We start from the raw sequence: 60500 nt of genomic DNA on the forward strand, positions 1-60500 counted from the left end.
TTGGTAGCTGATTCGGTTACATTGTTGAAATGAAACTACCAATGCGCATCGGTATGTTAAATAACATTTATAGTCACGTTTAATTTGAGTCCCCTTCATACTATACTTGAAACTTACATTTACTCAGACGTTTAATGAACTCATGGTGGACATTTAGTTGTGGTACATGTTAACGTTTCCGGTAAATAGAGTTTAAACGAAAAATTGAAATTACGATGTGTTTGTTACGCCTAGTTTCATTTTCAATCCTTCATGTCATAGCAAATGAAACGTAACAAAACAGTTACTTTTTGTATGTTGTTCTAGATTATAGTTTCTTCTTCTTTCCTAGAAGGAGACTGTCACACACTAAGCATAGATTGATGTTGTTGGATGGTAGAAACTCGAGGTGAGTTGGATCGGGTTGTAAATTATTTTCTTCGGTCATTCTGAACCCTATCATTTTATTTGATGTTTTACTATATAACACGGGCGATATGATTCTGAGGAACAAAGTAAATTAACGAACAAACATGAATCTCTTCTCCATATCGCAACCTTCGCTGAAGAAAAAAAAGTGGGAAAGAATCGTTGTTTTTCATCTCGAAAGGTTATCAGCATGGTATATTTTTCTATATTAGATGACCGTTGGATATGTATGTCCAAGATGTTTTGTCTAATTTATTTGGTTTGTTCATGGTAAAGCGATTGTGTTAAATATAATTCAGATAAAAGCAAAAAGTTCATGTAGAATTTTATGGATTTTTGACTTTATAAGCCACCAGCTGCAAAACCTAGGGATTTTCTTGCTTGGTGAAACTAGATAATGTTAGCGGATTAATGTATAATTGATTGGGTGAATGATTTGATGGAAGGTTGCACTAATACCTTCCGTATATGTTCTAACGCTAAATAAAAGTACCTATCATTTTTTAAAGTAAATTAATAAATAAATTATTAACTATTAATTTAATTATAAATTAAAATTATTATTATTATAGAGAGGCATTGTACTAAATTCGTTACGCAAATTGCGCTCTGTATATGTTTTTATTCAAATGAAAATTATCATTTTCCCATTGAATTATTAGTTTGGATGTGTGCTTCAGATGGTCACTATTTATTTGGACTTGGTATGGTAGCGTTATAGGGCGGATTTTGTTTAGATAATGATTAGGACGAAAAAGCTAAGGTTCATCAAATGAACCTAATCTACAATACACCAAAAACACTTTTACTTTTACACTGGACGCGCATTTTGCTAACCATGTTAGCACATCAGCAGATAATTATAAACTGAGCTGTAAAAGTTCCTGTAAGTACATAGTTTTTTAGACTTATTTTACATCTAAAACGTGCTAAGGGATTTTTACTTTTAATGGAACTGAATAATGTTTAATAACAGATTAATGTATAATTGAGTGGGTGAATGATTTGATGAAAGGCTGTGTGAACGTCTTCGACGTGGTAGCAATACCTTGACATGATGTTGAAGCTTAAAGAATGTTGTTATAATGTTATTATTATTATTATTATTATTATGAAGGCATTGTAGTAAACTGGCTGCACTAACTCTATACGTCTCATATATATGTTTTTTTATTAAATAAGGTACCATTTTTTTCTATATTAGGCGACCGTTGGATATATATGCCCAAGATGATTACTTGTTTATTTAGTTTGTTCATGACAGCGTTATGGACCGGGTGTGTTAAATATAATTGAATATAAAAAGCAAAAAAGTTCATATAAGTACATAGCTTTTAGACTTATTTTACATCTAAAAGCGGTCTAAGGGATTTTTTCCTTTTTGGTGGAATTGGGTAATGTTTAATAATAGATTAAAATCGTATTTTTAAAAAGTCACTCCTAGCTATAGAACCTAATAAGATCTTATTATTGTACACGCATTTTGCATAAACTCTGACTGCTTTTATTTTAATTATTTTTTTATTTATAGGGTTTTTTATGTTAACGTCTTATCTTAGTCTGTGAGAGATGACAGATGGTATTAGATAGCATTAATTTTAGTTTTTAAAAAGTGATTTTTTTTCTGATGTTTATGCTAGTAAAACACTTGATAACTCTTTACCTTAATCATTTTTTTAAAAAGTTTTTAAAAAGTGATTTTTTTTCTGATGTTTATGCTAGTAAAACACTTGATAACTCTTTACCTTAATCATTTTTTTAAAAAGTTTTTAAAAAGTGATTTTTTTTCTGATGTTTATGCTAGTAAAAACACTTGATAACTCTTTACCTTAATCATTTTTTTTTATATACATTTTATATTTTCATATAGAAAAGGAAATAAGAATAAAGTAGTAAGCAACCTTTATTCTACCGCAAAAACGCGTGCTTTTTTAAATGAAGGTCCAAAAACCGTATTTTGGTACATTCAAGGTCATACGCGGGTGGACAGTGCAATAGCCGTGAGAGAGGAGGAGGAGGAGAGAGGTATAATGAGGGGATAAACATAAATCTCTCTCTCCTCCTCCTCCTCTCTCACGGCTATTGTACTGTCCACCCGCGTATGACCTTGAATGTACCAAAATACGGTTTTTGGACCTTCATTTAAAAAAGCACGCGTTTTTGCGGTAGAACGCAGGTTGCTTATCTACTCTTAGGTACATTTTTATCTTCTAGATCAGTAATGTCGTCATAATTTAAATGAACTCACAGATAGCAATGGGGCACTGCACCGAAGCAGTATTACAAAATATGTGAAATAAAACTGTAATACAAATTGCTCTATAAAATTTAATAGAAATAAATTTATTTATGAAAATTAAGTTATGAAGTTTTATTTTTCCTAGGAAAAAAATAACATTTATATTTTGATCAATTTAGAACATTACAGTTAAAAAAATATGTGTTAGAATAACATATTTTTAATAAAATTGCAGCTTTTAATTTTTATACTTTTTTGCTTTTATATCAATAAGAACTAACGTAAGGAACAATTCATATTTATACTATGAAAACACATGCATATTTTTTGATGTTTTTAAAACCAGTGAATGATGTTGAAATATACTACACCTATTATTCTTATTAACTAACTTTAATTACAAACTTACACATTATTGTCATTGGAAATAAATTAATTTGGATATTCTATTTGTTTAGAAACTTTTTTACCTATTGTAGTTTTTTTAAAACCTACTTGATTTAAAACAAAAAAATGTCACCTGTTGTGACAAAATAAGGTCTTTTTTACCAGAAAACAATCTAGTGAGCTTTTCTAATAATACTTTATTTGATATAAAAAAAAAACGGCGTCAGCGATGGCTATGAAATGAAGATCGCTGTCATTTTAAATGTAAATTTATATGGGAAATGTCATCGATTGCCATTTCCCAGCCAACTGGACGCCGTTTTTTTTCGATCATGCGGTATAATATGTATTCCCATCTGTTAATCTTTTTATTTTAAGGAAGATTTAGGAAGGGTAGCTTAAAACATGTTTGTCAATCAATTATCTTTATATGTCGTTTGTAAAAATATTTTACAGTAGTAGAAAATAAAACTGTTTTTAAGGCGAACAGCTTCTTTGCTAAAATATTTTTTTGGTCCCAATACATAATGATTTACATTTTATTTTTAACTTCAAATAATGAATTTAATGGAAAAATTGCAAGTCATAAAAACGTTCTAAATATACAAATCTAACCATTTTTTCCATACCGTTGCTCCAGTTTTTTGTCAAATTAACGAATATTAGAAATAGTTTATTTCAACCTCTTCAGCTTATTTTAAAAATGTTGACAAATAACAAAGAATACACCCCTTAAAGTTTCGCATTTGTCTTGATATACTCTGTTAAGACAACAGTAAATAACTTGTAATATAACTTCGAAATATAAATTTGAAATTAAAATAATGATTTGTTATAGTGATTTACGTTTTATTAATTTTGATTTTTTTTTCTTAAATTTAATTTAAAAGTGATTTACGTTATTTATTAATTGAAACGTTTAAAATTTGAATATACGTTCAAATTTTTTTTTTACAATAAATTTGTTTATGATAAATAATTTTATAATAAAAATATGACCGAATTTCCTGGAAAGTTTGCCAAATTTGTACATATGAAAACCTAGCTTTACCACTTATCACAGAAAATCTCTATTCCTTCCCTTATCACAGAATAATACAGGAACGAACCATATGCGACAAAGATAGAAGATTTAGATATGTCGTTACTGTTTTTTATTTTTAATGGATACTTTAAAAGCCGGGTAATATATGGTAATCTGTGATGGTAATATACTATATACCTTTGACTGTCTGGTAATAAGTGTCAATTTTACCATTGTGAGATTTCTCGGAAATCAGGTGTACATGTGTTTAAGTTTCATGTGTCAAGAGATCCTAATTTATGTACAAAGTGGATAGAAAATTGTGAGTTCATTCATATAGAATTTTTTTGCACATTTTGTATGTAAAAATACGGCGTTAAGTTACCTTAGAAATGGTGATCGATGGCTTTTACCATATACCGTATGATCGAAAAAAAAACGGCGTCAGCGATGGCTATGAAATGAAGATCGCTGTCATTTGATATGTAAAATTATATGGGGAATGTCATCGATCGTCATTTCCAAACCAATCGGACGCCGTTTTTTTTTCGATCGTAGGGTATAATTTAACACATTAAGAGTTGTCCATCGTTATATTTCTATATCTATGCAAAGTTTACGATGGATAAATCAAGTAATATTAAGTGGATACAAATTATAAATGAATCAGTGAATATAAACTGTTATAAATTATAAGTAGGTAATGCAGTTAGTGAATATACCGTACGATAGAAAAAAAAGGCATGGGAGTGGGCTTGGAAATGAAGATCGCTGTCGTTTAATAGGTATGTAAAATTATATGATAAATCTTATCGATTGTCACTTCCAAATCAACATGACATGCATCTGTACATCATTAATCTCACGACTAGAGTTTCCTGAAATCCCGAACTCCCAGGATCCCGGCGGCGTGTATGTTTATCTCCGAAATCCCGATATTAAATTCCGGGATCCCGAAAATCCCATAAAATTTAAATGTCCAATCTAAAATGATTCGACTTTATACACCTTTCAAAGATCAACAAAACAAAGTAAAATTCATATTTAGTAAGTAAAAAAATGCAGTTTCAGACAATAGTTTGGTTTGGTTTGGTCGAATTTTGTTAACACTGTCTAGTCTGGGCTTTTTTATTTGATATATGTTAATCAAATAAAAAAGCCCAGACTATATAAAATCAGGAGCTAACTCATAGAATCATATCAATTCTCTCTGATGTAGGATAAGTTTCTATTTTCGGAAAATTTCTCAGATTTTTTTTTGTTTCAACTGACGAACTGACACAAAATGATAACTAGTTGCTAAAGTTGAACTAATTTGACAGCTATGTTGAAGTAACGTCAGACATATCACAGCCACCCTAGATTTTATCAAATAATAAAGATCTATTCACACTAAATCATAGAAATGAAAATATCTAGGAAAATCTTTGTTTGAGGGGTAGGCCGGCAACCTTAATAGTATTTGGAAGTGACATGAATTTCCCATTGAATATCGGAATAATATTCTGGGTGATTCAATTAAACTAAAGGAGTTATACAGGGTGGGTATTAAAGGAGTTATACAGGTTATACCAATGTTCAGCATTAATTTTGCCCCACCCTGTATAACTTTATGGGTCAGGTTTTAATTTGATTTAAAGTGCAATAGAGTAAATTCCAATTTAGGTAGTTTTTCTTGAAATTTAAAAATTGTTCTTCAAAATCTTAAGTAAGTCTAAAACCTTACATTTCAGTCATATACTTCCCTAATAAAACACACCTTTATTTTTCTCTTAGAATCTAAAAATTAATTAATAAAGGGGGTATTCCCTTACAAAAAAATACAAATTTGATGTGTAACTTTTTTTGGGGACACCCTGTAGAACTCTCTATATTTTTAAAACGTACGCAGAATTAACTTACATATGATCACAAAATTTCATTTCAATACGAACTGGTCGTTCTCCTTGGAGCCTCCGAGTCATATGAGAGGCGCCACCCTGTATAATTTTTATATAGTTGCACTTTAATAAATTGTTAGTTAAAACTAACAGTCCTACGAGTGTGGAATTTTGTACAGGTGGATTTTGGACATTCATCTCTTAAGAGAGTGAAATAAGGGATGAAAATTTGTACAAACATTTGTTAAAATCGGGTTTAGAAGTATGAAATTCTGTTTGTTCCTTATGTAACGTAATTTAGTAATAACAAGCAATTTTTTTTCAGAACGTCCACACCTCATTTCACCCCGTTAGAGGGCGAATTTCCAAAAATTGTTCCTGAGTGCTAAATTACGTTACATAAGGAACGTCTGCGCAAAATTTCATACTTCCAAAACCGATTTTAATGAATTTTTGTACAATTTTCATCCCTTAATTCTTATGGGGCGAATGCCTAAAATTCGCTTCTGAGTACTCACTTTCATCACTTGAGGAACCTCTGTGCAAATTTTCATACTTCTAGGACAGATTTTTTTCAGAAAGTTCACCCCTCATTTCACCCCCTTAGAGGGAAAATTTCGAAAAATTGCTTCTTAGTGCTAAATTACCTTATATAAGGAACGTCTGCGAACAATTTTATACTTCTAAAACCGATTTTAACAAATTTTTGTACATATTTTCATCCCTTATTTCTTAAGGGATGAATGCCCAAAATTCGCTTCTGAGTATAACTTTCATCACTTGATGAACCTCTGTGCAAATTTTCATACTTCTAGGACAGATTTTTTTTCAGAACGTTCACCCTTCATTTCACCCCCTTAGAGGGAAAATTTCCTAAAATTGCCTCTTAGTGCTAAATTAAGTTACATAAGGAACGTCTACGCAGAATTTCATACTTCTAAAACCGATTTTGACAAATTTTTATACCAATTTTCATCCCTTATTTCTTAGGGGATGAATGTCCAAAATTCGTTTCTGAGTACTCACTTTCGTCGCTTAATTAACAATTTCCAAATTTCAAACTCCTCGGACTAATTTTAAAAAAGTATACAAAATTTCACCCCCAGTTTCACCCCTTAGTAGAAGAATTTCCTAAAATCGCTTTGTATAATCGAACTGTTAAGTTACGCTACTTAAGGCACCTCTGTGCAAAATTTCGTAGTCCTAGGACATGCTTTTTTTTGTATACAAAAGTACCCCCCATATCACCCCCTTAACGAGCGAATTTCCAAAAATTGCCCCTTAGTGTTCAATTACGTCAGTCAAGGAGCACTCGTGAAAAATTTCATACTCTTAAACCAGATTTTAACAAATTTTTATGCAGCTTTTCATCCCTAATTTCACCCCCTTAGCGGTCGAATTTTCAAAAAATCCCTTCTTAGTGCTCATTTACATCACTTAAGGAACCTATGTGCCAAATTTTATTTATTACTATATAGATAACCTTTACCCTTATTTTCAGCTAATGAATATTAAGAGACAAATAATAAAAATAAAATCTAAATTATAAATTTCATGGCTATAAATAGAATATATATGCATCTAGAAATTCTGACTTTCAAACATCCACTGCGACTAGTACCGTATGATCGAGAAAAAACGGCGTCAGCGATGGCTATGGAATGAAGATCGCTGTCATTTTATATGTAAATTTATATGAGAAATGTCATCGATGTTCATTTCCCAGCCAACTGGACGCCGTTTTTTTTCGATCATACGGTATTTTCATATCCAATTGTCTAGTATTAAAGTCCGAATATACATTTTCCCTGGGTTTGACCGGGAATTTGCTTATAAATGTGAACAACCGGCTACGTCGCTTCACATCGCGTGGCCCGTGGTGTGGCTCCAAATTCGTTCGTTTTAAAAATATTATTAGATTTGGCTATAGGCGCCCTCTGTGTCATTAATAGGGAACTGTCTCATCGAAAACATGCTGTTCCGTAAGCAATGGCCATCTGGATTATATGTTATCTGTGGTTAAATCTATAAAGAACATGATAAAATGTATATGAAATGAAGTAAAGTTTAAATCGATAAGAATAAATGAAAAATGCAAATGGTCTAAGCTATACTAAAACTAAGACGTCATCCCCCTTAACTTAACCTAAGTATACTCTAAGGTCGGAATACAAATAGCAAACTAAATCTAACTAATATCTAAACAGTCTTACTCTGCTCGATGTGATATATTTGAAAACTATTCGAACTTCCTCCGGCTGAGCTACGGTGTATAGCTACAGGGTTGCTACGGCCGGCGGTGTACAGCAGCTCGATGAATGTCACCGGAGCCCACAATTGACAGCAGACGTGCAGAGGAACGGCAAGTTGTTGAGGTGAACATAAAAAAACCCTCAACGAGGGTTTAAGATGTCCAACGGGTACCTCTACACGGACAACAGGAACGGATGGAATTCTGGACTGTTCTGTGCTACGGTCTGGATCGGTCTTCTTGCTCTACAATTACGAACAACCAAACAAGACTTAAGAAAGATAACACTCAACTAATCTTTCTACACCACGTGAGCGTGGAAAAGTCGAAAACCAGTCAACAATACGAATAAAAATCAGTTGAGCATTGAATAGGCAGAAGAATTATAGCATATTGGTCGGAAAATTTGGCTATTTTATTGTTGCGGAAATTGGTCGGCGGTCCATGTAAATCAACAAAATCCAACCACGTCTCTGACCAAATGTGTTTCGGAAGCCTTAATCCTTCTCTAGGAAAACCTGTTAACTACCAACAGAGAATGCTTCACGAAACGGCAGCCAGTTCTTCACGACGATACTCTTCAGTTGGGGAGTACACAAGAAGTGATGCAAGGATTCGATTTACGATGTTCTAGAATATTTTCCACAGCCATATTCCATATCCGGTCAATAAACGAACTTAACTCACAATTTCCCACAATTAAATGAACAAATTGCACACTGCGATCCACATCAAAAATAAACGATTTAACAATGACATTTTATCTGATAATTATAAAATTTCAATAACCAAAACAAAGGATAAATAAATCCAAAAACATCTGATTTGATCTGACAGTGACAAGTGACGGACAGGTGATATCAAAGATAAAGAGAGCTCGACAAAATTATAATGCTGGGCGGTATCCAGTGACAATATTCTGTGGCTGTATAATATCGCGGTGTATATCGGGTTGCATAATCGTAAAATTTTAAATAAAATAATATTTAACAATAGAATTATAGTAAACATGATGCAAAAATAATAGTTGTTTGCGATAATTTATGAGCTAGCACACAGAGGTCGTAGCGATGAAATTTAACTGTTACAACAGAGAGACGACATCAAATGGGGACGGTGATGGGCCGGTGCGACCGATACAGTGTTGCCAGTATTTACGGGAGTGGGCAAGGTAAAGCATAAGCATGGAGGGAGTACGCATTCAGAGGGGCGGTGCTATATGTTAAGCTTCGTATTCACTATCAGAACGAACAAAGGAATGAAATTGGGTATATTTGGACAGCAAACCGAACGCATCCGGCCGTTCGCCATTCGGTTCGTTCCATCATCCGTTTCCAGTCGGTACATCAGAGACGTTCGCAAACGAATGAGAATTATAGAACTGCGCGAACATGACTGGACGTTCGCTCATTGGATAGTAGCATGCGTTCGTTCGCATAGTGAATACGCACCTTTATGTAGATGAAAGGGTGGGGAAAGGGAATAGATCACCTGAGATCCAAACTATTTTTGCATCATTCTTTTCGCCTAGCTGTTTCGGTGTGTATGTTAAGTATTTCAAAAATGGCTATTTATACGACCGAAGAGAAGGTGCATATCGTTAAATGGTTTTACATTTCCTCAAGTGTGGAAGAGGTCATTGGACGTTTTGTGTTCACCTTTCAAGATCGCCCTGTGCCTTGTGCCACAACTGTACGCAACATTGTCCATAAATTTGAGCAAACAGGTTGCATTGCGGCGTACAGAAATTGTGACAATAAGGAAGGCGCAGAGAAGGCGATTCCCGACAAGGAAATTAATATTTGTGCCGCGGTCGAAACAAGCGAATCTTATCCCAGCCGAAATATAGCCGAACAAGTTGAACAATGCTCGAACGGTGCGCAGGGTTTTAAAAAAGCATGGATATAAGTCCTACAAAATCGGTACCACGCAGGAAATTTTTCCCGCAGATTGTAACAGACGTCTGGAGTTTTGCGAGGCTGTAAGATAAAGAGCCGATCGAAATAATTTATTTTTGGAAAATATATTATTCTCAGATGAAAGCTCGTATCCTTTACATGGCTACCACAATCCTTCGGTAGTACGTTATTGGTCTCGAGAAAATAAGCACCTTAGTATAGCACTGCGGACACAATATCCACAAAAACTAAATGTTTGGGCTGGCATGCTACAAAATCATATCATTGGGCCTTTTTTTATTGATGGTATGTTAACAGCTGCCAAATATTTGGATATGCTACAAAACCAAATTGTAGCAGCAGTTCGAAATTTGCCGATCAATTTTGAAGAAGTGTGGTTTCAGCAGAATGACTGTCCTGCGCATAACGCGCGAAACACAATTCTGTTCCTTCAAACCACATTTCCCAATCGGCTAATTTAAATACAAGGCACAATTAATTAGCCACCACGTTCTCCTGATTTGTCGCCTAATGGCTTCTTTCTGTGGGATATGTAAAAAATTCCATTTATGGCCATAACCATGAACGACCCATGAATATTGACGAGCTGCGATTAAAAATCGTTCAGTCGTTAGAAAATATCTCCGCTGTTATGTTAGCTAAAGTTAGGTTAGAGTTTTATACAGGTTTTATTAGGTTTTATAAACGAGTTTTATATTTTTTTAGGTATTTTTGAACCTTTGATTTAATTTTTTTACAATTATTTTGCTAATTCTCCTTTTTTAAAGTTGTTTAAAGTTGATTTTTCGTCATTTTTTTAATGCTTGTTTTAACTTATGCTGAAACAGCAACAAAAACATGAGCAGTGTAGGTACAACCGGACGTTTAATTATTTTTATTGTTAAAAATATTAAAGCTGGATTCAGAGTATCCATAACGTAAGCTGTAAGAAGAAACATTAAGCCGTAAGAAATATAAATCTATGCTAAGTAATAAATCCACTCATAGTACAACCACAGTAAGCTGGAAGCAGTAAGCACGTAACGTAAGCCGTAAAGAAATGGTTCAATTTCATTTCTTACGTTAACGATTACGGTTTCGGCCGGTATAAGGAGCGATAATCGTTCGTTCGCGTGATTGAAATTCCGCTTTCTTTTCTTTAACCTATAAACATGTAACCGAACCTGTCTTGGCGGCTTTTGTTTATTTTGTTTTCATTTGTGATTTTCATTTTCTGCTGTGTTAATATTGACTGTGCTGGTAGTTTTTAATCCAAAAAATGAGTGATTTCGAACAAGAACAATTGCTTATTGATTATTTATACATATTGACTTTATACAAATACATGCTTTTTATGGAAAAGCATATTGCAAGCAGGAAGTATATATTCTAGCAACTGATGAACCTTAGCTGTTGCTTCTTAATAGTGTCACTGGGAAATTTCATTATATGTGAGAATGTGTGCTTGATGTTTAATCTTGCAATGATTAAGTAGCCAGAATATGACTGGTGCTCGTTTAACAGGAGTGGGTTATAAAAAATGTAATAAATTCTATTTTTTGTGGGCGAGTTTCAAATGTATCAAGGCCTCCATCGGAAGCCTCGTCAAGACCATCTTCCTCATTTTCAAATTATATTTTAACCCCTTTAACATCTCCTGTTCAAGGCAATGAGGAAGTTTTGTGAGAAGTAGTGTGTGAAAGAGAAGAAATTAATGAAATAGAAAGCCCAGGCTAAAAAAGGGATATGGTTGAGGCTCTTTCCGAGGAAGAGTCAGTAGTGAAGAGGACAAGAGCCAACCCTGAAAACAGCCTCTTAGCACAAACAATAACTCCAGGGGCTCAGAAAAGAGGCAGGCAACACAAATCGGCGGACACTGTAGAGGAAACTTTAGGAGTGTTAACAACATATCTTCAAGATAAACAAAAGCCCAACAAGAACATGGCATTCGGGCAATATGTTGGCTTTACATTGCCGGAAATGTCCAACCAAGAGGCTAACTACAAAAAACTGAAAATTGTTGAAATTTTAAATGCAGATTTTCCTTAGTAGTTAGGTGTATTGTAAAAGTTTGAGTTTGTGTTTTTTTGTCATTAGGCATATGGTTATTATAAGTTTTTTTTTTATTTTTACTTCGTCGTATGGTTCAGTTTAGTTTTTGTAAATTAGCTTTGTCAAATAAATTTCTTAAATACCAAAAATAGGGTCATTTATTTTTAAATACTTTACGAAACAATTAAAATAAGATCTTAATGTATTTTAAATAGCAAGAGGCAGATATTACATAATTTCTCTTCCATCATACAAAACTTTATTTTGCCATGGAACTTGACCCTCCTCTGAAAAAAAATAATCTTTTAGCGTGTTCCTAGCAGAGTACAACATTTGAGTTGCTCTGTTCGCAGCTACTCACCCCACTGATTCTAGAGGATTAACATCGTCTCCCCACCTTCCCAACCGCTACTCGGTATCAACAAAATCTGTTGGACAGTAAGTAGAGTCTTTCCTATTTTCTACTTCATTTTTGGCATAATTATGCAAGCATATGGTTGCTTTAACAAAAATATCAACATTGTTCACCTCAGCTGTCACCATGTTTCGTAAGAGCCTCCAAGGATTGACAAGAATGCCAAATGCGTCTTCAATCACCCTCCGTGCTCGGGAAAGACGATAATTATAAATCCGTTTTTCTGGATCTAAATGTCGTCCTGGGTAAGGTCTCATTATATGAGTCTGTAATGGAAAAGCTTCGTCGGCTACGAGAGTAAATTGACTTAAAATATTTGTGTTTGGTAAACATTTTGGTGGCGGAATAGATAACTGGTTTTGTTCCATCATATTTCCAAAAACTGAATTTTTGAAGACCCCCATCACTTTCGCTACCATAAGCTCCAATGTCTATCAGTGTAAAATTATAGTTGGCGTCACAACAGGCCAGTAACACAATACTGAAACTCTTCTTGTAATTAAAGTACTGGCTACCAGTTTTTGCTGGTGCTTGAATGGAAATATGTTTTCCATCCAATGCCCCTAAGCAGTTTGGAAAATTCCATTGGTCTTGAAACTCTTTCACTATCTTGTGCCAATCCTCCTCAGAAGATGGTAGTTTTAAATAAGTTTTCGAGAGGGCTTTCCAAATTGCTATTGCAGTCTCTCTAATTAAACAATGTACTGTGGAATGTCCCATTTGATATTTCCAGGCAATGCAATGGTTTGCATTGTCGATCCTTGTGAGAAGTAACTACAAAAAGAATATATTGTAAACACGCCTTTTATTCAACTAATTAAAAACAATTTAAACGCCTAATAATAGTAAAAATATCACCAGTTCACCAAAAAGATTCGTCCCCCGCCGACGCCGGTAGATAGCTTCTCCCGCCCACCAGCTGACTGCTATCCCACCATCGCCTCCCGCGTCGATCGTTCCGGAGCTTGCAGCGTTGCCGATGCTACTTCGCCGTGCCCGTCGCCATGTTGCCATTTTCCTTCGCCTCGGAAAAATCACTGGTTACAATATATATAAAACTCCAGTTTTTAACAGGGTACCCTATTTGCAACTTACTGTAATGTAACAAACGTTGATCCTCGTATGTAATATTTTTAATATCAATCAGCTTCTTCGAAGTAGAAGGTAGCTCGTCCAACTTTACACCTTTCGACCAACGTTACACTTTTATCAGGAATGATGCCCATCATCTCGTTATATGTTGGTACAGCTTTTGAGTCCCTATCTTTAGAGTTTATCCATCTCACTAATTCGCTCACTAAATTCACCTATTAAATCCTTGATTCTTTCTAGCATTTCTTTAGCAGCCCACTGCTTAGCCTGTTTCTTTGATTATGCTTTGGCTTGGGTCATTTTTGATGCAATTTTACACTGAAAAGTAAATTCCTGCTCCTGAGTTTAATGGAGTTTCCAGAGTGGGACCGCCTCATGCCAAGGAATTTCATAAATAGTTGTGTTTTAAATTAGTATAAATTGTGTGTAAATTGTGAGAAAAATAAATTCGTTGAATATTTCATCGTGAGATTAAATTAGTGGACCCACGGAATCCGTAACAATTGGTGACGGAAGTGCGATTTAAGTGGATTTTGAAAATTTTCTCAAGCCGCAGCCGGTCCTGTTTAATTTCTTGATTTTCTGTAGGCGGTCTTGTTCTTCTTGACGTCGTAACTTTTCCTCTTCCTTCTCTCTTCTCATATTTTCCATAAAATCGCCCAATAATTTGCTTACTTCCTCCAATTTCTACGCTTGCTCTCTCGTCCCAACCATAAAATTCTCCAATACGGTGTAAAATATTTTTTCTCACAATTTATACTAATTTAAAACACAACTAACTATTTATAAAATACCTTGGCAAGGAGGCCCCACTCTGGAAACTTCATTAAACTCGGGAGCAGGAATTTACTTTTCAGTGTAAAATTGCATCAAAAATGACCCAAGCCAAAGCATAATCAAATAAACGGGCTAAATAAATAAATAAATAAAATAAATAAATAAATAAATTCAATCTTATAAACTATATAATATAATAAACAAATTTCAATCTACTTCGAAGAAGCTGATTGATATTAAAAATCTTACATACGAGGATTCTCGAGCGCTAAAAACGAAAACCCCTATTACGGTCCTACAAGAGCTGACAGTTCAAAAGGGTTTGGCTCCTCCAGATTTTCAGATTGTCTTGAGTGATTCTGGGGCGCACGAAATTCGGTTCGATTATACGGTGACTGTATCTGGAATAACAGCAAGTGGAACTGGACCATCGAAAAAGGTAGGAAAACATCATGCTGCACATAACGCATTGAAAGTCCTAGAAGAAGTGGGCATCTATAAGCCATCCGAAAATCCAGTGGATGAATTTAAAGTCCCTTTCAAAGAAAGTGCGGATCATTTTAAAGCTGCATTAAATTGCATACTTGAATTGCTAAAAATATGCATGAAAGAGAAAATTCCTGTTCCCGAGTTTAATGAAGTTTCCAGAGTGGGACCGCCTCATGCCAAGGAGTTTTATAAATAGTTAGTTGTGTTTTAAATTAGTATAAATTGTGAAAAAAATAAATTCGTGAAGTATTTTATCATGAGCTTAAATTAGTGGACCCACGGAATCCGTAACAATTATTGGTGTCGGAAGTCCGATTAAAGGGGATTTTGAAGATTTTAAACCGGATGGGAGAACTTTATGGTTGGGATGAGAGAGCAAGCTAAGAAAATGGAGAAAGTAAGCAAATTATTGGGCGATTTTATGGAAAATATGAGAAGAGAGAAGGAAGAGGAAAAGTTACGTCAAGAAGAACAAGACAGCCTGCAGAAAATCCTAGAAAATCACGAAATTAAACAGGACCGGATTGAGCCAATTATCGATGATTTGAAAGTTCAACAACATCAAGATAAACAAGAACAGGACCGGCTTGAGAAAACGTTGGGTAATCTGGAAATTCGTTTGGAGGAGAGACGTCATAGAGAAAATCAAGAACAGGACCGGCTTGAGAAAATTTTCAAAGATTTGAAAGTTCAACGACAAGATAAACAAGAAGAACAGGATCGGCTTCAGAAAATTTTAGTAAGTCAAGAAATTAGACAAGAACGGTTGAGGAAAATTGTTGAAGATTTAGAAGTGCGTCGTCAGAAAGACAAAATTGAAGACCAGGACCAAGTATTCAAAAAAGTTTGGAAAATTTGAAAAAAGGCAAGAAATTCACCTTCAAGAAACTGTAGAGGACCTGGACGAGAGAGCAAGCGAAGAAAATGGAGGAAGTAAGCATATTATTGGGCGATTTTATGGAAAATATGAGAAGAGAGAAGGAAGAGGAAAAGTTACATCAAGAAGAACAAGACCGCCTACAGAAAATCCTAGAAAATCAAGAAATTAAACAGGACCGGCTTGAGAAAATTTTCAAAATCCACTTAAATCCCACTTCTAACACCAATAATTGTTACGGATTCCGTGGGTCCACTAATTTAAGCTCACGATAAAATACTTAACGAATTTATTTTTCTCACAATTTATACTAATTTAAAACACAACTAACTATTTATAAAATTCCTTGGCATGAGGCGGTCTCACTCTAGAAACTTCATTAAACTCGGGAGCAGGAATTTTCTTTTTCATGCATATTTTTAGCAATTCACAGCAGGTCCTGTTTAATTTCTTGATTTTCTAGGATTTTCTGTAGGCGGTCTTGTTCTTCTTGACGTCGTAAGTTTTCCTCTTCCTTCTCTCCTCATATTTTCCATAAAATCGCCCAATAATTTGCTTACTTCCTCCATTTTCTTCGCTTGCTCTCTCGTCCAGGTCCTCTACAGTTTCTTGAAGGTGAATTTCTTGCCTTTTTTTCAAATTTTCCAGACTTTTCTGAATACGGTCCTGCTCCTCAATTTTGTCTTTTTGACGACGCACTTCTAAATCTTCAACAATTTTCCTCAACCGTTCTTGTCTAATTTCTTGACTTTCTAAAATTTTCTGAAGCCGATCCTGTTCTTCTTGTTTATCTTGTCGTTGAACTTTCAAATCTTCGAAAATTTTTTCTCAAGTCGGTCCTGTTCTTCTTGATTTTCTCTATGACGTCGCTCCTCCAAAAGAATTTCCAGATTACCCAACGTTTTCTCAAGTCGGTCCTGTTCTTCTTGATTTTCTCTATGACGTCGCTCCTCCAAACGAATTTCCAGATTACCCAACGTTTTCTCAAGCCGGTCCGGTTCTTGTTTATCTTATTGTTGTTGAACTTTCAAATCATCGATAATTGGCTCAATCCGGTTCTGTTTAATTTCGTGATTTTCTAGGATTTTCTGTAGGCTGTCTTGTTCTTCTTGACGTAACTTTTCCTCTTCTTTCTCTCTTCTCATATTTTCCATAAAATCGCCCAATAATTTGCTTACTTTCTCCATTTTCTTCGCGTGCTTTCTCATCCCAACCATAAAATTCTCCCGTCCGGTTTAAAATCTTCAAAATCCCCTTTAATCAGACTTCCGACACCAATTGTTACGGATTCCGTGGGTCCACTGATTTAAGCTCACGACAAAATACTTAACGAATTTATTTTTCTCACAATTTATACTAATTTAAAACACAACTAATTATTTATAAAATTCCTTGGCATGAGACGGTCCCACTCTGGAAACTTCATTAAACTCGGGAGCAGGAATTTTCTTTTTCATGCATATTTTTAGCAATTCAACTATGCAATTTAATGCAGTTTTAAAATGATCCGCACTTTCTTTAAAAGGGACTTTAAATTCATCCACTGGATTTTCGGATGGCTTATAGATGCCCACTTCTAGGATTTTCAATGCGTTATGTGCAGCATGATGTTCTCCTACCTTTTTCGATGGTCCAGTTCCACTTGCTGTTATTCCAACTACAGTCACCGTATAATCGAATCGAGTTTCGTGCGCCCCTGAATCACTCAAGACAATCTGAAAATCTGGAGAAGCCAAACCCTTTTGAACTGTCAGCTCTTGTAGGACCGTAATAGGGGTGTTCGTTTTTAGCGCTCGAGAATCCTTGTATGTAAGATTTTTAATATCAATCAGCTTCTTCGAAGTAGAAGGTAGCTCGTCCAACTTAACACTTTTATCAGGAATGATGCCCATTATCTCGCTATACGTTGGTACAGCTTCTGAGTCTCTATCTTTTAGAGCTCTATCCATCTCACTAAATTCACCTAATAAATCCTTGATTCTTTCTAGCATTTCTTTAGCAGTACACTGTTTAGCCCGTTTCTTTGATTATGCTTTGGCTTGGGTCATTTTTGATGCAATTTTACACTGAAAAGTAAATTCCTGCTCCCGAGTTTAGTGAAGTTTCCAGAGTGGGACCTCCTTGCCAAGGAATTTTATAAATAGTTAGTTGTGTTTTAAATTAGTATAAATTGTAAGAAAAATAAAGTCGTTAATTATTTTATCGTGAGCTTAAAGTAGTGGACCCACGGAATCCGTAACAATTGGTGTCGGAACTGCGATTAAAGGGGATTTTGAAGATTTTACACCGGATTGGAGAATTTTATAGTTGGGATGAGAGAGCAAGCGAAGAAAATGGAGGAGGTAAGCAAATTATTGGGCGATTTTATGGAAAATATGAGAAGAGAGAAGGAAGAGGAAAAGTTACGTCAAGATTCTTCCAACCGCCTACAGAAAATCCTAGAAAATCACGAAATTAAACAGGACCGGCTTGAGAAAAATTTTAAAATCCACTTAAATCCCACTTCTGACACCAATAATTGTTACAGTTCCGTGGGCCCACTAATTTAAGCTCACGATAAAATACTTAACGAATTTATTTTTCTCACAATTTATACTAATTTAAAACACAACTAACTATTTATAAAATTCCTTGGCATGAGGCGGTCCCACTCTGGAAACTTCATTAAACTCAGGAGCAGGAATTTTCTTTTCATGCATATTTTTAGCAATTCAACTATGCAATTTAATGCAGCTTTAAAAATGATCCGCACTTTCTTTAAAAGGGACTTTAAATTCATCCACTGGATTTTCGGATGGCTTATAGATGCCCACTTCTTCTAGGACTTTCAATGCGTTATGTGCAGCATGATGTTTTCCTACCTTTTTCGATGGTCCAGTTCCACTTGCTGTTATTCCAGCTACAGTCACCGTATAATCGAACCGAGTTTCGTGCGCCCAGAATCACTCAAGACAATCTGAAAATCTGGAGGAGCCAAACCCTTTTGAACTGTCAGCTCTTGTAGGACCGTAATAGGTGTTCGTTTTTGAGCGCTCGAGAATCCTTTGTATGTAAGATTTTTAATATCAATCAGCTTCTTCGCAGTAGAAGGTAGCTCGTCCAACTTAACACTTTTATCAGGAATGATGCCCATTATCTCGCTATACGTTGGTACAGCTTCTGAGTCCCTATCTTTTAGAGCTCTATCCATCTCACTAAATTCACCTAATAAATCCTTGATTCTTTCTAGCATTTCTTTAGCAGTCCACTGTTTAGCCCGTTTCTTTGATTATGCTTTGGCTTGGGTCATTTTTGATGCAATTTTACACTGAAAAGTAAATTCCTGCTCCCGAGTTTAGTGAAGTTTCCAGAGTGGGACCTCCTTGCCAAGGAATTTTATAAATAGTTAGTTGTGTTTTAAATTAGTATAAATTGTAAGAAAAATAAAGTCGTTAATTATTTTATCGTGAGCTGAAAGTAGTGGACCCACGGAATCCGTAACAATTGGTGTCGGAACTGCGATTAAAGGGGATTTTGAAGATTTTACACCGGATTGGAGAATTTTATAGTTGGGATGAGAGAGCAAGCGAAGAAAATGGAGGAAGTAAGCAAATTATTGGGCGATTTTATGGAAAATATGAGAAGAGAGAAGGAAGAGGAAAAGTTACGTCAAGATTCTTCCAACCGCCTACAGAAAATCCTAGAAAATCACGAAATTAAACAGGACCGGCGAGAAATTTTAAAATCCACTTAAATCCCACTTCTGACACCAATAATTGTTACGGATTCCGTGGGCCCACTAATTTAAGCTCACGATAAAATACTTAACGAATTTATTTTTCTCACAATTTATACTAATTTAAAACACAACTAACTATTTATAAAATTCCTTGGCATGAGGCGGTCCCACTCTGGAAACTTCATTAAACTCGGGAGCAGGAATTTTCTTTTCATGCATATTTTTAGCAATTCAACTATGCAATTTAATGCAGCTTTAAAATGATCCGCACTTTCTTTAAAAGGGACTTTAAATTCATCCACTGGATTTTCGGATGGCTTATAGATGCCCACTTCTTCTAGGACTTTCAATGCGTTATGTGCAGCATGATGTTTTCCTACCTTTTCGATGGTCCAGTTCCACTTGCTGTTATTCCAGCTACAGTCACCGTATAATCGAACCGAGTTTCGTGCGCCCCAGAATCACTCAAGACAATCTGAAAATCTGGAGGAGCCAAACCCTTTTGAACTGTCAGCTCTTGTAGGACCGTAATAGGGGTGTTCGTTTTTAGCGCTCGAGAATCCTTGTATGTAAGATTTTTAATATCAATCAGCTTCTTCGCAGTAGAAGGTAGCTCGTCCAACTTAACACTTTTATCAGGAATGATGCCCATTATCTCGCTATACGTTGGTACAGCTTCTGAGTCCCTATCTTTTAGAGCTCTATCCATCTCACTAAATTCACCTAATAAATCCTTGATTCTTTCTAGCATTTCTTTAGCAGTCCACTGTTTAGCCCGTTTCTTTGATTATGCTTTGGCTTGGGTCATTTTTGATGCAATTTTACACTGAAAAGTAAATTCCTGCTCCCGAGTTTAGTGAAGTTTCCAGAGTGGGACCTCCTTTGCCAAGGAATTTTATAAATAGTTAGTTGTGTTTTAAATTAGTATAAATTGTAAGAAAAATAAAGTCGTTAATTATTTTATCGTGAGCTTAAAGTAGTGGACCCACGGAATCCGTAACAATTGGTGTCGGAACTGCGATTAAAGGGGATTTTGAAGATTTTACACCGGATTGGAGAATTTTATAGTTGGGGTGAGAGAGCAAGCGAAGAAAATGGAGGAGGTAAGCAAATTATTGGGCGATTTTATGGAAAATATGAGAAGAGAGAAGGAAGAGGAAAAGTTACGTCAAGATTCTTCCAACCGCCTACAGAAAATCCTAGAAAATCACGAAATTAAACAGGACCGGCTTGAGAAAATTTTAAAAATCCACTTAAATCCCACTTCTGACACCAATAATTGTTACGGATTCCGTGGGCCCACTAATTTAAGCTCACGATAAAATACTTAACGAATTTATTTTTCTCACAATTTATACTAATTTAAAACACAACTAACTATTTATAAAATTCCTTGGCATGAGGCGGTCCCACTCTGGAAACTTCATTAAACTCGGGAGCAGGAATTTTCTTTTTCATGCATATTTTTAGCAATTCAACTATGCAATTTAATGCAGCTTTAAAATGATCCGCACTTTCTTTAAAAGGGACTTTAAATTCATCCACTGGATTTTCGGATGGCTTATAGATGCCCACTTCTTCTAGGACTTTCAATGCGTTATGTGCAGCATGATGTTTTCCTACCTTTTTCGATGGTCCAGTTCCACTTGCTGTTATTCCAGCTACAGTCACCGTATAATCGAACCGAGTTTCGTGCGCCCCAGAATCACTCAAGACAATCTGAAAATCTGGAGGAGCCAAACCCTTTTGAACTGTCAGCTCTTGTAGGACCGTAATAGGGGTGTTCGTTTTTAGCGCTCGAGAATCCTTGTATGTAAGATTTTTAATATCAATCAGCTTCTTCGCAGTAGAAGGTAGCTCGTCCAACTTAACACTTTTATCAGGAATGATGCCCATTATCTCGCTATACGTTGGTACAGCTTCTGAGTCCCTATCTTTTAGAGCTCTATCCATCTCACTAAATTCACCTAATAAATCCTTGATTCTTTCTAGCATTTCTTTAGCAGTCCACTGTTTAGCCCGTTTCTTTGATTATGCTTTGGCTTGGGTCATTTTTGATGCAATTTTACACTGAAAAGTAAATTCCTGCTCCCGAGTTTAGTGAAGTTTCAGAGTGGGACCTCCTTGCCAAGGAATTTTATAAATAGTTAGTTGTGTTTTAAATTAGTATAAATTGTAAGAAAAATAAAGTCGTTAATTATTTTATCGTGAGCTTAAAGTAGTGGACCCACGGAATCCGTAACAATTGGTGTCGGAACTGCGATTAAAGGGGATTTTGAAGATTTTACACCGGATTGGAGAATTTTATAGTTGGGGTGAGAGAGCAAGCGAAGAAAATGGAGGAAGTAAGCAAATTATTGGGCGATTTTATGGAAAATATGAGAAGAGAGAAGGAAGAGGAAAAGTTACATCAAGAAGAACAAGACCGCCTACAGAAAATCCTAGAAAATCACGAAATTAAACAGGACCGGCTTGAGAAAATTTTAAAAATCCACTTAAATCCCACTTCTGACACCAATAATTGTTACGGATTCCGTGGACCCACTAATTTAAGCTCACGATAAAATACTTAACGAATTTATTTTTCTCACAATTTATACTAATTTAAAACACAACTAACTATTTATAAAATTCCTTGGCATGAGGCGGTCCCACTCTGGAAACTTCATTAAACTCGGGAGCAGGAATTTTCTTTTTCATGCATATTTTTAGCAATTCAACTATGCAATTTAATGCAGCTTTAAAATGATCCGCACTTTCTTTAAAAAGGACTTTAAATTCATCCACTGGATTTTCGGATGGCTTATAGATGCCCACTTCTTCCAGGATTTTCAAAGCGTTATGTACAGCATGATGTTTTCCTAACTTTTTCGATGGTCCAGTTCCACTTGCTGTTATTCCAGCTACAGTCACCGTATAATCGAACCGAGTTTCGTGCGCCCCAGAATCACTCAAGACAATCTGATAATCTGGAGGAGCCAAACCCTTTTGAACTGTCAGCTCTTGTAGGACCGTAATAGGGGTTTTCGTTTTTAGCGCTCGAGAATCCTCGTTTGTAAGATTTTTAATATCAATCAGCTTCTTCGAAGTAGAAGGTAGCTCGGCCAACTTTACACTTTTATCAGGAATGATGCCCATCATCTCGTTATACGTTGGGGCAGCTTCTGCGTCCCTATCTTTTAGAGATCTATCCATCTCACTAAATTCACCTATTGAATCCTTGATTCTTTCTAGCATTTCTTTAGCAGCCCACCGTTTAGCCCGTTTCTTTGATTATGCTTTGGCTTGGGTCATTTTTGATGCAATTTTACACTGAAAAGTAAATTCCTGCTCCCGAGTTTAATGAAGTTTCCAGAGTGGGACCTCCTTGCCAAGGAATTTTATAGTTAGCTGTGTTTTAAATTAGTATAAACTGTGAGAAAAAAAGATTTTATACCGGATTGGAGAATTTTATAGTTGGGACGAGAGAGCAAGCGAAGAAAATGGGGGAAGTAAGCAAATTATTGGGAGATTATATGGAAAAAATGAGAAGAGAGAAGGAAGAGGAAAAGTTACGACGTCAAGAAGAACAAGACCGCCTACAGAAAATCCTAGAAAATCAAGACATTAAACAGGACCGGCTTGAGAAAATTTTCAAAATCCACTTAAATCGCACTTCCGTCACCAATTGTTTACGGATTCCGTGGGTCCACTAATTTAAGCTCATGATAAAATACTTAACGAATTTATTTTCATCACAATTTATACTAATGTAAAACAGAACTAACTATTTATAAAATTCCTTGGCAAGGAGGTCCCACTCTGGAAACTTCATTAAACTCGGGAGCAGGAATTTACTTTTCAGTGTAAAATTGCATCAAAAATGACCCAAGCCAAAGCATAATCAAATAAACGGGCTAAACAGTGGGCTGCTAAAGAAATGCTAGAAAGAATCAAGAATTTAATAGGTGAATTTAGTGAGATGGATAGAGCTCTAAAAAAATAGAATAGGGACTCAGAAGCTGTACAAACGTATAACGAGATGATGGGTATCATTCCTGATAAAAGTGTAAAGTTGGACGAGCTACCTTCTACTTCGAAGAAGCTGATTGATATTAAAAATCTTACATACGAGGATTCTCGAGCGCTAAAAACGAAAACCCCTATTACGGTCCTACAAGAGCTGACAGTTCAAAAGGGTTTGGCTCCTCCAGATTTTCAGATTGTCTTGAGTGATTCTGGGGTGCACGAAACTCGGTTCGATTATACGGTGACTAGCTGGAATAACAGCAAGTGGAACTGGACCATCGAAAAAGGTAGGAAAACATCATACTGCACATAACGCATTGAAAATCCTGGAAGAAGTGGGCATCTATAAGCCATCCGAAAATCCAGTGGATGAATTTAAAGTCCTTTTTAAAGAAAGTGCGGATCATTTTAAAGCTGCATTAAATTGCATAGTTGAATTGCTAAAAATATGCATGAAAAAGAAAATTCCTGCTCCCGAGTTTAATGAAGTTTCCAGAGTGGGACCGCCTCATGCCAAGGAATTTTATAAATAGTTAGTTGTGTTTTAAATTAGTATAAATTCTGAGAAAAATAAATTCGTTGAGTATTTTATCGTGAGCTTAAATTAATGGACCCACGGAATCCGTAACAATTATTGGTGTTAGAAGTGGGATTTAAGTGGATTTTGAAAATTTTCTCAAGCCGGTCCTGTTTAATTTCTTGATTTTCTAGGATTTTCTGTAGGCGGTCTTGTTCTTCTTGACGTAGTAAGTTTTCTTCTTCCTTCTCTCTTCTCATATTTTCCATAAAAACGCCCAATACTTTGCTTACTTCCTCCATTTTCTTCGCTTGCTCTCTCGTCCAGGTCCTCAACAGTTTCTTGAAGGTGAATTTCTTGCCTTTTTTTTCAAATTTTCCAGACTTTTCTGACGACGCATTTCTATCTCTTCAACAATTTTCTCCAACCGTTCTTGTCTAATTTCTTGACTTTCTAAAATTTTCTGAAGCCGATCCTGTTCTTCTTGTTTATCTTGTCGTTGAACTTTCAAATCTTCGAAAATTTTCTCAAGTCGGTCCTGTTCTTCTTGTTTTTCTCTATGACGTCGCTCCCCCCTCCAAACAAATTTCCAGATTACCCAACATTTTCTCAAGCCGGTCCTGTTCTTGTTTATCTCGTTGTTGTTGAACTTTCAAATCATCGAAAATTTTCTCAAGCCGGTCCTGTTTAATTTCGTGATTTTCTAGGATTTTCTGTAGGCGGTCTTGTTCTTGACTTTTCCTCTTCCTTCTCTCTTCTCATATTTTCCATAAAATCGCCCAATAATTTGCTTACTTTCTCCATTCTCTTCGCTTGCTCTCTCATCCCAACCATAAAATTCTCCAATCCGGTGTAAAATCTTCAAAATCCCCTTTAATCGCACTTTCGACACCAATTGTTACGGATTCCGTTGGTCCACTAATTTAAGCTCACGATAAAATACTTAACGAATTTATTTTGCTCACACTTTACACTCATTTATACTAATTTAAAACACAACTAACTATTTATAAAATTCCTTGGCATGAGGCGGTCCCACTCTAGAAACTTCATTAAACTCGGGAGCAGGAATTTTCTTTTTCATGCATATTTTTAGCAATTCAATTATGCAATTTAATGCAGTTTTAAAATGATCCGCACTTCCTTTAAAAGGGACTTTAAATTCATCCACTGGATTTTCGGATGGCTTATAGATGCCCACTTCTTCTAGGATTTTCAATGCGTTATGTGCAGCATGATGTTTTCCTACCATTTTCGATGGTCCAGTTCCACTTGCCGTTATTCCAGCTACAGTCACCGTATAATCGAATCGAGTTTCGAAAATATTTTGTATTTAGGTCATTTATGACCCAAATAACTCATTTTGAGTGAAATTAAAAAAACTTTTTTTGCCGATATGAATAATGAGAATTCATAGGTACCTAAGATATCTGTACCAATTAAGTACTTGCTGTAAAGTTAGTTTAACAATAAATAAAAAAAATCGGCGCCGGGAGGCACGTATAGCCGCCCATACTAAAATATGTTAATATCTCGAAAACTGCGACTTTGACTGATTTTGATGTTATTACAAATTTTATTGCAAATATTATTCCTAATCTCAATTTGAAAACAGCGTTTCGCTAGCTACCGTAATTTTGGAGTTACGATTTTTTTAAATGTTTAACTCCCTCCCATACCCCTTTACCATTCCCCCACCCCCACCAAAAAGTAATGGCCAGATTCTCGGGTGCCACAGTATTTTTGTGCCAAATTTGGTTAAAATCAGTTCAGCGGTTTTTGAGTTATCGTGTTACAGACGGAGAGACAGACAGACAGACACCAGGAAAACCATACCTATTGGTATGGTCGGCTAAAAATTTAAGTACTAAAGCATGAGTACCTGTTTGTTCACTCCATTTATATATGAATTGACTAATTTATACCTGAGACAGATAGAAAGTCGTTCTTCTGGATCAACTGGCCTTCGGATTTTTTTTTGTTAAATCAATCCAGATTTTGCCAAATCAAATTTCTCGAATGACATACGAAAGTAGTTAAAAATTTTTATAGAATCCCTCTTCAAATCCAGCACTAAGTGGTGGAATTCTCCATACTGTCTCCTTTTTTGGCATATCTCATGTACCCAAACTTTATGTTTTCGTTTTTTTCTCCCTGGTTCTTCATCTTCTTCCAAGAGTATTTGAAACAAAAACATTTCCTCATCAGAACTATCCATTATATATTCTCAAAATACAGTTCTGCACTACACGAATACCCGAAGCAAACTGAACCCCGTGTAGGTCTAATAAAAAATCCGCCTGGCTCCGTCCCTAGACGCAGTTGCAACAAATGCGGGGCGACCCGACCCGACCCGCCTCAAGGTGCGTATTCATTATCCGAACGAACCATAGACTTAAAATAAAATATAGACTACACTATTTACACCTCAACGCGGACAGACAATATTTTTTGTACACATGTTTACTTCTGGGTACAGTCGACCGAGCCTTCCTCATCCAGTCTATGTTGTCACGTCTTTAATATTATCAATATTTTTTTTCTTGTTATACACATATATTGAGATATTAATACTACAGTTTAATAAAGTAGGTTTTAATATTCCATAGATGTATTAAATAGTCCTTATACTACTAAATTATAAGTTGGATACTGTTTAAAAAGGATAAGTTCTTTACAATATGACAACACCGATTAGAGGCGAGGGAGCCTATTCATTCATTTATTACCTTGTAGTACGCGTCGCACGTGTGCGGTAAAGCTTTGTTGCCGCTATGTTCCCGGCTGTATTAACGCATTTTCTTAGCTTGTAGTCCTTAAGTGTTTATTTTATTGACTTTTTCTGTTCAAGAACTATAAAATATGGTTCGCCAGTGCCAAATTTGCAAGAAAAATTTGACTTAAATAATTCATTTAAGTCTTGAAACTCTCAATTTACCCATTGGGAGTCAGTGGCGTTGTTGTAGAAAGGCGCTTATTTAGATAATATTTTAGTAAAATGTAAAATCTGAATTTTTTCTCTTATATTACATTATTTACTTACTTACATTGTAACAAAATCATAATTATAACCCTGTTAATAATTAATAATGTTTTTATTAAAAATATATTCCGGTTTATTCTAAAATTATCTTCAGAATCTAAAATAACATACAAGAATTTTAATATGATATTACATTATGAGACAATATTTTTTAATATACCGGGTCGTCTCAAAAGTGGTTCACCGCTATAACTTTTTTATTTTTTCAGATAAAAAAACAGATTTGTATGTTAGTAGGTATATGACATAAATTAGGATTTATTGACGTATTCAATTGTTTTTGGTCTCTTTCTGTTTCACCGAAATGATTACATCTTTTGATTTTTAAAGGCACCCTCGGTATATTTCTACTTTATTCGATAGAAAATGATAATAGAATTCTGAATAGAATGACATATCATATGTCAACTTTTGACATTGTCGCTTAAAAACAAATCGTATTATAAATTTCAATCCAGGGTGCCATGGTGTTGTTAAAAACACTAAGTTTTAATCAAGGAGCCTTGGAAAAATAGTTTTGATCGTCTAATGGGTTTCGTGTCTTGTCTAGGCCGATTAAAAGATGTACAAATCATATTTTTAATCATACATATGTCAATTTTTTCAAATGGAACAAGGGTGACTCGTTAGCATATTTGGAAAAAGCATTTTTTTATGAATATATTGATACCACACACTTGGTATTTCGAGTCAAATTGTCGTTATGAACCACGTGTTACAATTACAATTAAACCATATGCGAAAGTGTCAAAAGTTGACATATGATATGTCATTCTATTCAGAGTGTCATTTTCTATCGAATAAAGTAGAAATATACCGAGGGTGCCGTTTAAAAATTAAAAGTTATATTCATTTCCGGTGAAACAGGAAGTGACCAAAAACAATTGAATGCGTCAATCAATCCTAATTTATGTCATGTACTAACATACTAAATCTTGTTTTTTTATTTGAAAATATAAAAAAATTATGGGGATGAGCCACTTTTGGGACGCACCCGGTATAATAAAGACATCACTTAACCAGAAAAAAAATTACAACAATCATATTTTTTTTCTCTCCCTGTCGCCGATTCTATTATATCTGTAGAATATTATTAATTTTATCCTTTTTGGACTCTAAGATGTTTTTTCTAAACTTTTATTTAAAAAACCTGTCCTAAATCTTAATAAAATATAAAAAAATTTAAATACGATATATTTTTAATTTAATTATTGCTTCATTAAAATAAAAAAATTACCCGGCTATGATACGGAGAGTTCAGGTGTACTTGAGAAACGAAAGATAGTGTTGTGTTTCTCGGCAGAGTCGTCAGGGAACGACCGTTACGACAGAGACAACCTATCTATCGCTCGTGTCGCACTCGTTATAACCTAAAACAATAACACAACAATAACAAGACATTGTCTGACCGCATGTTCCAGCTATTTATGAATGAGATGCTCAGTCTATATTTTATTTTAAGTCTATGGAACGAACGAACGAATGAAAATGCGGTATATTTAGACGGGGACCGAACGCATGCGGCCGTTCGTTCGTTCGTGCGGATAATGAATACGCACCTTCAGGTGGACGCTTACCTTAAATCGTACATCCCTAACGGCTTGTGTGACATGAAGTGCGGCTTCGGGGAACGGGGAATTACAAGAATGCTAATGTCATACAACGGTCGACATTGATTTATTTTATTGTTTTGACGCAACACTACGGCTAGATTTTTGTTCGTGTATTTTGTAAAACATTATTTTAGAATGTGTACATTTTCTGATTCAGATTATTCAGATACTATTGATATTGAGGAAGAACGTGAAGGAACACCACCAAGAAAAACTAGGAAAATGGACTACCAACAGACATATAAAGAGAAATGGGAAAATAATTGGAAGTGGTTGCAAAAAAGTAAAAAGGAAATGTACATGCTGGGTAAGATATTTAGACTGTCAAGTAGAATCATTTTATAGCTAAAATTAATAATTTGTAGGTGTAAAAGTTGCTGCTGTGACTTTTTAATTTCACGGGGAATAGGCGAAATTAAAAAACGAAAATACCGCGAAACATTTAAAGAGCATATCAGCTGTAAAAAGTAAAAGTTCAGGATGACAGTTTTTTGAGCAGCAATCACTTAAAAAAAATATTGACCAAAAGGCAAAAGAAGGGACCATACGTTTTGCAGCTTCTATAACAGAGCATCATTTGTCAATGAGACTAATGGACCATTACCAAATTTAATCAAAAATGTTTGTACAGATTCTGAGATTGTGAAATCCATTAAATGTGGCCGTACAAAAATAACAAATATTATAAAAAATGTTACAGACGAGAAAGCCAAATCTCAATTATTTGAATTACTGAAGTCGACTAAGTTTAGTTTAATTGCTGATGAATCAACGGACAGAACATGTAACAAACACATGTGCCTTATAACTAGAGTTGTAGTTAATTACAATGTGGAAGACTATTTGTTTGCACTTATACCAGTTCGAGAGGCAACTGGAGCTGATTGATATAATTTAATTGAAGACTTTTTTTATTAAAAATGAAATTCCATTCCAAGAAAATATGATTGGCTTTGCTGTGGATGGGGCAAACAACATGATGGGTGCTAATAATTCTTTAGCAAGTAGACCGAAAGAAAAATGCCCAAATATTTTTCTCTTAAAATGTGTCTGCCATAGATTCTACGATTTAGGTTATGACCCATCTGGCAACACTGCAGAGAATAGCCGGCCACACACACAGGTACTTTTGAACGCTCTTGGCTCCTTACATATCGGGCTCGCGGGTCTAACTCGTATGTTAAGGGGGGGAAATACACACGCTCTAAATACGCACGCCTTGCGCGACGTCGAAGATAACAGGTATACTCACGAGACACTCACAACGGTATGTTCCTCGACCGCAGGTTGCAGATGTTGCCATATTTCTATAAATACTATTTCTTCTTATATTTATTTTACATTTTTTCTAACCTTGCTTTTTCTAATCTCTTTTTCACTGAAGTTGTGTATAAAGGACAGTTAACACGTTCAATGCGATACAAGTCAGATATGTCCGGTACCGGTGATTCCGTTCCAGCGGTTACCAGCCACTCCATCTATTCCATTCCGGCGAAAGCCGTATCTTTTAAAGTATTAATCCGCCAAATATGTTACAGATACCTACTTGAAGAGCGTAAAAAGACCAATTTATTTAGGATGGTTAGTATTTACCGGACAAATACGTCTTGTATCGCACCAGATAAAAATTGCTTAACTCAAGTGTCAATTCGTCTTCACACATTTTATATTGATAAAGGTCCCAACAAGAAACGGAGGAACTGTGTAGGTTGCTATCAAAAACTAAGGGTCACATTATCAAGTCGGGAAGCTGATAAAAAAGTGCCCAAAGTAACAAGTTACTGCACAGATTGTGATAAAAAGCCAGCGATGTGTTTAACACGCTTTAACGAAAATCATTCTAAATAAAAGTTCATGTTTTTAAGTTGTTTTTTTTTTGGATATTGTTTATGATTGTTTGTATAACTATGAGAAAATAAAGTTTTTTTTGTTTTTGCAGATTTTGGTATTTTTCTTTTATTTTGCTTCTGGCGATTTAAATCGTTAATAGATTACATATTTTTTTAACCGAATTTAAGAAAAAAACAACACATTTTTTTGTTAAAAATATGTAAATAGTGGGAAAAATTGACGTCAGACGTACCAGACATATACGTCTTGTATCGCCGCAATGGAATTGACAGGTAACGGACGTATTTATCTGGTATATTTATTTTTAGAAAGGAAAACAAAATTGAAGCCGCAGTGAACGTGTTAAAGATTTATAAATGTTTAGAAGGCTGCTTTGTATCCTTTCCTACTGATGAAGGTCTTTTAGCGCATCTTCAAAAGCAGCATGGAGTTATGATATCATTCTACTCGATTTTCTTCTATTTCAGGTAAATTTAGCATGTATAATATAGTATCTGTACAGTAACAATACAAATTCTATGATTAATTAGATTTTTAGATTTATCTTGACGAATGTCAAAATTCCAGTGATGTGTAAAATAGAGGAAAGATACTTAATGGAGATTGTGAAGTAAGGTACCTATTATCATTGTGATCGGATCATAATATTATCATTCATATACATTAAAAACATAAATTCATAATCATTTATTGATATTCTTATTTGATGGTTTTAAACCTCTGAATATTATATCTGAATTATCATGTCATTACACCCAAACGGTTCACAACATATTTATTTTATTATTTCTGACTTATGTATTAAATTACTCTACAATTACAGAAAGTCCTTTATGCTAATTCAAATACAAATAAAAAAAATTCATAAAAATAACTTTGATAAAATCTAGTAAAGAGGTAACAGTAAATAACTACTTACGCAATCCACTTTAATTTATACAAAGTCTTATAGTAGATATCAATGCCACAAAGGTAATAATATTTAAACATTCAACTGTGGTTATAATTTTTGTATCAATTTTTCTAAAACAGATCAAGTTACCGTATTAGAAAAATGTAGGTAGTTTTATATTTATATTTTTTATGAAAAAATGGTGATAGAATTAGTAAGCTTTGTTTTATCTTTTACTCTTTAGGAGGTAGATGGTCTATGTTGTAGAATACATTACAATATTTAATATTCTGTATTTTGATTGTTTTATTTTATGTAATTTCTTGTAAGTTGTCAAAATAAATACCGCCAAGAAAATCTTGACAATATGGCGAAGTTTCTAATTTGAATGTATTAAATTTACATTATGATGCAAAAAATCAAAATGTTTTAACAATATAATTTTTATTATATTTTTTGTTTTAATACTACAATATTATTATGCTTTGTGGTATGGAAAACAAATGTTAAGATATCTTAATATTTGCCATAACGTTTTATTACAAAATATGATTTATAAATCACATTTAATATGTTTATATTTTAGGTACGGCAATAAAGGTAGAAAAAAATAGGGGTAGAGAGCAGCAGTCTAGTGTTGAGAATATCGGAAGCCCCAAAATTAGATGGATCCTACAATAATGGATATTAAGGACAGAATTTGTCTGTTTATTTTTTTTTTAATAATGTATAATTTAAATTTTGAAAACGAAATGTACTGTCACAAATTACCTATTACAGATGCGAAAGAACACCGAATTCCGCGTTTCGGTTTCTGTGACCTTCAGAAAGAGTTCATAGACAATCCGCATCAATGTATAGTTTGCGTTATTATTTGTTTGGGTTAAAATAATCTGCACCAATATATGATCGAGGCATATAATCTCACAGTAATTTAATAGATTGCTCGTCATATATCAGTTCGTAGGAAATTAGGGAAAAAAAGATATTTATAGCATAAAAACATTAATTTATTTAACAAAATTTAATTAAAGATGTGACAAAATAGTTACTTTTCTATTGGTTCTATCGGACTTTTTTTGACTATATAAATCTTTACATTATATCAAACAGCCTCTGAGAAATGTTTTCTTCAGTGCAAAACTCATCAAAATTTAATATAAATAATTTTTTGTCATACGCTCCCAAAAACAGCTATTTTACGGACTCATTTCAGTCCGTAAAATGTTTCTTTTTCGGCCTAGGCCGTAAAGGTCGTCATGGCAACCTTTATGGACTAAAATGTCTAAATTCGTTATTTGGTTGTTTTATTTTGTCATTCGAAATTTGTCACAAAATCACATAAAATTATACATATATTTATAATTAAATTATTAAATACTAACAATATCAAAAGCTAAGTTATTTGTTTAAAGTAAGTACCTAGGTACCTATTTAAAAGAGGCTTTTAAATTAAAATATTCTTAAATTACAGTCACAAACAAGACATAATCATGTGGTACATTTTTTGGCCTAAGACAAGCATATTTTCTATACAACTCAACTGGATTGACAACGTTCCCTTCGTTCACCACCGGAAACACTCTTTTGATATTAGTTTTTGTATCCGCAAGGGTAACTAAAAGGCAGCTGTTGTCTTTTTCTATGATGTCTTGCACGTAGAGAGTACAATTCTTCTCTTCTACATGCTCCACAAAGGCCAATGACAAGAGCTACCTAAAAATCAAATACAATGGAATAAGAAACCATCTATATATTTTAAAAATCATTATCGCAAACTTACCTTAGTAAGTAAATAAGTTTCATCACTAGCCGTGGCCAAAAATCACCGATCTCTTTTATGGACAAAACCTTAGACTTTTTAGGCTCGTAACCAACCGAATTCCTCTTCAAAAAGCAATAAGTTTTGGAAATTTGTCAATATAAATATCTTCTTTAACACTTAACACTGCTCTCAGCATGGAATATTTCGACCAAATTGACGATGGTTTGAATGTTTGTGACTGTAATTTAAGAATATTTTAATTTAAAAGCCTCTTTAAATAGGTACCTAGGTACTTACTTTTTCGTGGAAATAATTTAGCAATACATCTTCATTTACAACGAATACGCCATTTTGTCTTTCCATTCATTAAAAACATCATATTCTTTCTGGTAAATGGCACGAGACTTCACAGGAAGTAAATCCAACACGATTTCTTTGGCCTTATTAGCAATATGTTCGGGATTTTGGAACATTTTAAAATTGTTGATGAATTTGTGTGATTTTGTGACAAATTTCGAATGACATGTCAAAATGCGATGAAATAAACAAACTCGTTACTAAGATATGAATTTATAAGCCAACTTTTTCAAACATTATAATTTCAAATATGGAAAATTTGCAAATATGCGTTCTAAAAAACTGTAAAAAGCGTATGACAAAAAATAGTGTATGTAACACGTACCTAAATTATGTTTTTTAGGACTCATCTACTATTTCGGACTCGGCTAACGCCTCGTCCGCAAACAGTAATGATTCGTCCTAAAAAACATCATTTTAGGTACTAGTTACATAAATAGCTATTTCCAGCCTGTAAATAAAATGAAGAAATTTTTCATTTGGCGATTTTAAACTCCCATAAGTGCCACTTTCATGATTAAAGGCTTTTAAATGGGTAAATAATTTCGAGTTATCCAGATCTTCTCTTCCGGCAGCCTTAAGCCAGGCCTTTGCTCTAAAAAAATATTTTTAGATGAAAACAAGAACGTATTTTGAAATATACTGGTTTTGATTTAATTGAAAATTTACAGAGATTTTAACATGTCGAAGAAATATATTTAACAATAACAACGACATTTAAATTTTCGGCACACTTTCAGTTCATAGAAAGTAATAGAAATTACGAGACTTTTCTAGTCAAAGGTTCCAAGAAACCTTGGCACCGCTACCCTCATAAACCCAAAACAATAATAACGTTATAGGCCCTAAGTTGTAAAAATCATTAGCCGGATTGAGATTTACAAAGGGCTAATGCATTTATGGTATATGGCAGACAAACTTACTTAAATTGTCGTGTTTGTACCCACATGCACCGAATAATAATATAACAAGAAGGGTCAGCCGACGTTCTAGCTTTCATGTGGCGTTTACAAAGACGAGCCGCGGCGGTAGCAAAAAATTTTATGGTCGTATGCAGCCGCTGGGTCGAGCGTTCGAATACGGGGTTTCTTCACAAATAAATGCGGCGCGGCGGATAGAATTAAATGTAAATAGTATAAAGTCTGGTCGGTATGTATTTGAAATAGGATAACGTATAATAAACAAACATATTATGTTACATAAATATATATTGATTGTGTATATTTATTTACACAGAACAAAAACTAAAATAATAACAAACTTAATGACCTAAAAAAGCACAATCCGAGGCAAAATAATCTAAAAATTTTAACTTTTGAACATAAACGTTTTTTATTAAAATAAATAGACAAATAAAAACATTTTTTTAAAAAAGAACATCACGTCAAGATGGATGATCTCAATTTAGTAAGTTTTTACCAATAGAGCTAGGTAACAAGTTTAATAAATATACTCCGTACAAAAAAACACACCGATTTCAAATAAGAGCTTCCGCTAAATAACACAGCCACGTGGAAATAACGTAAAATAGGGCGGGATTTAGAGTGACTCTTCTTGCTATATTATTATTCGGTGCTACATATTATGTAGTCTAATAAAAATAAAAAACTACCTAAAGAAAAAGCCACAAAAAACTGAAAGACAAAAACGAGTCAATCCACAAAAGGCGATTTGTCATTTGTCAACCACGCCAAAGTTGACAGAATTAAAAACCACACTATCATTTTAGAGTGAGTAGGGGGAGTGCAGACGCCGATGATTAGACCAGATGTTTAAAAACCTACTGCCTTACTTACACTGCCCTAAACTTACATTGTTTAGATAGACAGACGTCTGCAAAAGCTATATAAGTTTATGATCAAAATTCTCAAAAGTAATAGTAAAACTTATCAATTAGAATTATATTGTAGGGTCGTTTATGACCTCAGAGGTATGAAGGTTTTTATTTGAGATGGGACATTCCTAAACTAATATTACAAATTTAATTAAAATGAGGACGGGATTATAACACTACGTCTGCCGTAAAATATCATGTTCTTAATGTAAAAAAACAGAGCGTACGTGTCGATTCTAACTCCGTCAAGCGATGAGTCACGTATAAAGATTCGTGGCTTTATCATAATTTATGAACAGATCTTAAAAATAAGAGGAACGTAGTTTTATTTAAAATAATGTTGCATGCAATGCAGGCAAGCCGGCAAGAATAAAGACACCTGTTTTTGGGGTTTAAAATACAAACTCCAGCAAAAGAGCATTTCATTTTTCTATTTTTGTTCATTTAAATCGAATGTACTTAGATATTTTATCAGTTTGAAAATACTAAATTACAATAATTCCTATTACAAAAGGGCCAATAATACCTAATACCTACTTATTAATAATTTTTCCTTACCTAAAAAGTGATTTTCCTCCTCCGGTTTTTGTAGAACAGTATAAATAAACACATTTGTATCCCATTTTAAATAAGATATACAAATTACCAAAACTTAGAAATAACAGTTCGAAAGTTCAACAAAAATCCTACACGCGTTTTTAAAAACAAACATAACCACGCACTATGTCACACCAGCGAGCTTCAGCAAACGAATAGGACACAGCAAGGGCTTCCGGACTAAACGACTGGTGTATTTACACCACTCAATAGGCGTGTCGGGTTTGCCGAACAGTTTCCGATGCAGTCGCTTTCTTTCGCATCTGTTGTAGTTAATTTGTGGTACTGTGTCCTAGGCGAGGTTTAGGAGCGTTTCACCTTATTAAATAAATTGCTTTTTCTTTTTAAATGTAGCCATCTATAGTGTTTTATTTGTGTCTAATTCTATTAATAATGAAATTAGAGCTGCCAAAATCTATAATAGGATATGTTTCAATAAAATAAAAACACATCTCTCTCAGAAAAAATTCTTTTGGCATTGGGTCAATATATTAAAATTTTAATATTTTTATTCTATCTTGTGCGTTCCATTCCATGAGCAACATTTTTCAAAATAATGTTTATTTCATAGTTAGCATGAAAAAGGTAACTGATGATTTTTATATGTACTTTAATTATTATAAGCAAATAAGTGAATCATCGTTCATCATTTCCAAGCCAACTCTGACTCCGTTTTTTATCATACGTACTTAATTCACAAGAACTTAATGATTAAATCCCCGCAGGGGCCTCCAAATTCCTCCTTACTTTTTGGACTAAGCATCAATAAGTGCAATATTTTAACACACATTACAGGAGAGTCAAAAGTAACTATAAAAAAGTTAAATCCAACTCGTTCGGCAGGTCGGGTACTATCCTGCACTGGTTTTAAATTGCGCTTTCTTGACATTATAAAAGCCTTGGATAAAATTAATTTTGAAAGCTTAAAAAAAGAAGAGTGTGACCAAGCATTTTCCTTAAAGAAAAAAAAATAGAAAGTTTTGAATTCATACTAACTTTAAACTTAGTTACTAAAGTTCTGGAAATCACTGATATGCCTTCAAAACAATTGCAGGCTATTAGGCAAGACCTTAGTCAAGCGATCAAACTCTTACAAAACTGTCTAACAAAAGCAATCAGTCTTAGAGAATTTTATAGCGTTTTTTAAACAACTACCACTGCGAACGGCAGCTTTTCATAGGAGAGCAGTCGTGGATAAGGTATTTCACTGGAAAGAAAACTAATTAAGAACAATAAACAAAAAAATAGATATTGGGCGCCAGGCATGTATAGAGAAAGAAAACACAGTTGAATATTACTTAAAACTAATGACTATATTTATTCAAGATGTTCGTTGTTGATACATGACATTGTAGAGTTCTAGTGAATATGTAGTGGTTATATGTCAAAGAAAGTGGTGGTAAGAGTTGTACTAAATATCTATGAAAACGACTATGATAAAATACAAGACATGTATAGTTTAAGAGAATGTATGAAATGTAGCATTACTTTAATTAATTTGATATATTTTATATGATGTTAGAGTGCAATAATAATATCTATAAAAAAGTAATACTATTACAAGACATAATGCAATGAAACCTAAGATCTAAATTATATTTTAACTACTAAATCGACATGAATGTTCTTAACAATCCAACCACTCAACATAGTCTATACGATATTATTTAAGATGTACATTATTGTTTAAGACTGTAAATGTTTTAAATGTTAAATGCAAAACTATAACTTAAATCTACACTTAGCTGTTCTTTATGCAATCCTGCTTTAAACAGTAACAACATGAGGTCGTCTCGCATCTCTGTACTCAGCCATCCAACACAACCGAAGGGGCCAGAATGAGGACACCATGACTTGATACACTCGTAACTAACTAGCTTATAGCTGGGAACGAAGCAGCATGGGACTCAAGCTACATCCACGCTGTGGCACTTATATGTAAGAAAAAATCGTTCTTACTGGGGACACTCGTCCACAGGACATCCGTACATAAGATAATGTCCGTACATAAGACAATACCCGTACCTTGGACACAGTCCGTACCTTGGACCCTCGAAATACTTCCGAGGGCTCAATAAATAATAAACAACATGTCCTTTCTTCCATGTGACATTTTGGAGGACAAAAGAAAAGGGACGCCAACGTGCCAGCAAAATACAAATACAAGTTGGGACATCCGTAACTCCACCCTGTTGCTTTGAAATAGCAGCTGATTCAGATTATACAGCAAGATTTAAAAAATCACCATTTCCAAAAGCTGGGATACAACAGCGCGTCAAAACCAAGTGAGGTTAAGCACGGAGAGAGTTGACAGAAGCGATGTTGACAGCGCCTCCTCAGAGCGATAACAGGGTTGTGTCGAACGATAACAGGGTTGGCGACTAGGGAACGTTAAAATTACGCGTCAAATAAACTATCCGGCCTGAACGAGAGGGAATCAGGTGATGATAGGCCAGACATCATATATTATATATAAAAAAGACATGTAACGAACTAAAAACGTTACAATTTTCAAATATAATATCGGAAGCAAAAGAGTTTTGTAAAAAATGAAAATAGAAAATAATAGCGTTTTAAGTAAACGAACAAGAATAATAAAAAAAACACTTGATGAGCTCTCAGTAGATTATCGATTTAACAGCGCGGAAGAAATGTTTAGAATAAATGTATTTATAAGAGTAGTGGATATTTTGAACAAACAGTTAACTGCAAGGTTTAAGGGAATGGCAGAGATTAATAACTTTTTTTCATTTCTTGAACCTCAAACATTAATAAAATTATCTGCCACAGAAATTATTGAAAAGGCTAATAATGTACAAGATAAATACAAAGAAGATATAAGTGCTGCGTTTGTCCTTCAACTTGTTCTTTTTAAGAAAACCTTTCAATCTGAATTGCCTAAATTAGATAATATTAGAGATTTGTTAGAGTTAATTATAGTTAAAAATCCAAAGTTCCAGTTTTACGTAAGTTATTGCGGTAATAGTTTTATTTTTAACTCTACCTGTTACCTGTTATGGCGTCGCCAGCGCCGAACGTTCGTTTTTCAAAACTGAGACTTATAAAAAGTTTTTTGCGCACAGCATGACTCAGTCTCGGCTAAATGCATTGGGAATGCTAGCTACTGAGGCTGAAGAAGCCAAAAAAATAAAGTTAGAGAACTGATTAACGCCTTTGCCAATTTTAAAGCAAGGAGAAAAAATGTTGTTTAAACTTTTTACCTTATTTTCAATTCTTATTTTTATTTGTTCCTTTTTTACATTTTATTTGCTCCTATTAATTTATTTTAATTTGAATCATATTTTTATTAGTAAAAGTCTATTTATGTTTATTTATTTTTATTATTTAGTTTTCTTTTAGTACCTAAGTTTTGTTTTATGTTGATTTATTTTGTAATGTTTTAATTTTTATGTTAGGTTAGGTTTGGTTAAACGAAAACGCCAAGCGGAAGTTTAGAATATTTTGATTCTGAATAGCTCTACTACGGCTGTTTGTGAACCAGAGACCGAGCTAGAGACCCATGTTGTTGTGGCCATGTCAGAAAATAATATGAACTCAACCGAACCTAACAATAATACTCAATCGAAGCTGATGTCCACAACTGAGTGAGTTTACATATTTACCTGTAGTTAAACAATGTTGTTTATAATGTAGAATAGATTAAGTTTTAGTATTTTAATGTACGAACAAATTGTATTCTCACACAGATCTGATAATTATAATTTTATTACTTGCAGGTCAATGGACACTGAAATAATTCAGCATAAAGAAAAAGTTAAACTGCTGGAAAATCAAAATAGTGAGCTACAGAAAAAATTCCAGGAACTCAAACAGACAGTTGAGAGCTATGAAGAAATATCGTTGAAGGTTTCACTCGGAGACAAATAAAAAAATTAAAAAAATTAGGAAGTAATAAACGAGTGTATTGGTCAGCAGAAGATTTAGGCAGTGTCAGGCCTAAGGCTTATAGGTACTTAAAAGCTAACAATTTTCCATTACCAGCAATGTCAACTTTAAGATATCAGTCGGAGTTGTTTGACAAGTGTTATATCAGTTATGAAGAAAAAAGCAGCAGATTTCAGCAATGTGGATAGGTTATGTGTTTTAACATTTGACGAGATTTATGTATCAAACAAAATCGATATAAACAAAAAAACTGAACAGGTTATAGGACCTCACAAAGCCTGCGAAAAGGTTATGAAAAGGGGGTCTTTTCTAACTGGCAGACCTGTATTCCCTGGGAAACTACTTCCGCCAGTGGAGATTGCAACCGAGTGCGGTAAAGACGGAAGTTAGTTGTTTCCATCTTAATAAGAAATTAGCAAACCAAGAACTTAAAATAAGGTTTGAAGGTAACTGGCTGTCCCACAATAACACCCCAAAATATTTAGGCATTACACTAGATAGGACCTTGTCCTTTAAGAAGCACCTCACACAAACTGCAGCTAAGCTCAACACTCGGAATAATATCCTCCATAAATTATGCGGCACCACGTGGGGGTCATCCGCGAGTACCTTGCGCTCCTCTGCGCTGGGTTTCGTTTACTCTACTGCTGAGTACTGTGCCCCGGTGTGGCTCAATAGTTCTCACACAGGAAAGGTGGACGTCCAATTGAACAACACAATGCGTATTATATCAGGAACAATAAAATCAACTCCCACCCAATAGCTTCCAATTCTAAGTAATATTCCTCCACCACATATACGCAGGCAGTATGCACTTTTTAGAGAATACACTAAAATTACTAACATGCCGCAACTGCCGATACATTTGGATGTCCATGACCTGGATAGGAACAGACTTCGTTCAAGACGTCTAACATTAACAACCGCAAGCGGCTTACACCGGGACGGTTTTAAATTAACGGAGTCATGGATTAGGAATGGGAATTAGAGTTACCAGACCACGCCGGGAATATGCCGGCTATAACTCAGAACCCACCAGGCTTTGACATGCCACGTAAAACATGGTCTGCGTTAAACCGGATAAGGACAAATCATGGGAGGTGTGCCGATTCTATGTTTAAATGGGGAAAGTCAGCTTCCCCAGAATGCGACTGCAACACCGGCAGACAAACTATGCGCACATAGTAGAAGCAAGATCCTATTCCGGTTCCTTTGATGATTTCCTGGAAGCTACAGACAGTGCAGTCGAATACATCCGGAATTTAGATGTTTGTTTGTAATACTTGTTATATGTATTCCATATAATTCTTGTTATATGTATTCCATATGTGTATTCCATTTTAGACTCTTGTCAGACTATTATTATTGTTTGCACACATACTTTTCGTTTCCTGCTCTTTACTTCTACAGTGATTGTAATTCCATGTTTTGTTGTGATGTTTAGCCATACGATAGATAGATAGATCTAACTAGAAGCAGCCTATATATTATGATTTTGATCAGCCAATGACTGAAGTTATCCTAAATAACATAATATCTCAATTATATGAGTCACATTTTACAGTAGTTGCAGTTACAAGTGACATGGGTACAGGTAACATTTTTTTATGGAAACACTTGAATGTTGGACATGAAACCTGTTGTTTTTTTGTCATCCTTGTGATAGCTTTTTAAAAATATTTGTCTTTGCGGATGTTCCGCACCTAATAAAGCTTGCACGAAATCATTTGCTTGATAGTGGGTTTGAAGTAGAAAGCAATATAATTAATGTCGATTTTTTTTAATGTGCTACTAAATATTTCGACATCTGAGTTGACATTAGAACATAAGCTCACAGAAACACATACTAATGTGCACGGTTCTATGAGGCGGAAGGTATCTTTAGCCGTTCAAGTTTTTTCAAATTCGGTAGAAAAAGCTATTAAATATACAGGCGAACTTGGACTTATGCCGAAAACCAGCAATTGGAAGTATGTTACAGATACTGTACAATTATTTAATGACTAGTTTGACTTAATGAATTCGCGCTCCAAATTTATGGGTAATTGTCCTGGAAGAAACGCATATGGTACTGATATAAAGACTCAAACAGATTTGCTGCCAAGAATATCTGAATTTATTAGGTCGTTAAGAGTAGGTAAACACAAGTCAATTATACAGTTTCAAAAAGGGATATTACTTTCGAATGCCTCCCTTGAACAATAATTGTATGATTATCTTAAAAATAAATATGATGTGGAATATAACTGCTCGCTTAAACCAGGAAGTCCTAGAGAATTTCTTCTCTTACATTAGAAGAATGGGAGGTCCAAATGACCATCCCCCTCCTTTAGATTTCAAGTATCGGCTTAGATGGTATATTAGAGACTTTTTAAGCCCCTTATTCGATCAGCTTTATACGTTATCCGTTATATAGAGCATGCGCATTGATACAAATATAAGGGACTACCCTATTAGTGGATAGCGTTCGCCGCTATTTGGGTTCAAATAAACGGTACACTATTACGTGATACATTTTAGCACGGTTGCCAAGTGTAATACTTATTTGGGTTAACCAAAGAAGAAAAAAAAAAGAAAATTGCTACAAAAGGGTAACAAATAATACGTAAAATAGTTTCTAAAAATACAGGGTTGTTCACCACATACGACACGGAGTATTGTAGCTAAACGATTAGATTTTTACAAATTGTAAGTTTTGGATCCGTTGATTAGAGCTACAATTTAAAAATAATTTTTCAAGATACAGAGTGTCCCAAATAAGTAAAAAATATTATAGTTGTATTTTTTTAAAAGGACCATCCTGTATATTATTCCGTTTTTAGATTATATGATTGAAATAAAGGTAAATTTGAATAAGGTTTATCACACTTAAACCTTACCGTTTTTTAAATATTTTCAATTTTGTGAAATTGCAGTAAAAAATTGAAGACTTCATTTCTCCAAGGGTATCTAAGTTTTTAGTACTAAATATTTACTGAAGATTATTTATTGATCAGATATTGTGTTGTAATAATAAAAATTATACTATCTTATACACTCTGTAGCCCAAAAATTTATTTTAAAAAATGACTAGCTTTAAATGTCAAAAAGTCAATATTCCATGGATATAGTGATAAATGAGGTCTAAATTATAAGAAAATGTATTTTCTACGAAAACTTGAAGAGACAGGTAAAAAATAGTATAATACAATTTGATAGACATTTAAATTGTGCATCTGATTCGGGTAAAATATACAGGGTGTTCCATTTAAATTAAACAAATTATTGCCGTTTAAGGAGAGTAATTATATAATATAAATTTTTGGAAACTCTGTATAAGATAGTGTAATTTTTATTATTGCAACACAATATCTAATCAATAGATAATCTTCAGTAAATATTTAGTATTAAAAACTTTGATACCCATGGAGAGATGAAGCCTAAAATGTTTTACTGCAATTTCACAAAATTGAAAATATTTCAAAAACGGTAAGGTTTAAGTGTGATAAACCTTAATAAAATTTACCTTTATTTCAATCGTATAATCTAAAAATAGAATAATATACAGGGTGTTCCATTAAAAAAAATACAACTATAATATTTTTTACATATTTGGGACACTCTGTATCTTGTAAAATTATTTTTAAATTGTAGCTCTAATAGTCCTCCAACAAACCCAAAACTTACAATTTGTAAAAATCTAATCGTTTAGCTACAATACTCCGTGTCGTATGTGGTGAACAACACTGTATATTTTTTGTGACCTTCTTTTGTCCTTCAAAATAATATATCCAACATATTATTTGAGTGACAAAAATTGGCAATGCCAAGATGTAGTGTCCAAGTTGATGGTTGACACTTGACATCTTGACATTTGCAAAATTTGCATATTCTAACCTATATTTTTTCCTGTTTTTGTCCGGCTGCTTCGGTTGTGCTTGTGGTTTCATGTTTATGCAATTTTAGAGCTGTGATTTAAGGTGATTGCGAGGTGATAGCGAGCTGTTTAGATTTTGCAACCACAAAGAATGCATATCACGCGCTAATTGAATCCCATCTGCGCTATGACCTCCCTTTTTGGGGCTCCTGTTCCCAATACCTGTTCAATAACGTAACACAAAGGTGTTGCACAGTGTTGCCAACCGTAGCGGAATTCCGCTACGCATAGCGGAATTTACCGTCAAGAGCGGTGTAGCGGCGGCGGAACCAAATGACAGTAAGACGTAGCGGAATATTTTAATTCTCTTAGACGCGTGTAATGACGTCAACATTCTAAAACAGATTATTTATCATAAGTATTATGAGCAGTAAGAAGTTAGTGTTTTATTATATATTAATCTTATTTATTATTAACTAAAACTCAAATCAACAAGGCAGCGACATCTATCAATCAATCAATCAACCGGCACTGTGGCGTGCCAGGTAAAATGTGTTAGAGAGCGCCGGGAGCGGTAGAGGGCTCTAGGCTCTAGTGCGCTGATCGCTATTTACTAGTTCTCGGTGGTTCCCAAAATCTTTTAAAGTAAACAAAACAAAAGCAATGTAGGTTGTACGTGTATTTAGTATTATAAAAAGGTATGCTAATATGATTTATACATATATACATGCATTCAAGCAGAATACATATCTAAATATGCATAAATACCACAATAAAAAATTACATAATTTGCACTCATTTCAGGGGCGCAATATGTCTGAGTTATCTGATTCTGATATAGGAAAAAGCGGATCATCTACTCCGAAAAAGAAAAGGGCAATGAGGCACGAACTGGCCAGAGATGAAAAGAAAAGCCGAAAACAACTTTTTTCCAGAAAGTGGATGGAAGAAGATATTTTTAAGCGATGGCTACTACCAACTGAAGATCCAGCTAAAGCTAAGTGTAAAGTATGCCAGTTGAATTTAGGGACCAAAAGAAGTGATTTGTTAAGCCATGGGAAAAGTCAGAAACATTTAAAAAATATGAACTTAACGCAAATAACTAGACCAATTACTGAAATATTTCAGTCTTCTAAACAAGATAAAAATCTAATAATAGCAGATATCAGATTTACTTTGTTAGCTGCATCTCATAATTTTAGTTTTAGTTCTATTGACCATGTAACCGACACTTGTAAATTAAGTTTTAGTGATTCGAAAATCGCAAAAAATATGCAATTAAGGCGTACAAAATGCACAAGCATTTTAAAAAACGTACTTGCATCTACAATTAAAGAGGCATTGTGTGGTGAACTGAAGAATAACAGTTTTTCTATTCTTGTAGATGAAAGTACAGACATCAGCAATTATCGGTACCTGTGTATTTTAGTTAGATATATTTATGAAAACAAAATCAAAACCGAATTATTAGACTTAATTCCCATCAAGGCTGATGAGGGGTCAGCAAAAGGTCTCTATTCCCTGTTTAAAAAATGTCTGACTGATTTTAATTTAAGCGTGAATAATATTGTGGGTTATTGCTCTGATAACGCCAGTGTCATGATGGGGAACAAAGAATCATTTAAGACTTATCTCTTAAACGAAAATCACCATATTGTTGTAAATGGATGTGTGTGTCACTCGGCTCATTTAATTGCTGCTGCCGCTAGCCAAGAATTGCCAAGTAATATAGAAGCATTATTGCAAAATATCTCCAATTATTTTTCTAGAAGTCCAAAGAGACAGTCAGTTTTAGAAGAATTTCAACAATTTATGCGGGCAGCTCAACTTAAAATTATAAGCCCCAGCAAAACCAGATGGTTGGCACTATCAAATTGTGTTGAAAGGCTAATTGATCAGTGGGATGTTCTTTTAGAAGTCTTCCGAGTAGCTGCCTTTGAAGATAAAAATCAAGTAGGCAATATGATATTTAATGAAATGCAAAATCCCTATGTCAAAGCTTATCTTCTATTTTTAAAACACGTTCTTCCGATCTTTAATTCATTTAATGCTATGTTTCAGTCTTCCAAAGTCCTTGTAGATAAAATGTATGTAGAGAGTAGAAGATTTGTGAAGATACTATGTGTAAACTTTGTCAAACCCTCCTGTTATACGAGTGAGGTTGAACTTGATCTATTAAATGTATTTGATCCAAATGTGTTGCTTCCGGTGGAAGAAATTAATGTGGGTTTGAATACCATGAATTTACTCAAAGATTGTATCAAAGCTGATAACGAACAATTTAAACTTAAGTGTTTGAAATTTTATCAAGTAGCCGTTGCCCAAGCATTTAAAAGATTGCCTACTAAAGATAAATTTTATAAAAATATTACATTTGTACAACCGCAAAATGCTCTGAATGTAAATCTAAAACATGATATTGATGAAATTTGTAACACATTTAAAAATAAAATAGACCCCGTAAAAGCTATAACTGAATATAATAATATAAAAATATATTTTTCTGAAGAAGAAAAAGAAAGTCTAACATGCGATGATGTAATTACGTTCTGGACAACTTTGTTGGACATGAAAAATTTTAACGATGAGCATTTATTTAGAAATATCAGCATAGTTGCTCTGATCATCCTTACTTTAACTCACGGCAACGCGGACGTGGAAAGAGTGTTTTCAATAATGACTGATGTTAAGTCAAAAAAAAGAAATCGCCTTTCACCTGATACTCTGAGTGATATTCTCAGAGTAAAAATTGATTTAGCAACCAAAAATAAATGCTGCACGAGTTATGCAATTAGCGAAAGCCATTTTCAAAAATTTAATCAGTTCATGTACCAATTTAAAACCAAAAATGAGGCAACTAGGTCCACCGCCCCCAAAGAAAATGTTTGTGACACTGACACGTCTGATTCAGATTAGAGCACGATTAGAGTTAGTTAATTTAAGTGTATGTTTATCTTTTAAAGAGAAAATATATTTTTGATTTATTTTCCATTTTTCCAGATAAGGATTTATTTGTGATTTATTGTTTATATTTATATGTTTACAAAATAAAAGTGCTTATTTTGCTGTAATTTTTTTTATATTGAAAAAAATCAATTGCCAAATGGTATCTATATAAATCATAATTCCAAAATAGACTAGATTTGTAGTGAAATTAGAAATGACACGACCGTAGCGGGGAGTAGCGGAATTTGTGTAGTGACGTAGCGATATTCGTAGTTTTCTGGTTGGCAACACTGGTGTTGCAGAACAGAGCAGTTCGCTGTGTGTGTGGGGTAGGTTCCTCCAGAGAATCGTGTCGTCCTCTCTTCTTGAGGTGTTTTAACTTTGTGTTGTCAATTTATTTTAGAAACGGTTACACTTATTTTTAAAAACATTGGGAGTGAACTTGAGCTTGAGAGACGCTATGAAGATTACCGCGAAAACAGAATTCTGTGGGATTTGCGTGATCAGTCGTTTATACGAATATTTTTTGTGTCCTTATGGACAACCGTAAGAAGTTTAAAATATGGGAAGAACTGTCTGAAAAATATGAATGCCCTGCTAAGGAATTAAAGGAGAAGGTGAAAAATCTACGAACAACGTTCCACCGGTACAGAAAGAAAAAGACCGGATCCGGTAGAACCGAACCATGGGTACATTTTAATTCACTTACGTTCCTCCTTGAAGTAGATGTACCAAAACAGAGTATTTCAACTGACGAATGTCTGTGTGAGGTAAGTACAGTTATTAAATGCACAGTAGGTGCGTCAAAAATAATTTTATTATCTGACAGCTCAAACGTTTTGTTATTATTTACATGTGTGATGTTGAAACTGTATTTGCTTTGATTATCAACTTCTTGATTTTATATAGACAGAAAAAACTAGATCGTGTATCTTGTTCACTGTAAAAAAAATCGATCAGATACCGGATGTACTTTTTATAACGTCACGAAAAATAGAAACAAAAGAAAATACAAAACGGATTTTATAAATTATTCTACACCGCACCGGTGCTAGGCTATTTCTAAATAAAATTTTCCTGCCAAGGTACGCTTCCTATTTGTGTGTTGAAGTACGCTTTGAACTCATCTCTGACAGACTTCGCTGCTTCTGCCGATCTTCTCGGGAGTCTCTGAAGTGGTACTGTTTAATTGTATATCTTGGACTCTTTATCCAACTGAAGGCCAGGGAAAGGCTTCATCAGCTGTTCACTAAGGGCAAATGCATCATCTCCTAAAATAACATAAGGCTGGCCCACTTGTCGTCCTGAGAGAGGTTCAGGAGTAGGTAGATTCAATTTGTTCTTTTCCAACTTTTTGGACAAAGTTTTTTCTCGAAATGCTCACCCATCTGAAATTCTGCCTTGGAGTATCGGCGAATATATAACAGTAATTTGCATCGCAGACTGCCATCAAAACGATACTGAATGTTCCTTTATAATTCAGATACATACTGCCACTATTGTTAGGATTTTGCATGACAACGTGTTTACCATCGACACATCCAATACAGTGAGGGAAATTCCATGCCACGTCAAACTCTCTGCTAATTTCCTTCCAACCGTTCTGTGAGACCGGCATCTGAAACCAGTGGTGGATTAGAATATTTTTTGGGTGTTTCACCACTAAACTATAGAACATTTCTAAATTACACTTTACAACTGAGCACAATAAAAATGAAATACTTAAAACAACTAGAAATCTTTTGAACGCGAAGGCAGATTTTCCGAAGATCTCCGAAAGCCCAGGGGGAATTTTGAAAAAAATTAAGTATTCTAGTTGTTAAGCAAGCAAGCTTTGCAAGCAAAACCTTAAGTATTTTGTGTACTTTATTATGCATCAAAGAAATCTTATACGAAATACTCAAATTTTCCCTTTGGTGTGCTTCATATATTAATATGTTTTAAAATATCATAATTCTTCTTTATTACTCTTTTCAGTCTGACAATGATGACAAGGATCACACAAATGAAACGTACTCTGCAACTCAAAAGACTTTGCAGTCATCTCCAAATGACCAGCATCATGAGGAATCCCAGTCAGTAATACAAGGATCACAGGCCAGATCTCTTTCTATAAGACTTCCTATATCCGAGACCTATTTCCAAAAATAAAAAAATCCGGAATCAGACAGCATCACAAGATGAAGATGATAAGAAGCATACCAACTACTTCGAACTGCGTCACAGCAGGATGATTTTTCAATATATGGGCAGCATGTAGGAAATGAGTTGCGAAAACTGAGCGGAACTGCATAGCAAGTGGCAAAACATTATACAAATAATATTTTGTTTGATTCCGCCATGGGGAAGTTCGATCGTCATCCGATGTTATCACCGCACTGCGCTTAAACGTCTCCTAACTATACCTCATTTCCCACATAGTCAGCCACATACAGTATCCCCGTTTCAACTCAGCAATCCCTTTTTCTTAATATATATAATAGATAAGACAGTTTTAAAATAAAATTATTCTACATTATTTTACTTATTGAGCTCTTGTTTATAAAGTAATTTCTCAAATTTTTGACTTCTCTCTTATATTAAAAGTTATTAATTTTTTAATGGAGAAATGTATTTTTTGTATTTATTTTTACCAAGTTTAGTTCTCTTTTGTTTTTTACCTCAAATTTCATTACTTTTCAAAATATTTACGTTCAAAATTAGGACAAAAATTGCTTGTCCTGAAGCAAATGTCCAGCAGTTTATTACAATTATTTTCAAAATTAATCAAACATACAAGTCCTTAATGAAGATAAGAATTTAAATATACCTAAATACTAAATGTTACAAAAATTAAATCACTTATAACACTATTATATCATTTTCCATTGCCATGGAACTGCTTCTATTGTGGTAAATTTGTCAGCATACAAATCACGTTTTTTTGCTGCATCGCGGCTGTAGTGGTTTGGTTTGGTTTTGGTTTGCTATAGGTTGCCCTATAGATGCTATTTCATTCGCTTTATGTTCACGCCAATTACCTGGGATTATGGTACCATTTTCAATATCTTCCGTATCAACACATCCGGTCGGAAAATATGTACGACTTAAAGTTTTACGGAGCCATTTGTGCAGAGCACATGTAGCTTTAATAATCTTCACAGTTGTTTCAACTTTTACTGCTATTGGTTTTTCGTATATTCGAAATCTTTGTACCAAAATACCAAAGACATTTTCAGATATTCTGCGGGCTCTTGAAAGCCTGTAGTTAAAAACACGTTGCTGAAGAGTGAGGGGTGCACTTCTGGGATAGGGTTTTAGAAGATTTGTTCGTAACGGGAATGTAATGTGTGTTTCGTAACCACGAAAACGCTGTTAAGCCGGGTCTCCACCAAAGCAACATTTGTCGGCTAGTGTTGTCGACAGTGTTGCTGAAAATTCAGTAAAGTCGTCGACATTTTATGTCGCAGATTTAAGTCGCTGACTTTGTTTCTGTTTCGCTTGAGGAGCGGTACATCAAAGAGAAATCGTGTCGACGACAATGTTTACAAACATATCGAAAGACGTCTCCACAGAATCAACTCCTATCAGTAACTATCGGGTATATTTTGCCATTTGTACTCGTGTAGTTCACAAGGCCAGAAGTTTGTTTTTGATTCTGTTGCTAAAAATGCGGGGAGATGCGAAAAGGAAATCGAAGAACGGATTGGTAAAAGCAGAAAGGTGATAGGAGCGCTGAACTCGGTGCTTTGGTCTAGGGATATCTCAGATCACAGAAAAACACTGATTTATAACGCGATCCTGAAAAGCGTAATGTTATATGGCTCTGAGGTATGGCAGTTAAGCGAACAACAAAAAGAAGTTGTTGTAGACCGAAATGGACTTCTGGCGAAGATCAGTCCGAATCTCTCGTTTAGACAGAATTAGGAACGAGAGAATACGTGAAAAAATGAAGGTGGAGGGTAACATTGTACAAGATATACAAGAAAAACAACTGCAGTGGTACGGTCATGTACAACGAATGGCTGACGATAGAATACCAAAGCAAGTGTTGCAGTGGACCCCTACAGACAGACGTAAACGAGGCCGACCTAAACTCTCCTGGAATCAAGGAATCGACAGAGCCATGTCGGAAAGGAACCTACTACCAGGAGATTGGGACAATAGACGGAGGTGGCGCATGGAGACCGGAGGGCGACGAAGGACGCTGTAAAACCGGACATACATACATACATACATAGTCTATTAGGTACTTCGAAATCGATATCCTCTTCTTCTTCTTCCATTTCTTTCTCAGCAGCTTCTACCATTCTTGGATGTTCTCCATTTAGTAAATTATAATTATGGGCAATATAAATAAGTGTGGCCCTTTTCACGGTAAGTCTTTTTCTTCTTAATTTGGTTATTTTTCATAAGCGTAATTTTTCCCCACCTCTGGAAGTATTTAAACCAATGGACATACAGGATCAATTATAGGTATATCCAGTGATAACGTTATCAGTTATGCATGCAATGTGGTTTTCAATAAAATATTGGTGTTTCTGAATAAGTAGAATATATTTTACGTATATACAGGGTGAATCTTAAATAAGTGCAAATATTGGTTAGTCACGTGATTAAGTTTGATCGGCACAGCGCTGCCCACTTTTATATATTTTCTTTTATTATTAAGTTTATTACAGCTATTAAGTTTATATAAACATAATATCGTCGGCTTTATGACGAAAAGGCGTAACTCGATTTTTGGCGATTTTGAGATATCAACGTCATGACATGCCCAATGGGTTATTTTTTAACATAGCAAATTTGCGCATTTCAATATTATACCTTTTTCATTTTATATTCATTGTTACGTATGTTGAGATAAAGTTACGTATGTTGAGATAAACTTTGTTATATCAATTGTTATACTAATTTTTATACTACAAGAAATAGGCATATTCTGCGTATTATTTTCTGTGGTTGCTTGGAACAAAATAAAAGTAAGCTAGCAGCTCTTTTCAGATGCTCCAACAAACTAAATGCTTACAACAAACACAAGTCGAAGATAATTCCCAACTCGCCACCCAAAATCTCAACTCCGAAGAAGGAACAAATGCGGAAGAATTACAAGAACATTTAAGTCATCTACCTCATCAACTTCCAAAGACAAGGTTGTTGCAATTAAACCGCGCTTGAATCGGATTGCCACGCCATAGTCGCTCTCCAAGAAGAAACGAAAACCTGAAAATACGATCGACGACGCTATAAATAAACTCCAAAGCATAGCAAATGAATGCAAAGAACCGAACGAAAATGAATTTGACATATTTTGTAAGAGTTTAGCATATCAGCTAAAAAATATGCCACTTGCAAGAGCCCTAGTATGCCAAGAAAAATTAGAGTCTGTAATGACTACAGAACGACTAAACCAAATTACCATCTCTGCACATTTACAAAGTCGAAATGGCTCAGCTTGCTCTATGACTCAACCAAATTTTGCGAATGAGCAGTCTTCTTCAAATCAGTCACCAGCATATGAGAATCAGCAGTCATCACCTTCATATCAGTCACCACCATATGAGAATGAGCAGCCATCTTCATTTCAGCCACCACCATATGCGAATGAGCAGCTCTCTTCATATCAGTCACCTCCACATTATGAGCAGTATAACCAAGACAGTCTTACCAAAGCAATATTGAGCATTATATAAATATTCCTTGTTAATAATTAAATGTTAAAAACTTATTTAATTAATAAACTTACCTTAATAAAATTTTCTAAACAACTGTATATAAGAACTGCGAAATACTGTTTTTGGGTAGCCTATACTGTGCACTTAAAGATGGAAAAGAATCTCCCGTGGCTAAATACCTTAAAGCTACTTGTAATTTTAGTCTTGCTGGAAGAGCGTCCCTCAATAAAGTATTTTCCTTCTGTATGAGGGGTGAGATTTTCTTTAGTCCTCAAAATGCTCTTGACTCATTCCTAAATGATTCTTATAGGCATCTGAGTCACCTGTTGCGAATTCCACTAACAGTTTTACTGAAGCGCCTTCATTTTCCGTTTTAAAATCCATAGTTTGACCCACCAACAACGAGGTTTTCTTTGTTTCCTGTTTTTGATTGTGTTTATTAAATGTTCACACATCATACGAACGCCAGCACGCACCATTTTCTTCTTGGCAACCATTTTTAAAACTAGATTGAATGTTCAATATTCTTGAATCATGTGAACGAATTTTCCATTTATTTCTATGTTCAATAGTATAGATTCAATGATATTGATCAATAAAATCTACTAATGAGAACCCGCCTTTAGTTCATTAATGAATATTTTTTGCTCACAACTTATTCTTATTATTGTATTTTTATTTTATTATTTTCTAATATGTTTTTTTAGTTACCAGAAAATGCCAAACAAGAGGAAATTTTTTATGTGAATCTCATAATATACGCTACAAACGCCTAACTTTTCTCAAAAACCTAATTAAATATCGGAATGTAGGTCGCAATATAATTTACACCGACGAAACGTACATACACAGCAGCCACGTTAGAGATAAAGACTGGTATGAGAGTCATCAAGGGCTAAAGAAACCAATCTCAAAAGGACAACGCCTAATAATAATACATGCTGGTGGAGAAAAGGGTTTTGTGAAAGATGCTCTACTTATATTTAAATCAGGTATATAATTTTAATTCCTTTATTTTATTGTTTAGAAACCGCACTAAAATTTAATGTACTGTCCAATTTGCATTTTAAATTAAGTACATAGTAATAAAATGTCTGCACCATTTTAAATAATTTAATGGCTTACTTAGGGATTATTATTATTGTTTATAGTGTGTAAAGTGTTATTGTGGTCACCTTTGAGACAGTTTACAACTAATTTTGGTGGCTTTTATTGAGGGAAAATTTAAGCTATTGTTGTAATTATTCTAAATTTGCATGGTTGACATTTTTTTTGCAGGTACAAAAACCGGAGATTACCATAAGGACATGAACAATGCAAATTTTATGAAATGGGTACAGAAACAATTACTACCAAATTTACCAGAACGGTCTGTTTTGGTAATAGACAATGCGGCTTTCCATTACGTTCCAATAGAAAGGAATATAACCTCGGCTTCCAGGAAACTGGAAATGTTGGACTTGTTGATAGAGAAAAAACTACCAGCAGACCCTAAATTAACAAGCCAGAATTATACCACGTTATTCAAATTCAAGAAAATAAAAGCCGTTTCCCCATTCAATATAAACTCGGCCAACTATTCGAACAACATGGGCATTGCGTTTTGGGGGGCATTAGCATATTTCATGAGCGTGCTACGTTTGTCCCCATATCACCCAGTGTGACGACTTTTCTGTCGTTACCCAAATAGAATGAAAAAAGAATCCGTTGCTCAGGGTTAGAGGAAAGCTGGGTTCGTAGGTAAGGCTTCTGACTCACAGTGACTTTCTAATGTTGTTAAAAAATAAAAAAAAAATGATAATATATAGGCTGCAGAGATTTTAATATTGATGTTAAGAATTCAAATAGGTATGGTCAAAGACAGTGAAAAGGGCGCCACTTACTTTGTTTATGAGAGTGGTAAAGTAAGAAACCAAAAAGAAAAATACGATATCACAACATAGCTAAAATAAAGTAATCAACAGCATTAAGGGTCTATTATGTTTATCAGGAATAAAAGTCAGAAATAACTATCCTACATTAAACATTTATTGAAAACAAACACAAGTATCATGAATTAGTCACAGTGATCCCAATAAAATCGCAAGTTATTTTAAATAGATTTGAATTTAGTAACTGTATTCTTTGAACTAAGTAAGCTACTTAATATAAAAACAGGTGAAGTTTAAGTATGTCTCAATACGATGATGTTTCGAAACATGTCGTGTACAAAAACCTTTAAAATGAATACGTGTTAATAATTTTCATATAAATATCATGGCTAAGTAAGAGTATACTGTACGAATCAAATTATAACTTATAACGTTAAATAAAAAATAATTTTGACTACAATATGTGGGATAGTGATAATTTACCCGGTTATTAAATCTGTTGTCTCAAAAATTATAAAATAAAAGCGTACCTTGTGTATCAAACTTAAGACTTATCTGTATATAGTTTCTTATGATGTAAACAGGTAGTTAGGTATTCTCCAGACTAACAGAAGTGGATGCAGATGACTATGGCAGGAGAAGTCTTCGATATCAGGCAAAAGAACGATTGTAATGTCAGGAACACTGGCTTAAGGTCTGCATAGGTCCATACAAAATGAAGTGGGTGAAACATACAATAATTACTGCATATCATGTGGTAATTACTGAGTACCATGTGGTAGTTACTGAGTACCATGTGGTAGTTACTGAGTACCATGTGGTAGTTACTGAGTACCATGTGGTAGTTACTCTATAAATAAAAAAATAGTTCTCAGGACAGATACTCAATAAAAGAAACAACTTACGGTCTGAAAATCAGCTTTACATAAATATATTCAAACCATATGCCGATCCAAACCAGTAATTAAATACTCAAATAAACGAAATAACAAACGGAAATAACTGAAATAGAATTTAGTTAGATAGGGCTATATAAAATGGCGGATAAACTTACGGTGATCATTCCAAGAAGAAACCAAACAAATACGATCCATACTCTGGATTGCATACTTTACAAGGTTTTCAAATCTCCAAATCGGATACCCATGCAATCGAAATCGAAAAGTGGATGCAGAGTGCTTTTCACTGGAAAATTTGTCGGACGCCGAAACACGCGTCTTCTTCAGATCCAAATTCCCAGAAAGAAAGAAAAAGAGAGAGAAAAAAGTGATATCATATGATCGAAATCACTAGAACAGAAAATCGCAATCCACAGCGAAGTGAGATTCAGACAAGTGATATGCAATTAAGGAAGTTTGGCATATAGCGAATAGATGGCGCTAATAAACAAGACAAGTAAACTGTAAGAAATGAAGTTTGACATCTAGCGAATAGATGCGCTAATAAAAATTAAATATCAAAACAAGTGAGATGTAACAAATGGAGTTTGGTAGATACCAAACTGCGCCATCTAGCAAATAGATGGCGCCAATACTAAGAAATTTAAATAAAAATAGATTTTTAAATTCAATTTTATTAAAGGAAATAAAAAATGCTACACCAGAACTAAATCAAATAGAAAAAATTTGGGCTTTAGTCAAAAACTGGGTAGCGTCTCACAATACCACTTTTAAACTGGCTGATACGGAAGCCCTTGCTAGACAAAAATTCGACGCTGTTACACAACAAAAATGGTTAAATATTTGCAACCATGTTAAAAAGTACGAGGAGGAATTAATTCGAAAAGAGCATCTTTTTGACGACAGTTTGGACCATTTAAAATTTACCGTAAATACTGGATCGTCGGAAGATTCGGAAGAAAGTGAAGAAGGCCAGGACACAGAAGCGGAACTAGAATGTTCGCGGCTTGATTCGGATACAGATAGCGAATAATTTATTTTATGTATTGTTAGTAGTTATTTTCCGTAGCATAATAAATAATTTTCCGATTTATTTCCAAGATTTTTTTTATCACCTCGCATATCAGAAAATAATTGTTATTTTTAAATGTTTTCATTAGCAAACTAGCAGCATTTTTTCTGCTGATTAAGATGGTCACCTCAGAAAAACAGTTGAGGTAAGCATTTCCAAAAATTTCCAAAATAATTTTTTTAAGAAATGCCCTGTATATTTTAACGCAAATCAAAGAAAAATAATATTCTTAGTGAAAAAGTTCTTTACACTATTGGCCTAAACTTAAAATAACTGAGTTAAACATATTTAATTTTCTGCCAAGTTGGCGATGAAACAAGTAATAACAATTATTTATTGAATGGCATAAATATTTAAAACCATAACATTAAACGGCTAAGACGTCCCCGCCGCCGCGCCGGCGTCGTCTTGAGGATACATTAAAATACGCAACCAACCGTCCAATCAGATGAAAGAGGTACGTACCCTATCGTTGGGTATTGTGCAATCACGTGATGCTCATGTCGTATGACGGTTAAATCTTTGGTTAGAATTTTTGTTGTTGTTTTTGAAAAGTGCATTTTTGATTATTTACTTGGGTTAGGATATTAAAATATCGGTTGGATTGTACGACATAAATAGATGTAGGTATGATTATTTATATATATGTATGTATTTATAAAGCTTACTATCTGTTTTGCATTTTCAGTTTTTGATCAGACATTTGATTTATTTGTGAAAATTCTAAAAAAAAGCTTCAATGATCAACATCATGTGTTTGCATGAATATGGATATTCCTGCTGAAATTTTAGATCATTTGAAGACTACACGGGAAAAAACCAGATATAGTATGTTACATTTTCAAGAAATGATAGCGACACAAATTTATAGGCAAGTGTTAGCATTATTCGAGGCACCATCAAAGAGAGCAATAATAATATGCTTATATTTTATTTTCATCCAATAATATATAATTTTCTTTTTATAAAATTGCATAGGATCGAAAGAAATCAACAGATATTCCTTTGTTTAAGTTTGTCACTTTCGCAAATTTATTTCATCTCAGACACTACAAATTAAAGTTAATCCCTTTTTAATTTTTTTAATTAAAAATTTTTTTTTCAAAAATTCAACAAAACAAACCTTAAAAATAATATCATGGAATTCCAACATATGACAATGTTAAAGACTACCCTAATTTAACAATTAAATAAAATAAGATATTACTCACATTTAAATCTGAACTTTCTTTGTCATTTTCATTATACAGATGGTATAGAGGGGATATAGAGGGGAGTGGTATATATCCCTTTTTCCCTTTTAAAACACATAACACATTTTTTTTTTCATAAAAAAAAAAATAACATATAACACTAATTATTAGGTAGAGAAATATCACGAAAATCTTTCCTTTTCACAGACAAGCAGTGCAGATATACCTACGTTGACCGTATACAAAGAGCAACTAATTCTAGTTATAAAATACTAATATAATTTTTACCCTGGAGATAAAGAACAGTTGAAAAAAGAAACATATAAAAAAATTATTTGATGTAACCCAATGGAATATATTAGTAATTTTGAAAGAATATTAAAATATCTTACTCAGTTTCTAGGTCTGTTCTTTTATTAACGTAATAATTTTGTTTTTTTGTATTCAATCATCTCTGCAAATAATCTTTCCTTATAATTAGATTTTTGTAAAAAGTGTATTCTCAAAAAATCGAAGTTTGCCTGGTCTCTATTTGTTTCTACTAATGCGTAGGATTAATTTCAAAAAACAGTTCCTTGATCATTTTTATGTTCATTCAATCTTTGTTTTAAAAATCTACCCATCTGCCCAACATACTTTAAGGACATTGAGTACAAAGAATGTTATATATTATGCCGGATTTCAGTTCTTTTTATTCTTTGATTTTGTTTTGAAAAGAACCCGTCTCTTTATGTTTATGAACTTCCTTTGTTGTAATTTTTATTTTTTCCTGTTTTTAAAAAAATATAAAAAATTAATTGTTTTTAATTTTCTGACAGACAGTCGATATAAGGTATTTTACAATAAACTTCCTATCATTTTTATATATTTACCAACAGTTTTATACATGTTAAGAATTTTTTAATCAAGAATTAGATAATATTTTAATCAACATGCTTCCGATATATTTTTAAATTTTATTATGAAAACTTAATTATGAATGATGTAGCTCTGATTTTCAAGTTATTAATAACATTAATTTTGTTTCAAACAAAATCGGAGAAAAATTGAGAAACTCCTCCAGAGAAGCTCGGCTTTGATACCAATCTTCCCTCTATTAATTGATGTGTTCTAATATAGTCTCAACTCAAGAATGCTATGCTGTTTTTATTTCTTCTCCAAGTAAATTGTATTTAGGGTGATAACAATTAAATATGTCTAATATACTTTGTTCTTGATTAATAGGAATTGAAGTTATAATATCATCAACATAACGTTTAAAAAACGGCAATTGAAAAGGAAGTTTTTAATACATTGATCCTGTAAATCCTGCATAACTAAATCAGAACAAATCGGTGATACACAATTACCCATTCCCAGTCCATATATCTGTTGATAAAACTCATCTTTACAATTGAAATAGTTTTTATCAAAAATAAACATAAAAAAAAAAAAAAAAAAAAAAAAAAATTTTTATTTCATTTTCTATAAGATGCCCATTTCTTATTAAAAACTATCTATTATAACTATATCTTAAATGTTTAGAAAAAGTGATATTAACTCCAAAGATATGATGATAATCATAGTAATTAATGCTTTTTATATCATTAACAAATTCAAATGAATTTCGGACATAACTGTCGTTCTTGACAAACATACCACTTAAAAGAGATGCTAAAAAACCTGTTAGAGACAGAGTGATCCCACAAACGAACTATGTTCTGAAAGTCGATATTTTATTGTATTTTGGCTGAAAATAAATCTTCGGTGGATTAGCAGCACCAGTTTTTAATTTACCTTGCTCGTTGTCAAATAAAAACCTCTCTTACTAAAAGTGTCAATAGATTTTTGTTGTTTTTATGTTTGAACTGTTATCGTTGTATCTTCTTAATTTTTTTTTTTTTTTTTTTTTTTTTATCATTTTTTACGTAGTAATTTTCTAGATATTCCATGTTCTATTAATGATAACGGTAGTATTACCCTTATCTGCCTTTAAATACTAATATATATCTTATTCTATTAAGAAAATTAAGCCGTTGTTTTATCACGTTTTGAAATGCTTTTCTTTGAAAACTTAAAGGCTTATTGGAACGAACAAAGTTTGTTGTAACATATACATTATTTTTTTTTTTTTTTTTTTTTTTTTTTTTTTAAAAATAAAATTATACTCCAAACTATAATTAGGTCTTTTAAAGGTTCATTTCCTTTTTCGTAAGGTAAATTAAAATTTTCTCTAAACTTCATATATACGTACCTCATTTGGTAAGCTTACAATGCCGTGTTAGTAAATCCACTTTATATTTATTCGACCCTTGTATAGGATTTTTAACAAAACACAAGCCTAATTATAAGAACAGATATTGCAGAGATGATAGAAATCCAAAAAAACAAAAATTGCGTTAATAAAAAAACAGACGTAGAAAACCTGAGTACAGCATATTTTAATATTCTTTCAACGCGATCAACCTCGGAACTGCATAAAATACAAAACGAAAAAAAAAAAAAATATAATATTTTTATATGTTCTTTTTCAACTGTTCTTTTTATCCTCCAGTAATAAAAATTAATTATATTTATTCAACTAGAATTAGTTGCTCTCTGTATTACAGTTCAACGTAGTACATCTGCCAATAGTTTGTCCAATGAAAGTGAAAAGATTTCGACAGACAAAAAAACAAAAAAAAAAATATATGTTTTTTTTATTAAGTAATGGTTTTAAAGGAAAAAAAGATATATACCACTGCCCCCTTATACCATCCGTTTATTATGATTGACTAAAGAAAGCCAGATTAAATGAGTAACATTATACAATATTATTTAATGATAACATTAAGGAGTTTACCCAATTGTATATGGTCGGAATCCCACTATATGTATTTAGGTTTTTTGAAATTTTAAAAAAAAAAAACTTTTATTGATTGTATTTGCTCTCTTAACTTTGTTCCTGAAAGATCAAATAAATTTTCGAAACGCACAAATTTAAAAACAAAAGGACTTCTGTTTGATTTCTTCATCCTAATCCAATTATAAAAAAAGTAACACATATAATATTGCTAGTCCCAGAGATATTACAGCTTAGTTATTTTGCCCTACAGAAAAAAAAAACAAAGTAGTCACTACTAATTGATTTTCTCGCTCCA

General features: G+C 33.9%; 5 protein-coding genes and 1 pseudogene across 5 annotated transcripts; 3 read left to right on the forward strand and 3 right to left on the reverse strand.

Moving 5' to 3' along the window:
* Nucleotides 1-12359: 12359 nt before the first annotated feature.
* LOC115882605 lies at nt 12360-13792 on the reverse strand. The gene is made up of 3 exons (XM_030900798.1): nt 13413-13792; nt 12501-13328; nt 12360-12426 (listed from the first exon to the last, which is right to left on the reverse strand). Exons 1-2 carry the CDS (start codon nt 13566-13568, stop codon nt 12762-12764), a joined length of 723 nt encoding a protein of 240 aa, XP_030756658.1. The 5' UTR covers nt 13569-13792; the 3' UTR covers nt 12360-12426; nt 12501-12761.
* A 729-nt stretch (nt 13793-14521) lies between these two features.
* LOC115882624 (interferon-inducible double-stranded RNA-dependent protein kinase activator A homolog) lies at nt 14522-15108 on the forward strand. Its single transcript, XM_030900818.1, has 2 exons — nt 14522-14536; nt 14647-15108. Exons 1-2 carry the CDS (start codon nt 14522-14524, stop codon nt 15106-15108), a joined length of 477 nt encoding a protein of 158 aa, XP_030756678.1.
* Nucleotides 15109-17165: 2057 nt separating this feature from the next.
* On the reverse strand, nt 17166-19021 carry LOC115882625 (annotated as a pseudogene).
* A 3105-nt stretch (nt 19022-22126) lies between these two features.
* Nucleotides 22127-22744, reverse strand: LOC115882627 (RISC-loading complex subunit tarbp2-like). Its single transcript, XM_030900819.1, has one exon. It carries the CDS (start codon nt 22742-22744, stop codon nt 22127-22129), a length of 618 nt encoding a protein of 205 aa, XP_030756679.1.
* Nucleotides 22745-23528: 784 nt separating this feature from the next.
* Nucleotides 23529-24048, forward strand: LOC115882628. The gene is made up of 2 exons (XM_030900820.1): nt 23529-23802; nt 23849-24048. The coding sequence occupies exons 1-2, from the start codon at nt 23529-23531 to the stop codon at nt 24046-24048; spliced, it is 474 nt and encodes a 157-aa protein (XP_030756680.1).
* A 20165-nt stretch (nt 24049-44213) lies between these two features.
* On the forward strand, nt 44214-46976 carry LOC115882612 (protein FAM200A-like). The gene is made up of 2 exons (XM_030900803.1): nt 44214-44444; nt 44551-46976. Exon 2 carries the CDS (start codon nt 44560-44562, stop codon nt 46660-46662), a length of 2103 nt encoding a protein of 700 aa, XP_030756663.1. The 5' UTR covers nt 44214-44444; nt 44551-44559; the 3' UTR covers nt 46663-46976.
* Nucleotides 46977-60500: the final 13524 nt, after the last annotated feature.

This window comes from Sitophilus oryzae, unplaced genomic scaffold (genome assembly GCF_002938485.1).
Source record: "Sitophilus oryzae breed Bouriz unplaced genomic scaffold, Soryzae_2.0 scaffold_178_pilon_pilon, whole genome shotgun sequence".
NCBI classification, from domain to species: domain Eukaryota; kingdom Metazoa; phylum Arthropoda; class Insecta; order Coleoptera; family Curculionidae; genus Sitophilus; species Sitophilus oryzae.

What these genes read in the sequence shown, in the direction of transcription:
- LOC115882627 (XM_030900819.1), bottom strand. Translation starts at nt 22,744, where the DNA reads ATGCTAGAAAGAATCAAGGATTCAATAGGTGAATTTAGTGAGATGGAT.
- LOC115882612 (XM_030900803.1), top strand. Translation starts at nt 44,560, where the DNA reads ATGTCTGAGTTATCTGATTCTGATATAGGAAAAAGCGGATCATCTACT.
- LOC115882628 (XM_030900820.1), top strand. Translation starts at nt 23,529, where the DNA reads ATGATGGGTATCATTCCTGATAAAAGTGTAAAGTTGGACGAGCTACCT. An exon ending in GAACTGGACCATCGAAAAAG is followed by an intron (nt 23,803 to 23,848) that starts GTAGGAAAACAT and finishes AAATCCTGGAAG; the next exon opens with AAGTGGGCATCTATAAGCCA.
- LOC115882605 (XM_030900798.1), bottom strand. Translation starts at nt 13,568, where the DNA reads ATGGCAACATGGCGACGGGCACGGCGAAGTAGCATCGGCAACGCTGCA. An exon ending in CGAATCTTTTTGGTGAACTG is followed by an intron (nt 13,329 to 13,412) that starts GTGATATTTTTA and finishes TTCTTTTTGTAG; the next exon opens with TTACTTCTCACAAGGATCGA.